General features: G+C 44.5%; 1 protein-coding gene, 1 long non-coding RNA gene and 1 pseudogene across 2 annotated transcripts; 2 read left to right on the top strand and 1 right to left on the bottom strand.

The window, feature by feature from the left end:
- The first annotated feature begins 34,240 nt into the window (after positions 1-34,240).
- LOC123182021 (uncharacterized) lies at positions 34,241-39,735 on the top strand. Its single transcript, XR_006491967.1, has 3 exons — positions 34,241-34,620; positions 36,405-36,406; positions 39,725-39,735. It is a non-coding gene; the product is annotated as an uncharacterized lncRNA (long non-coding RNA).
- Positions 39,736-41,462: 1,727 nt separating this feature from the next.
- On the top strand, positions 41,463-42,232 carry LOC123182019 (uncharacterized; annotated as a pseudogene).
- A 665-nt stretch (positions 42,233-42,897) lies between these two features.
- Positions 42,898-43,633, bottom strand: LOC123182020 (NADH-ubiquinone oxidoreductase chain 1-like). The gene has a single exon (XM_044594453.1). The coding sequence runs from the start codon at positions 43,366-43,368 to the stop codon at positions 42,997-42,999; it is 372 nt and encodes a 123-aa protein (XP_044450388.1). The 5' UTR covers positions 43,369-43,633; the 3' UTR covers positions 42,898-42,996.
- Positions 43,634-72,089: the final 28,456 nt, after the last annotated feature.

Genomic DNA, 72,089 nt, shown 5'->3' on the forward strand with positions numbered 1-72,089 from the left:
GCGATGCTTATGTCAAGAAACTTCAACCTGAAAAGCTCGAACCCAAATCGGAAAAATGCGTCTTCATAGGATACCCTAAGGAAACTATTGGGTATACCTTCTACCTCAGATCCGAAGGCAAGATCTTCGTTGCCAAGAACGGGTCCTTTCTAGAGAAGGAGTTTCTCTCGAAAGAATTGAGTGGGAGGAAAGTGGAACTTGATGAGGTGATAGTCACCCCTTCCGAACCGGAAAGTAGCGCAGCGCGGGAAAATGTTCCTGTGGTGCCTACACCGACTGGGGAGGAAGTTAATGATGATGATCATGAAACTTCAGATCAAGTTACTGAACTTCGTAGGTCCACAAGGACACGTTCCGCACCAGAGTGGTACGGCAACCCTGTCCTGGAAATCATGTTGTTAGACAACGGTGAACCTTCGAACTATGAAGAAGCGATGGCGGGCCCGGATTCCGACAAATGGCTAGAAGCCATGAAATCCGAGATAGAATCCATGTATGAAAACAAAGTATGGACTTTGACTGACTTGCCCGTTGAGCGGCGAGCCATAGAAAACAAATGGATCTTTAAGAAGAAGACGGACGCAGATGGTAATGTGACCATCTACAAAGCTCGACTTGTCGCTAAGGGTTATCGACAAGTTCAAGGGGTTGACTACGATGAGACTTTCCCACCCGTAGCGAAGCTGAAGTCCGTCCGAATCATGTTAGCAATTGCCGCATACTATGATTATGAGATATGGCAGATGGACGTCAAAACAGCATTCCTTAATGGCTTCCTTAAGGAAGAGTTGTATATGACGCAGCCGGAAGGTTTTGTCGATCCTAAGAATGCTAACAAAGTGTGCAAGCTCCAGCGCTCAATCTATGGGCTGGTGCAAGCATCTCGGAGTTGGAACATTCGCTTTGATGAGATGATCAAAGCGTTTGGGTTTACACAGACTTATGGAGAAGCCTGTGTTTACAAGAAAGTGAGTGGGAGCTCTGTAGCATTTCTCATATTATATGTGGATGACATATTATTGATGGGAAATGATATAGAATTCTTGGAAAGTATAAAGGCCTATTTGAATAAGTGTTTTTCAATGAAGGACCTTGGAGAAGCTGCTTATATATTAGGCATCAAGATCTATAGAGATAGATCAAGACGCCTCATTGGTCTTTCACAGAGTACATACCTTGACAAGATATTGAAGAAGTTCAGTATGGATCAGTCCAAGAAGGGGTTCTTGCCTGTATTGCAAGGTGTGCAATTGAGCACGGCTCAATGCCCGACCACGGCAGAAGATATAGAACAGATAAGTGTCATCCCCTATGCCTCGGCCATAGGGTCTATTATGTATGCCATGCTGTGTACCAGACCTGATATAAACCTTGCCGTAAGTTTGGTAGGAAGGTACCAAAGTAATCCCGGCAAGGAACACTGGACAGCGGTCAAGAATATCCTGAAGTACCTGAAGAGGACTAAGGATATGTTTCTCGTTTATGGAGGTGACGAAGAGCTCGTCGTAAAGGGTTACGTCGACGCTAGCTTCGACACAGATCTGGATGAATCGAAGTCACAGACCGGATACGTGTATATTTTGAATAGAGGAGCAGTAAGCTGGTGCAGTTGCAAGCAAAGCGTCGTGGCGGGATCTACATGTGAAGCGGAGTACATGGCAGCCTCAGAGGCAGCACAGGAAGCAGTCTGGATGAAGGAGTTCATTACCGACCTAGGGGTGATTCCCAATGCGTCGGGCCCAATGACTCTCTTCTGTGACAACACTGGAGCTATTGCCCTTGCGAAGGAGCCCAGGTTTCACAGGAAGACCAGGCATATCAAGCGTCGCTTCAACTCCATTCATGAAAGTGTTCAAAATGGAGACATAGATATTTGTAAAGTACACACGGACCTGAATGTAGCAGATCCGTTGACTAAACCTCTCCCTAGGGCAAACATGATCAACACCAGGACGCAATGGGTGTTCGATTCATCACAATGTAACTAGATTATTGACTCTAGTGCAAGTGGGAGACTGTTCGAAATATGCCCTAGAGGCAATAATAAATGGTTATTATTATATTTCTTTGTTCATGGTAATTGTCTATTATTCATGCTATAATTGTATTGTCCGGAAATCGTGATACATGTGTGAATACATAGACCACAACCTGTCCCTAGTAAGCCTCTAGTTGACTAGCTCGTTGATCAACAGATAGTCACGGTTTCCTGACTATGGACATTGGATGTCATTGATAATGGGATCACATCATTAGGAGAATGATGTGATGGACAAGACCCAATCCTAAGCATAGCATAAAAGATCGTGTAGTTTCGTTTGCTAGAGCTTTTCCAATGTCAAGTATCTTTTCCTTAGACCATGAGATCGTGCAACTCCCGGATACCGTAGGAGTGCTTTGGGTGTGCCAAACGTCACAACGTAACTGGGTGACTATAAAGGTGCACTACGGGTATCTCCGAAAGTGTCTGTTGGGTTGGCACGGATCGAGACTGGGATTTGTCACTCCGTATGACGGAGAGGTATCTCTGGGCCCACTCGGTAATGCATCATCATAATGAGCTCAATGTGACTAAGGCGTTAGTCACGGGATCATGCATTGCGGTACGAGTAAAGAGACTTGCCGGTAACGAGATTGAACAAGGTATTGGGATACCGACGATCGAATCTCGGGCAAGTAACATACCGATTGACAAAGGGAATTGTATACGGGATTGACTGAATCCTCGACATCGTGGTTCATCCGATGAGATCATCGTGGAGCATGTGGGAGCCAACATGGGTATCCAGATCCCGCTGTTGGTTATTGACCGGAGAGGCGTCTCGGTCATGTCTGCATGTCTCCCGAACCCGTAGGGTCTACACACTTAAGGTCCGGTGACGCTAGGGTTGTAGAGATATATGTATGCGGAAACCCGAAAGTTGTTCGGAGTCCCGGATGAGATCCCGGACGTCACGAGAGGTTCCGGAATGGTCCGGAGGTGAAGAATTATATATAGGAAGTCCAATTTCGGCCACCGGGAAAGTTTCGGGGGTTATCGGTATTGTACCGGGACCACCGGAAGGGTCCCGGGGGTCCACCGGGTGGGGCCACCTGTCCCGGAGGGCCCCGTGGGCTGAAAGTGGAAGGGAACCAGCCCCTAGTGGGCTGGTGCGCCCTCCTTGGGCCTCCCCCCATGCGCCTAGGGTTGGGAACCCTAGGGGGGAGTTCCCCCTTGCCTTGGGGGGCAAGGCAACCCCTTCCCCCCTTGTGGCCGCCGCCCCCCCTTGAGATCCCATCTCTTGGGGCTGGCGCACCCCCCAGGGGCCTATATAAAGGGGGGGAGGGCACAACACAACAGCCTTGGGCGCCTCCCTCCTCCCCTGCAACACCTCTCTCTCTCTCTCTCGCAGAAGCTCGGCGTAGCCCTGCGGAGACCCGCTACATCCACCACCACGCCGTCGTGCTGCTGGATCTCCATCAACCTCTCCTTTCCCCTTGCTGGATCAAGAAGGAGGAGACGTCGCTGCACCGTACGTGTGTTGAACGTGGAGGTGCCGTTCGTTCGGCACTCGGTCATCGGTGATTTGGATCACGGCGAGTACGACTCCGTAATCCACGTTCATTGGAACGCTTCCGCTCGTGATCTACAAGGGTATGTAGATGCACTCCCTTCCCCTCGTTGCTAGTAGACTCCATAGATGCATCTTGGTGAACGTAGGAAAATTTTAAATTATGCTACGATTCCCAACAATGTTGTCAGTGAAGATTTTGTGTGAATCCTTGGAGACGACGTACCCGGGGCTAGGGTGAGCTGAGGGGGCACAACGTAAGTGAGCGAATGTGTGTAAGCCCAGTCAAAGATTCCTATTCTAGGCGGGGCGGGCCATCAACCTTCGAATGGTGTTGGTCCTACGAACCGTGAACGGATTCGCCTCTGGCCTCTGGGCACGTCGGAACCGCATGAGTTCACCGGGGTGGAGCACGGTCCGCCAAAATCGGCATAGGTTAGGTGCTATTGATGGAACATGGTAAGCCCATCTTTCTCCATATGAAAGTGCTGCAGGCACATAGAGATGTGGGTAGAGGAAGTCTCAAAAAGTGAAGGCCGAGCTGTAGGTCACGTGACCTGCACCGAAAAGGTGGCTGACTGGGCTTTCTCCTGGATCAAAGCGGATCAGCTCGCCAAATTCGTCGATCGAATCGGGCGCCCCGGAACGTCGAATGAAAGTGGTCTTTCTACAACCCTATTTATATGATTTTTAGGGCCCCTTTCCCCTATCCCTCCCTTATGTTTAGGAGCGGGATCTGCCCAAGAACGACCCATGGTGGTACGGAAGGCACGGACTCCGCAAGCGTCCCGCACCCTCTGAGAAAGAAACTCCTCAACCATCACAAGATAAATAAGTATGACGCTCTGTGTCTGACTCTATTGGTCATAGTTCCTTGCTGTTGCGGCCGGTGCTCGTTTGCGCGCGTGTGAACCACCAGATCATAAGGAAAGATGCCTCTCGGGGCATCTGAGAATGATTCGAGCCGTATGAAGGGAAACTCCCACGTACAGTTTGTTTTGGGGGGGGGGAGCCCAACAGGGTCCCCCCACTGACTTGGCCCGGGCCTAAGTGAAAGTGCAAAAGTGAAGTGGTGGGCCTACCCATCCCAACCTGGGGTATGCTGGGATTCACGAAGAGCAGCACCTTACGATGTTCATGACCAATCGGATCTTGACGTACCAGTAGGTACCAGAGGAGATCGCTATGATCGTTACTGTATCCGTATTGAAGAGATGCGACAAAGTGTTCGGATCATTGTGCAATGTCCTAATCAAATGCCTAGTGGCATGATCAAAGCCGATGATCGTAAGATATGCCCTCCATCACGATCTCGAATGAAAGTATCCATGGAATCGTGCGCCGTGTGAAACGTAGATCATCGCCGTTCTTAACCGAGACTCAGGTTAAGCTCCGTCTCGGAACCGCCGTGGGGTTAGGAGTAAAGCATCCCAAGGTTGGCGCATCTTGTTGGGCGTGGAGAAGCATTGGGAACCCCAATATCTTTCTGCAGAGCAGTTTCTTTTCCCGTCCGCTCGCCCCGGCATAGCGCTTCGCTTCTGGTTCTTCAGAGGAATCAACTGACTTCTCCCTTCTTCATTGATCTGGGGGAAAGGGAACCGTCTACCAGTTGGGAAGCTAGACATCAAGGTTGTGGCTTGATGAGGATAACTAAGCTGACACGCCGGAGTTGGCTGCTGTCACAACAGGATGGTGCCTTACCGCACCGCAGGCGCACGCGCGGTAGCGTTCGTGGTGGTGCTTCAGGATTCCAATGTACTGCGTCCAGGATCAGAACGAGCTTGCCGGCGGACCACTGCCGTCCCATTCTTTAGTGTACGCTACACTAAGGAGTCGAGTCGACTTATCCGAACTTTCCTACCAAGTTCGAGCTCTTGCTCGCTCTATTTTGTGAGCTGAGCTATTTATACCGATATATACTATTGAGTGAGATGGAGAAAGACAATGGTGGTATTCCATAGGGAGATCCTGTGTTGGATGATAAAGAGGGTTTGCCTTTCGAGAAAGCGGCTTGGCTATCTCCATCTCCATGTTATAGGACGTATCAAATATATCTATCGATCTATACCATATGGTGAGCCAACTAACCCCCACTCCAATCCAATACTTGCTAGCGCAGGGAATCGATCATCTGTGGATGTTCAGCCAAGGACTCTAGCCCCGGATTCCGATAACTTCTACGATTCTCTCATTATTCAGTGTCCAGATGGAAGGGATGTTAGTTATTCACTTCGGTCAGAAGAGGAATTGTCACTCAAGAGCATGCGTTTTATGTTAGCATTCCTATTTGAGAGTGCCCCTCCCTCCTATTTGGTTGGAAGTTTCCTGCTCAAGTTGAGAAAGCAAGGGCTGACCGGACTGCTGCTCACTCTTGCGCTTCAACGGCAGTATTGTCTCCATCTTTCGCCCACCCAGGGGTTAGGGTTATCTTTTGAAAGAATCTCTTGTATCAGCAGATACGAGAATCGGTCGTGCATATTATCAAATAGAAATGTGAATCGAGATGCATCTGGATTAGAGTTTGGCTTTCTTTTGGCAAAAGCTGGATTGTTTTCAGCAAACTAGCAATCTGTGGAGATGGCTGATCTGTCCCACCTTGATTGATAGCGATATAGCCACTCTCATTTCAACGCGGCACATTGATACCATCATTCCAATCTTCTATCGTCCGTGCTAAATACCATGAAATTAAGTAGCTAAGGTCTAGTGGACCTATTTAAACAAGGATATGCTGATCCTTCTCTGTCGACTTTTCCACTATCAACCCCAAAAACCCAACTCTGCCTTACGTAAAGGAAATTAGTACGATTCACTTCTGGATTTGAAATCACTGCTTATACCAAGTATTGGGCATACAAGAACATTCTGTAGTATTAGTAAGAGGAGGAAGGGTTAAGTATCTTTGAACTCGGTGTGAGATATCGCATTATTCGAGCTGGATGCAGTCGCAGTAAAGAATCATCAACAAGGGCGTTCTATTGTGTTGTAGATTCTTATCCAAGACTTGTATCATTTGATGATGCCATGTGAATAGATACAATCAACGGTATTAAGACAGCATTGCCTACACACGAATTAGCTTCCGAGGTCGAGCAGTCTCAATTTCACTACAAGATTTGCGAATGAATGCTGGGCTGGGCCACCTCAAATGGCGTGAGCCGCATGCGGGGAGACCCGCACATATGGTTTTCAGGGTGATCTGGCCGACCGGCGCCCACCCGACTAGAGGGATTGAGAAATTAATTGAGTACAAAACTTATCTTCAAGCTTTACCTTATTTTGATCGTTTAGAGGGCGATCGCGGAGTCACTGAATGAAGTCCTCCCTCCCTTTCTTTCGGAGGTGCTGACCCGCTGCGAGGCAGATATGACTAAGTGACATATTGAATATGGCGACGACTACAGCATGTCGTAGAAGGAGATAAGAGGTGGAGCCAACGACCCACTAAGACTCACGGATCTACAACTACATTCCCGAGCGGCAGTCAAACGGAGGCGTGAATGCAAGATGCCAGCGGAATGATCACCGGACAGAGGATAGGGCAGCTTTCTTCCCACCGCGTCCTTCCTTGTGTGTTGGAGATACAAAGCGAGTGCACAGGAAAAGAAGGGGAACTGAATCGATCTATTCCATGGCGAAGCATCCGAAGCATAACTGCACACTCACACAATCTTTGCCAAGAGATAGGAGCATTCGGTGGAACCAGTGAACTACACTTGCTTCTTGATAGATGTGTGGGACAGAGGGCTCGTGGTACCTGCTGCCCGCCCTTCCTCCGCTTTCATAACCGTGTGAACGGAGAGTAGGCAGAGCAAAAGGGAAGGAGGTCCTCATACGGAGTCGCACAGTCTTTCATTGTCCAATCTTCTCGATTGAACATATTGACATCAATACTCCTTTCCATGGCCATTCACGGCCCGCAAAGATCAACCACTCGTGCCCGAGATCACTATCCAATCAAAAACCAGACTTCCAAGATCCATCTCACTCAGACCCTTTTGAATGTAGCGGATAACAACGGAGTGGGGCTATCGAATTGATATGTATTCGAATCTTAGGAGCTGGTAATCACTGATATGCTCATATTGATGACGTTATTGTTGCTGTAATCAAAGAAGCAGTGCCCAAAATGCCTCTAGAAAGATCAGACAGAAGTAAGACGAGCTGTAATTGTACGTACATGTAAAGAACTCAAACGTGACAACGGTATGATAATACGATATGATGACGGTTGTCATTGATCAAGAAGGAAATCCAAAAGGAACTCGAGTTTTTGGTGCGATCGCTCGGGAATTGAGACTTATGAATTTCACTAAAAGAGTCTCATGAGCTCCCGAGGTATTAAAAATACTAGTAGTAGAGACTATGATATAGTAGGGTATCAGAATATAGATCAATTAGTAGATTGTGTCTGACGCATATACATGAAAAAAAAGAATAATTAGATAATAATAAGAATAAGAATTCGAATCTTAATAAAAGGAAGGGTTCGAATAGCATCTACTAATATTACCGAAAACTTTGTGAAAATACTTCTACGAGAAGGTTTTATTGAAAACGTTTGAAAACTATAGGGAAAGTAACAAATATTTCTTGGCACGTGCCCCTGCTCCTGGTCTTCGAACTAGTCATTAATGGTCGGCAACATAGGTACCTTTTTCGGTATGTGTTGCGAACACTTTCATTTTTAGCGACTCATCTTCTCTGGAGAAGCTCAAATCGAATGGATAGAGCAGATGGTCCAACTACAGAACTTCTTCTTTTTCATTACTTCCATGGTCGTGCCCCGTGGCACGGCAGCACCCGTACTATTGAAATGGTTCATCAGTAGAGATGTTCCCACTGGTGCCTCTTCTTCCAATGGTACTATAATTCCTATCCCTGTCCCTTTATTCCCTTTTTTGGTCTATCTACATTTAAGGAAATTCATACGCTCCATGGATAGAGCAAAAACTGGAGTGTTGGTCAAAGCAAGCCGCCCTATTCTATTACCAGACAAAATGGAGAGAAGCTCATCCACTAGAAATGCTTTATTTCGTTTCGTTCCCGTTCTTCATTTCCTTATTATCGAATCCATGGGGGACTTGTCATATATCGGGGTTATAACGGGTCCGGTATCAGCAACACCAGCCAATCGTGTTGGTACGGTGGGTTCCCCATACCCACTATTCGGAAAAAAGCTTGCCATAGCAGCTCAAACCTCCGATCGGGAAATGGGAGTTCTAACCGGTCCTAACCCCAATTCCAAACAAATTGATTGGACCAAGGTTCGTGCACGGAGAGAATAGAAACTAATAACAATGGAGCAAGAAAACGGATGCACTAACGCGCAACGGCTTTCGCGCTAGTTGCTCAATCCGTTGCTTGTTTGGTTCGAGGTTGAGCTCACCCGCTGCCCTACGTCAGTAGTCTTCCTAACTTCTATTCCCTTTTTTTTGCTCTAAGGTAATGTCCTTCAAGAACAGCATTGCAGTCGCAACGGGGCTCTGGGTGAATATAGTCCGCCCGTATGAGCCGGGCTGTGAATATTTATAGGTCGGGGTCTTTACTGAAAAACCACAATACTACACTACAACAATTTGAAGAAATCCGCAAGTGACTCTAATTTGAATTCACTAGTCGTGTTGAGTTTTTTTATTTCAATATAAAAAATCTGCCAATCCCGATATTCCCACATTTCATTCTGGTCCAGTGTCCATTCCTGAATGAAAGAAATGAGCTTTGCCCCTTCACTCACTTCTGAATGACTCCTTTAGCACTCTCTTTTTATATCAAAAAATAGAAACAGTTTACCCTTCCAACCACGTCCTCCTACCTCGCCCATTTGCGGAGATCATCTATATTTTGCTCCGTGTCGAGATCCAGCAGGCCCAAACGTTTTCCTTTGGGAGGGCATAAAATCGCTTTCTTTCTGTAGGGAGGACGGATGATTCAATTAAGGGCTGAGAGCCTACATATCACTGAGATGGGCCAAGGAATAAAAAGCACCTACTGTTTGTTAATTGAAATTCTCTTTGCTTAGCGCCCTTGTGTTTCAAATAGAAAAGCACTGGAGATATCTGTGGAACTGTTGTTTTTCTTAGGGCAAGCTAGCAGATAGAAGTAATCTATCTGGTTAGCCAGGCGAAGCATTTAGGGTTCAGTGCCTGGTTTCAAGTGTTCTTCTTCATCGTTTGGCACCTCACTTTTTGTTGAGTAATCCAATGGCCTAATGACACATGCACATCTTTTGGTGCTGTCGCCTTACTTAGTGACTAGCTCAAGTGCATTTCATCGCAAAAAAGACTGGCATTGGCTCCGGGTCAAATCTACAGGGGGCATGCAAATCAAATGCGAAAGAAAGGAAAACATTTCTGTTTCTTCTGCTTCAATGCCGTGATACACTCAGGATGTTTACGATACCTACCCATTAATTGCTCTAACTTCTCGTGGTTCACCCCTAGCTATGCCCACTTCTATGAAATTCCAAATTATGCTTGCAAGCTCATCGGAGCTAGGCAACTCTTTGTTAGTGATTTCATGCCTACCAAGCAGGTACACTCTAATGTATACACCCTTTAAGAAAAGAAATCCTTCTCATATTCTGCTGCTTTTTTGATTCATTTTATCCCAATAATAGCATAGACATCATATATTTATTCTTGCAAGCTCAAGTGCTTGATTGTTGACAAATTCTTCTCTCAGCAGGGCACCTCAGGTACCTGTCTATAGTTTCATGTCTTGAAGGGGGGCGACGCAGCTATTTTCTTTAACAACACGTCATTCAACGAAGTGTTTTCGTTATTTGGTCATCACTAAAAAGTTTATAGTGATAAAGTGAGCCTATTATATTAAGTTTAGAGGATTCTCCTAACGCGATGAGTTTAGTTTATCACTTTTAAAGATCACTGGTGGCAATGGTACTTCCTTTTATGCAACAACTCCTTTATCGTCAGCTGAGGCCCTCCAGTCCAATGTACAAAACATACTTGGCCAACTAAGGCCCTCCAGTCCAATGTCTGATATATTATCGTCAGCTGAGGAGGTGTTTGGCAAGGGTGTGACCGTTGTTTTTGGGACAATGTTCAAGCAGGAGCCCATGAATATGTCTCGTCTCGCCATGGGGGGTGAGTTTATCTCATTGCTCTTTCCTGGTGTAAAGCCGATCACTGAGGTTTATGTCTGTCAAACTGTAGCGACCAGACCTCAAATAGTCTGTGCTGCTGTGCACCAGTGTCATCCCTGGATCAGTAATGCTGACACGCATAGTATAAATGGAGGATTTATAACATAGTAGCAATCACACACTTATTACATTGAATATCTCAAAAGAGAATGAGTATGACAAATATGGCTTAAGGCCATCTAAATACGATAACAGCAGAAGACTTGGAAGATAAGTGAGTCCAACAACTCCAACGGCATCACTGAGTATAAGACCACGACCTAAGGCACCTTACTCGTCGTCTGAAAAGTTTGCAACATGAAACGTTGCAGCCCGAAAACAGGTCAACACATGGAATATGCTGGCAAAATAACACATAGAGAATAATGAACATAGTAATGCTATACTACATGCATATATGGCTGGTGGAAAGCTCTATGGTTACAGTTTTGCGAAAAGCCAATTTTTTTCCTACTGCAAAGGAATAAATTTTATTTAAACATTGAGATGGTTGAAAGCATCTCAATCCCAATTAAGTATCATCATTAACCCAACAACATTAATTAAAGTAACATGGTGATGAGATTCACATGATGATCCAGGTACTAGATACTCCAGTTGTCCATAACCGGGGACACGGCTAACCATGATTAGTTTGTACACTCTGCAGAGGTTTGTGCACTTTTCCCCACAAGACTCGATCGCCTCCGCTTGATTCTCGCACTGCATGATGTTTGAGAAACGGATGACCGAGACACAGTCTTTCAGAAGTGCTTGCACCTTACGAATGGGTAGACCGTTACACCTACTTTCCCCTACATCTGCTAGTCTACCACTGTAAGAGTTCACACAACTTAATCAACTATGCTAGAGCCCATAATAGCTTGCGGCTGCACATGGAAGTTTCTAGCATGAATAATCTCATGATCCCTTTGAGCCTGGGTGGCGGTCCAAAAGAAAAACAGGCAATCCTGGAATACCCAGGTACCTCAATCCACCCAGATGTGAGTTTTAGTTGCCACCTTAAGTAAACCATTAATTAACAATCTCACATCTGTCATGAACTCTCAAACCCAATCCACGTCTACAAGCATAGCATGACAATATAATAGCAAACGTAGAAGTAACTCCCAAGGGTTTGATAATAAAACAGGTAATAGGTACTACCTCAACTACTCCCCAATTCCCACAATTTAATTAGATCCTAACCATGCAATGTTTGAGGATTGATCTAATGCAAAAAAAAAACTGGGTATGGAAAGGTATGATCAAAGTGTTACTTGCCTTGCTGATGATCCGCGAAACCTAGAGATTCGAAGTAACAAGCGGCGCACTCCGGGTACTCTATTGCACACAAACAAGCAAACAATAAGTACTCATCTAATGCACAGGTAAAACTCGAATAAAAGATCCAACCAAAAAGTTCAAATTAAGAACTCCGGTTTGCAAAAAGAATCAACTCGAACGAAGCAACGAAAGTCAAACGGCGAAAGAAACAAGCTTCGTTTACTAATCTGGATCTAGGTCAAATTTTACAGTGGCAAAAACTTGTTTGAGTAGGTTAAACGGAAAGATAATTTCGAGACAAAACTCTAGGCGCTTGAATCGCCTGATTCCGATAAACGAGCGAAAAGTTAAACGAAAACGAAGATCTGATCTGAAATCGAGATCTCGAAAAGTCGCGGAAAAATCCGACGAAAAAGAAAACTGATGAACAGTTAAACGAACGAACGTTCGTTAACAGCGAAAATCCGAAGAACACGTTCATTAAAACGAACGGGTCGGTGAGCGTTCAATAAATAATAAAACCGAAAAAAAACCGATCTGAAAAAAGAACGAAAACTAGGGTTTTTGAAAAAAAAACGAATCGTTTTTTTTTTGAAAAACCGGCAAGGCGGCGGCATTGGCTACCTTGTCAGGACGGGCTCCGGCGGGGTCGGGCAGGGCTCCGGCAGGGTCGGGCGGGGTGCGGCGGGGCTTGGGGCGGCGACGGGAGGCGGCGGGCGGCGCCGCACGGGCTCCGGCGGCGGCGTCTTGCGGCGGCGGCACGGGCGCGAGGGAGAGGGGCGGCGGCAGGGTGGAGAGAGGCGGCGGGGTGGGGGGTATATAAGGAGGGGGGCTTCGCCGGCTTGGGGAAGTGGGCGCCGGGGAGGCGTAGGCGAGCGGGACTCGGCGGCGGCGGCCGTGCTCGCCTCGGTCTCCAGGAGGGAGACGGGGCGCGGGGTGGGCCGGCCTGGCTCGGCTGGGCCTCGGCCCAGTCGGGCGCGGGGATTTTATTTTATTTTTTAAAAATTCCGCTGAATCAAAAAAATCACAGAAAAATAAATAAAAATCCAAAAAAAGATAAAACAAATTTTCCCCGTCTAATTAAAATAATTAGAACAAGGTGAACATTTTTTTGACACAAAAATGCAGTTTTGAAAACGTGCAATTTTTTTATGCAAGAAAATTGCGAATAAAATCCAGTATATGATTTTAATATTTTTCCTCCAATATTTCAATTGTTTTGGAGAAGTCATATTTTCTCCTCTCATTTATTTTAATGAGAAATATTTTTCGGAGAGAAAAATAATTAAAACCAAAATCCTCGTTTTATTATTTGAAAAATCAAATATGAAAAATCGGAAAAATCCCCAACTCTCTCCGAGGGTCCTTGAGTTGCTTAGGATTTATCAGGGATTTGCCAAAATGCAATAAAATATGCTATGCAATGATGTTCTAATGTATAACATTCCAAATTGAAAATCTGGGATGTTACAAACCTACCCCCTTAAGATGAATCTCGCCCTCGAGATTCGGGTTGGCTAGAAAATAGGTGGGAGTGGTCCTTCCGTAGATCTTCCTCTCGCTCCCAGGTGGCTTCATCTTCCGTATGGTGACTCCACTGGACTTTGCAAAACTTGATAACCTTACTGCGGGTAACTCGGCTGGCATACTCAAGAATCTTAACTAGTTTTTCCTCATAGGTCAAATCACTTTCCAGCTGAATCGCTTCCGGTGGCACTATATCTCTCAGTGGTATCTCAGCCATCTCTGCGTGGCACTTCTTCAACTGTGAAACGTGAAATACGTCGTGAACTCCTGACAACCCTCCGGGCAATTCCAGCTTGTAGGCAACTTCTCCCATACGTTCCAAAACTCTGTATGGTCCGATAAAACGGGGCGCTAGCTTTCCCTTAACTCCAAAGTGCTTCACTCCTCGAAGTGGTGATACTCGAAGATAGACTATGTCTCCGACTTCGTGAACTGTCTCCTTTCGTTTAGAATCAGCATAACTCTTCTGCCTGGACTGGGCTACCTTGAGCCTATCGCGAATCAACCTCACTTTCTGTTCAGACTCCTTAATCAAATCTGGTCCAAACAACTGACGGTCTCCTACTTCGTCCCATAACAATGGTGTTCTACACCTCCTTCCGTACAAGGCTTCGAAAGGGGCCATCTTCAAACTGGTTTGATAACTGTTGTTGTAAGAGAACTCTGCATATGGCAAATTGTCGTCCCAACTAGATCCATAATCTAGTGCACAAGCTCTCCACATGTCTTCCAAAATCTAATTGACTCTCTCGGTCTGTCCATCTGTCTGTGGGTGAAAGGTTGTACTGAATTCTAGCCTGGTTCCCAAGGTTTCATGTAAATGCTTCCAAAACTTCGAGGTAAACTGGGTTCCTCTGTCTGATACAATGGTCCTCGGAACTCCATGCAAACATACGATCCTGGTCATGTATATCTTTGCCAACTTAGCACTGGTGTAAGTGGTCTTCACTGGAATGAAATGAGCTACTTTTGTCAAACGGTCGACTACAACCCATATTGAGTAATAGCCTGGACGAGTCCTGGGCAATCCTGTGATAAAATCCATGCCTATTTTATCCCACTTCCATTCGGGTATTGGCAATGGTTGTAGCAATCCTGCTGGCTTCTGATGTTCTGCCTTCACTCTCTGACATACATCACAAACTCCTACATACTCCGCAATATCCTTCTTCATTCCGGTCCACCAGAAAGTGTCCTTCAAATCCAAATACATCTTGGTATTTCCTGGGTGAATCGAATACGGTGAATCATGGGCCTCTTGCAAAATCAACTTCCTGATCTTCGGATCATTGGGCACATAAACGCGGTCCTCAAACCATAAGGTATCGTGCTCATCCTCACGAAATCCCTTGGCTTTTCCTTTGCTCATCTTTTCCTTTATCTCGTCAATCTCCTTGTCTGTCTTCTGAGCTTCTCCGATCTTTTCCATCAAGGTAGACTGAATCTCCAATGTCGCTAAATAGCCTCTTGGGACTATCTCCAAACATAGCTCGCGAAGGTCCTCGGCTAACTCCTGAGGTAACTCTCCTGTCATGAGGGTGTTGACATGGCTCTTGCGGCTCAACGCATCTGCTACTACGTTAGCCTTCCCTGGGTGATAATGCAATCTCATATCATAATCCTTAATGAGCTCCAACCATCTCCTCTGCCTGAGATTTAATTCCTTCTGCGTGAAAATATACTTCAAACTCTTGTGATCCGTGTACACCTCACAATGGTTTCCGATGAGAAAATGTCTCCATGTCTTCAACGCATGCACCACGGCTGCTAACTCTAAATCATGCGTAGCATAATTCTTCTCATGGGGTTTAAGTTGTCGTGAAGCATATGACACAACTCTTCCTTCCTGCATAAGCACTACTCCAAGTCCTCGACGGGAAGCGTCGCAATAAACTTCATAATCCTTGCGTTGATCTGGCAGAATCAACACTGGTGATGTAACCAATCGATTCTTCAACTCTTGGAAACTAGCTTCACATTCCTCAGTCCAATTGAACTTGGTGTCCTTCTTCAATAGCTCAGTCATGGGTTTAGCAATCTTTGAGAAATTCTCAATAAACCTCCGGTAGTATCCTGCAAGTCCAAGGAAACTCCGAATCTCTCCAACTGACATGGGTGATTCCCAACTTGTTACTGTGTCAACTTTGGCGGGGTCTACTGCTATTCCTTCTCCGGATATAACATGTCCGAGGAATCCAACTTCCTTCAGCCAAAATTCATATTTGCTGAACTTGGCATATAACTGATGTTCTCTGAGCTTCTCAAGTACCAAACGCAAATGCTCCTTATGCTCTTCTTCATTCTTGGAATAGACTAAAATATCGTCAATGAACACCACGACGAACTTATCCAAAAACTCCATAAACACTTTGTTCATCATGTTAATGAAATAGGCAGGTGCGTTAGTCAGACCAAATGACATAACGGTATACTCATACAGCCCATATCTGGTGGTAAAAGCCGTCTTAGGTATATCCTGCTCTCGAATCTTTAACTGATGGTATCCTGATCGTAGATCGTTCTTGGAAAATACTTTAGCTCCTTTGAAGCGGTCAAACAGATCATTGATCATCGGTAGTGGGTACTTGTTTTTAATGGTCACTTCATTCAATCCACCGTAATCAACAACCATCCTCAACGATCCATCTTTCTTCTCCACTAGAAGTACTGGCGATCCCCAAGGTGACGAACTTGGGCGAATATAGCCTTTATCCAATAACTCCTTAATCTGCTTCTTAATTTCCTCCAAATCTTTTGCGGGCATCCTGTACGGTCTCTTAGATATTGGCCCTGTGCCTGGCAAAAGTTCAACCAAGAACTCAATGTCTCTATCCGGTGGCATGCCTGGCAACTCTTCTGGAAATACATCCGGGTAATCCTTCACCACTGGTACCTCCTCCTGTACAACTCCTGATAAGGAATTCACTTGAGTCCTCTTTGGCACATGCCGGGATACATACTTGATCCTTCTTCCTTCTGGGGTGGTAAGCAAAATCGACTTACTGGCGCAATCGATGTTTCTTCCATACATCGATAGCCAATCCATTCCCAAAATCACATCCAAATCTTGCGACTCCAAAATTATTAGGTCTGAGGGGAAAACATGCCTACCTATGGCCAATGGCATCTGAAAACATCCTTGGCTTGCCATATACTCTGCTCCTGGCGATGTTACTAACATAGGTGTTCTGAGAACTTTGGTGGGCAACTTAAACTTATCCACAAATCCCCTTGATATGTATGAATGCGATGCACCAGCATCAAAAAGAACGATTGGAGTAAATCACTTAACCAAAAACTTACCTATTACTGCATCAGGCTGTGCTTCAACCTCTTCCACGCTCACGTGGTTCACATGTCCTTTATTGAAAGGGTTCGGCTTCTTCCCAGAGCTTCCACTGCCATTTCCATTCTGGGCTTCAGGACATTCATTGGTATAATGTCCAGTCTTCTGGCACTTAAATCAAGTGACTTGGCTCAGGTCCCTCTTGGCTGGGGTTGAAGGGTTGGTACGGTTCTGTCCATTGCTTCCTCCGTTCCCATTACCATTCTTGGAGCCATTATGGTTGTGCGAACTACCTCCTCCATGGGTATGTTGAAACTGTCCTCCCGGTTTCGGGGCAAAACGCGGCTTCTGCTGAGCTCCAGAATTATACTTCCCTTGTCCATACTTCCTCTTACGGTTTTCAATCTGCTGTTGCTTCCCTTCAATCATGAGTGCTCTATCTACCAACTCCTGGTAGTTGTTGAAGGTTGCTACCATCAACTGCATGCTCAGTTCATCATTCAGTCCTTCCAAAAACTTCTCCTGCTTGGCTGCATCTGTAGCAACGTCATCTGGTGCATAACGTGCTAACTTACTGAAATCTTCCACATACTGGCCTACGGTGCGTCCTCCTTGGCGTAGGTTGCGAAACTCACGCTTCTTCATAGCCATAGCTCCTGCTGAAACATGAGCTGTACGGAAAGCTTGCTGAAACGGGTCCCATGTGACAGTGTTAATAGGGTGTGTGGATGTGTAATTCTCCCACCATGATGATGCGGGTCCATCAAGCTGATGTGCGGCAAAACGCACTCTTTCCGCATCTGTGCATCATGCAGTGGTCAACTCCCTTCCAACTTTGCGGAGCCAATCATCTGCAACAATCGGCTCGGTGCTGCTGGAAAACACGCGGGCTAAGTGATCAACAGGTGGAGGTGGTGGGTTGTTGTTGTTGTTGCCTTGGTTCTGTACTAACACTTGCATCAGGGCATTCTGTTGCTGAATCAACTGAGTGATCTCTGGTGGGAAAACCAATCCGGTGTCGCGTCTCGGAGGCATCTGATGGGTTAGAAAAGATGAGAGTTAAGAATAGAATGAGGTCTAGAGAGAAAACACTACCCATATGCTCATGAGTCAAATACAATCAATATCACTCAATCAATTCAAACAAGGCATACAATCGATCTAACTAGCGTTACAAAGTGCTCGAACTATACTATATACATGGGGGAAAACTACTACTGATATGGTGGTCTACTAGAAATTCTGATCAGTTGAAGACTCCATGATATCTGCTCCAGCTTCATCAACAAAGTCATCTTCACTTGGTTCCGAGTCGGTGTCGTCGATGATGATGTAGTTATCCGGGCAAGCGCATTCGTCATCTTCTGCTTCTGGTACTGGATTTCCCATGAATACTCCAATCTTCTTCTCCAGGTCGTCATTCTTCCCTACTAGTGCGACGATTTCCTCCAAATAATCCTCGCGTGTAGCCTTGAGTTCTTCCTCCAGCTCCTTGATCTTCGTCAATGCCTTCTTCAGATCTTCCTTGTCTGAGCACATCTGGTTCTCCTGGCATCGAATGTGTTGGTTTTGCTCCTGGATGAAAGCTGCAATTGATCCATCCTTCTTGGTTCTGATCATCTCCCATTGCTCGTCTCGGTGTCCACAAATCTGATAAATAGTATCCTTAAGCTCCCTGTGGTAGACTTCTCCAATGCGTCCCATAGCGATGTGGACTGCCATGCTCTTCCCTAAACTCCAGGTTGGTGCTTCAAAAACCAATTTTATCGGCTCAGTGACAGGCGCAAACGTCCTTCCTGGAATTTGAACTTGAATCTTCCAGCTCTCCTCTTCGGGTAATGTGGCGTTGTAGGTTCCGGTGATGCTTGGTATTCCTATGTTCAAGTACTTAGTGACTTCCTTCAAGTGTCGTCCAAAAGGCGTGTCTTCATCTGGTTGCATGAACTTGCTCCTTGCATCCGCCATTCCTAAAAGAGTAGAAAGTGGAGAGAGGTCAGAAATGAGAAGAGAGAAGTGTTCTAGGGCTTAAGCTTAGTGGTCGTGTCCTACAGTCAGCGTGTGCTCTGATACCACCTTTGTAGCGATCAGTAATGCTGACACGCACAGTACAAATGGAGGATTTATAACAGAGTAGCAAGCACACACTTATTACATCGAATATCTCAAAAGAGAATGAGTATGACAAATATGGCTTAAGGCCATCTAAATACGATAACAACGGAAGACTTGGAAGATAAGTGAGTCCAACAACTCCAACGGCATCACTGAGTATAAGACCACGACCTAAGGCACCTTACTCGTCGTCTGAAAAGTCTGCAACATGAAACGTTGTAGCCCGAAAACGGGTCAGCACATGGAATATGCTGGCAAAGTAACACATAGAGAATAATGAACATAGTAATGCTATACTACATGCATATATGGCTGGTGGAAAGCTCTATGGTTACAGTTTTGCGAAAAGCCAATTTTTTTCCTACTGCAAAGGAATAAATTTTATTTAACTATCATGGTGGTTGTTAAACATTGAGATGGTTGACAGCATCTCAATCCCAATTAAGTATCATCATTAACCCAACAACATTAATTAAAGTAACATGGTGATGAGATTCACATGATGATCCAGGTACTTGATACTCAAGTTGTCCATAACCGGGGACACGGCTAACCATGATTAGTTTGTACACTCTGCAGAGGTTTGTGCACTTTTCCCCACAAGACTCGATCGCCTCCGCTTGATTCTCGCACTGCATGATGTTTGAGAAACGGATGACCGAGACACAGTCTTTCAGAAGTGCTTGCACCTTACGAATGGGTAGACCGTTACACCTACTTTCCCCTACATCTGCTAGTCTACCACTGTAAGAGTTCACACAACTTAATCAACTATGCTAGAGCCCATAATAGCTTGCGGCTGCACACGGAAGTTTCTAGCATGAATAATCTCATGATCCCTTTGAGCCTGGGTGGCGGTCCAAAAGAAAAACAGGCAATCCTGGAATACCCAGGTACCTCAATCCACCCAGATGTGAGTTTTAGTTGCCACCTTAAATAAACCATTAATTAACAATCTCACATCTGTCATGAACTCTCAAACCCAATCCACGTCTACAAGCATAGCATGGCAATATAGTAGCAAACGTAGAAGTAACTCCCAAGGGTTTGATAATAAAACAGGTAATAGGTACTACCTCAACTACTTCCCAATTCCCACAATTTAATTAGATCCTAACCATGCAATGTTTGAGGATTGATCTAATGCAAAAAAAAAACTGGGTATGGAAAGGTATGATCGAAGTGTTACTTGCCTTGCTGATGATCCGCGAAACCTAGAGATTCGAAGTAACAAGCGGCGCACTCCGGGTACTCTATCGCACACAAACAAGCAAACAATAAGTACTCATCTAATGCACAGGTAAAACTCGAATAAAAGATCCAACCAGAAAGTTCAAATTAAGAACTCCGGTTTGCAAAAATAATCAACTCGAACGAAGCAACGAAAGTCAAACGGCGAAAGAAACAAGCTTCGTTTACTAATCTGGATCTAGGTCAAATTTTACAGTGGCAAAAACTTGTTTGAGTAGGTTAAACGGAAAGAGAATTTCGAGACGAAACTCTAGGCGCTTGAATCGCCTGATTCCGATAAACGAGCGAGAAGTTAAACGAAAACGAAGATCTGATCTGAAATCGAGATCTGGAAAAGTCGCGAAAAAATCCGACGAAAAAGAAAACTGACGAACAGTTAAACGAACGAACGTTCGTTAACAGCGAAAATCTGACGAACACGTTCGTTAAAACGAACGGGTCGGTGAACGTTCAATAAATAATAAAACCGAAAAAGATAAATAAACTGATCTGAAAAAAGAACGAAAACTAGGGTTTTAAAAAAATAAACCGAATCGTTTTTTTTTAACCGGCAAGGCGGCGGCGGCTTCGGCTACCTCGTCGGGACGGGCTCCGGCGGGGTCGGGCGGGGTGCGGCCGGGTGCGGCGGGGCTTGGGGCGGCGACGGGCGACGACGGGAGGCGGCGGGCGGCGGCGCACGGGCTCTGGCGGCGGCGTCTTGCGGCGGCGGCGCGGGCGCGAGGGAGAGGGGCGGCGGCGGGGTGGAGAGAGGCGGCGGGGTGGGGGGTATATAAGGAGGGGGGGCTTCGCCGGCTTGGGGAAGGGGGCGCCGGGGAGGCGTAGGCGAGCGGGACTCGGCGGCGGCGGCCGTCCTCGCCTCGGTCTCCAGGAGGGAGACGGGGCGCGGGGTGGGCCGGCCTGGCTCGGCTGGGCCTCGGCCCAGTCGGGCGCGGGGATTTTTTTATTTTTATTTTAAAAAAAATTCCGCCGAATCAAAAAAAATCACAGAAAAATAAATAAAAATCCAAGAAAAAGATAAAACAAATTTTCCCCGTCTAATTAAAATAATTAGAACAAGGTGAATATTTTTTTGACACAAAATGCAGTTAAAAACGTGCAATTTTTTTTATGCAAGAAAAATTGCAAATAAAATCCGAATAAAATCCAATATATGATTTTAATATTTTTCCTCCAATATTTCAATTGTTTTGGAGAAGTCATATTTTCTCCTCTCATTTATTTTAATGTGAAATATTTTTTGGAGAGAAAAATAATTAAAACCAAAATCCTCGTTTTATTATTTGAAAAATCAAATATGAAAAATCGGGAAAATCGCCAACTCTCTCCGAGGGTCCTTGAGTTGCTTAGGATTTATCGGGGATTTGCCAAAATGCAATAAAATATGCTATGCAATGATGTTCTAATGTATAACATTCCAAATTGAAAATTTGGGATGTTACACAAACCGAGCTCTTGAACCCAATGTTTGGAACATCAACGTCCCTCTCCAGTCCTAATCAGGATTTGATCTATCATGAAGTTTTAGCGCCACATAAGATCCACGACATGTTATCTGTCGGTGCAGCGGCTTTGAGTTGTCGGAAAAAAAGCCAGGGGCTTAAGTAATTCCTCAGTTTAGTATAGGGTGTCCAGGGAGAGCTGTTGAAGGGAAGGTGGGCGAACCCACACGAGTGAAAACCCTACTTTATTAGTCATCAATGCGATTTCTTGCACTTTTTGATACCTCCGAGGGGGTACACTTTAAAGGCATGCAAAACGTGCCTTAAAGTCATGTTGGACGAGGCTAGGCGGTGAATGCAACGCTGGGAAGTTTTGTCCCGGTTCGAGAGGTTGAGCGAGCCAACCAATTCGATGTTTTGAATGGCCAAAGAATAGGTATTTACTCCTCTTACCAATTGAGGTTTCGCACAAATTTTTGACTAGGGCTTCAGAAGGTTGTAGTTTCACGAGGAGCCTATAAAGCGACTTGTTTTACCTATGGGATGTGAAGATTGGCTCTGTACCTGACACGGATTGATTTAAGAACAGTGATGAAAGAAATCAATTTATGAGAGACCATATTTCTGTTGTTTCGGCACAACTCAAGATCAGTTAAGGAAATAGGGAATAACAATAGTGAAAAGAATAGAAATAACATGACCCTTGCGTGGGACTTCTTTCTTCTATCTCTACAGAGATGACCAAGAAGCAAATGAGAAAGGGACTTCTTTTTTACTACGGTCAAACTATGATCATACTCTCTAATCTTACTTCCATGTGAAAGACCGTCCTAGGCGTGAGTACAAATGTGTCGAGGCGTTCTAAGTGCCGTAGACGAATGCTTCTTGGCGGAATAAATGGTATGACGCGACCTCTTTTTGCTCCATATAAACAAATTTGAAAAAGGAAGAAGGCTTTAGCTCCCTTCCATTGTCTTGGGTCGAAGATCAAGCGTGAACTTCTCCCTCATCTAAGGTTGGGTTGTGGATAACAGACTTCCCCTTGGGCCGGATCTTCCCAAGTATAACACGATCCATGAGCGATATCAATGCAGTGTCAGTCCTTACTATTGAGTCCTGTGCTGGTAAGATGACAACGCTCTAAAAGGTTTGTTTAAGAAAGCAATCATATCCCGTCCCCAAGTGCGGTATGGACCCCAAAGAGTTATATAAGTAGGAAAATGGGAAGAATTGAGGCACCTACAGAAGTAATGGGTCAGCTTATGATTTTAGGCATGGTTACTCGAGGGATCGTCCCTACCTATCTGCGCAAGATCGGATCAATATGGTTTTGAGAGGAAGGCTGGTGGCATACGAAGAGAGGACGATAGAACATCTGCATTCCCTTTCTTTGATTGAGAGAAGGATAAAGTAGAAAAAGACTTGACTGAAATTCCATTCGCTTTTTTTCCTTCCTGAGATATGGAATGTCATTAAATTAAGTAGATGAGATGCCAAATATAGGCAGGAGTTATTTCACCAAGCAAAGCTTTGTGTTCTGAAGGTAAAGAAAGACGGTAAAGTCCATTAAAAAGAGTGCCATGCAGAAGCACCTCCTGTGTCACTCGATCCAAACCCGACACATCTTTCTTTCTATATGAAATACAAGAATTTCCACCTTGTTCTCTTGTTCTTAAATCATGAATTGGATGATGTGCGTTTCATCAAGTATGAACATATTGCATTTTTTGCTATGCAATTTTAGTACCGGATCGACGTCCATTTATTCTTGTGTCCTCATCCGCGTGTATGTCTATGTTAGATAGGCTCTGGAAGGCCTTACTTTACTAACAGGTAGGCGCGTTACTTTTATTCTTTTTTTGCTGTTTACCCGCATGTTTAGATTATTTACTTGCCCTTTCGCTTTTTCTTCGGCTGTCACCAACTTTGTTCAATGCTAGTCCCTAACCCATGAATAAGGGCTCCGCTAGCTACCGGGTTCAGAGAAGTTTGTAAGCTCTTTCTCTTTTTTCGTTTTTCGCCACCTCCTGTGTCTTTCCGTTTAAGGTCTTTAATTTTCGGCATTAGCTTCGTTAGAGAAAGCCATGCGTGAACTACAATGCATGGGATCCTGAACACCACGAAAGAAAGCGTACTACTTTTCAATAAGGTCCGACTTCAGAGAGGAGAGACATGAACTTGTTTTAGGCGTAGAAAAGGCATACTGTATGAAAGATTGATTGAAAAGAGGTAGGGACTGGTCTCGCTGCTAAGGGAGAAGGAGACCTCTGTCGGAGCAAGCTAAAGAGCCCACTTTATATCGTCGATTTCAGGTAAGGCACTCGATCAAGCCTATACATCCGGGAATTTAGCTCCAAACCAAAGACGACTTGCTTTGCTGCATTTCTTGGGCCGGGGCTTTACTTGATTTTGGCGGAAGAAAGGCCATATGATCTACTTTCTGGTGCCGGTCCCTTCACAAAGATAGCCCCTTCTTGCTCTTATTCTTATTCTTATTCCGTGGAATACAAGAGTTCTGAAGCTCCTTTCTTTCAAGTGAAAGTTGCCTATCTTTCTTGGTTCGGAATCCAATCCAGTTGAAAACAAACAATTGCCCGATGGCAAAGTCAGATGAAAGGCTAGGAGTGTAAACCACGTACGAGCATGGCGCAGAAAGCGAAATGTTTTGCAGCGAGTCAAGCGTAATACGATCAAAAGGAAATGGTGTCGATGCTAAAACTCAAACAGTTCCCCAGAGGGGGCCCCGGGTTGAAAGAGCGAGCTACATTCTTTCATAGAAGACAGAAAATAAGAGGACTAATGCTTTCTTACTTCATCTTAATATAGGGATTATAGCATTGGAATTATGGAATTTGAATGGATTGAGTACATCAAGCTGAAGAAATTAACGTAATAAGCGATATTCTCAAAATATTCGGTCATGCCAGAAACCTCAGTGTGCATGGCACTAAAAAAGGGTACAAAGAACCTGAGATGCAAGTAATGGCTGAATAGCCGGGGAAACACTAAATAAAGACAAGTGTCATCCGGACTTACTTGATTGATTGAATCGAGAGATAGAAATGCCATTGAGAGATTAGAAGGGATAGAGAAAACGTCAAATAGAGGTCGTGCTTCTGCTCAGTCCAAAAGAACAATCTGAGTGAGGATAAGGTGGTTTATGTTAGGGTCCGAGAAAGCAACTTGACATGCCAATCCTAACAAGAATTCCACTCTTTCTGGTCATGTCAGAAACCACCTCTTGGAAAGCAGATCGAAAGCCAATCGTTTCAGAAGATGATGACCCTCTTGTGCTCCTACGTTCCTGCTAGTTGGTGGATGAAGAATAGGAGAGAGCTTGCTTGAGTAGAAGATAACCCGCGAGAAGGATGTTTTGTAGCGCTTTCTCATACAAAAGGAAAAGGCGTCACGACCGAAGATAAGGAAACATCCCAGCTTTTCATTGCTCTGTCGCGCCACCCCTCCTCCCAGAGCCGGTTCTTATCCATAGATTTTTCAGCTAAAAGATACGGTATATATATCAATGAAAGCTGGCGCCTTTGGTTCTTGGTACGACTGGTACTTTTTCTCATTTATCGGTCTAGTTGGAAAAGTTTCCCCTCAAAGATCAAGTTTTTCTTATATATTATGCCGCGCCCTTGCCCTTAACCTTCGTTTCTCTTCTATAAAAAGGCTGGACGTCAAATGTAACTGATGCTTATATTCTAAATATGACAAGCAAGAAACCTACTATTGCCGTAAACAAAAACCCAAACATTAGTAACAAACAGAGCTTTCCTATTCTAACTATTTCCCTATAAACCATGATTGATATACCAATCAAAAAAGACTTCTGAAACTAAACTATTCTATTGATTTAGGCCCGTGCTTCTTCTTCTGTTTTTGTATGCAGAAGGATGTCTAGGAGGAACAGATCACTGAGGTTAAGGATGAGAAGGTGAACGGTGAAGATAGAGAATAGATGCCATGAACAAGTGTATCAATTCAAGAGTTAAGGAATACTATTGGGAAGATTGGGCATTGGGTTCATCTTGTTATTGACCATCCCTTTTCAACACATATCTTTTAGTATACGTCTTTTTTAGTTTCTTAAAGATTTCAGATATTGCTTTTTCTGTTATAGGAAGTGTTGTGTTCCCCTTTAGGGTGTTTGTCAGTGGTGTCACCCGATAGGGTGTGTGCCCGGAAGAGAGAAGAAAAACATGTTGCTTGCTATTTCTGGTTGAAGAGCTATTTTTTCCTATCGAACACGAATTCCGAGGGATGTTTTTTGTTGTCGATTTGTAGCAATAGAAAGATAATGGAAGTGATTGAATTAGTTGGGTCATGTTGATACTAGATCCATGTCTTGATTATTCGACTTTTCCATTCCAATGCACAATACTATGCATTCCATTCCAAAGAGCGGTTTCGGTGGGTTGATACGATTTCCACTTTGACGGTCCTAAGTTGGCATTCTTTGCAAATAACTTCTATCTCGCCATAGAAAAAAAGTACCCAATTTCATGCCAAGAGACCATGTAAGGATTGTACGACCCATCCATATGATAAAAAGACTCACAAGCCTAAGAGCAATTCCTTCCTTCCCTATCATTAATTAAGGACTGGCTTGCTTCGAGAGAAAGGAAATCTGAATTCCATAGTCATCTTCCTCACGAGCTGGAACAACTAAAGGTGTAGTTTGGAAACATACTTTTTCCGTTGGATTGTGCTCCAGAGAATGGAATAGTAACACGCGCTCCCGAGAGGCGGCATTAGTTTATGGTTCGAAAGCATGATTCACTCCATCCAGCTATACTTGCATTGATATAGACGATTTGAGCCTTTGAATTTACTTACTACAAAACAAGCTATGTTCTCCTATATATTTCCTTGGGCTCGCTTTACAAAAGAAAAATAAACTACTCCTCTTGATGTGGTCAGAGCGAAGTACTAATAGGCACAGAAACAACAGGAATATCTTTCATTCATTTCATCTGTATGGTATGACACGACCTCTTTTTGCTCCCCATTTCGTTGGAACTGAGGCCTCTGTCTACCGGACCGAAAGGAGGGTCTCATGCTTGTAAACTAGCATATATCTTGCACAGAATGAACCTTCCTTCAGTCACAACAAGAAGCACTATCGGGGTCTGAATGAATAGAAAACACAATCAACACTTCATATCAAAGTCAACCAACGTTTATCATATAGAGCAGAATCTTCATTCTAATTTGATTAGCCAACCCTCCCTCGAGTTGTATGCTTTCTGATCACTCTCCTATGCTGGTTACTTTTCTTTCAAACGTTACATCGTTGCAGGTCCTCGCCCTTCAGGTTGAAGGAGATGTGTACTCGACTTCCTTTAAGTAAGTGGTAGCCCATAATAGTAGAGATGTATAACAACAGTAGCTTAACCAAAGGGATAGACTTGAACTCTTCCACACCCCCTTGCCAGAGGTTTTAAGAGAACAACCTTTTGGGGATACCAATTCCACCCATTCGCAGCAAAGGAACTAGCACTTTCTTAAGTTCTCCACCGTTCTTGCTTATTCCCCTTACTTACCCAATGAAAGATATAGATTGGAAATTGGAAGATGGTCGTCCATAGTTATCTTGTTGAAAATACCCTCCCTTACTCATCAAAACATTGGAAGCAACTTGAGATATCTTTTGGGAAGAGAGAATGACTATAGATGCTCGATATGCATATTGATCAATCGATCTCCGCGTCCTACCAGTTCGCTAAGTAGACTCACTCTACCGAGGGGCAGAAGAAGATCAAGCTGATAAGGGGAAGCGCTGAGAAAAATCTCTCTCTTATCTAAATATAAGAGCACGCTTTATCTCTATGCACACAGAAAAAGGGGATCTTGTGATGATGTAAATGGTACGTATGTGGACCACTTTGGCTCCGCCCAAAAGCCCCTGAGCCGACTATCTCCTGGCACAGCCAAAGCATTTCCTCGCCCGAGGCCTGCTCAAAGCTAACTTGAATCCGAACAGCTTGCTGCTTCTCCGAAACCTTCACCAGCTTGTGTATCCTTGTAAGGTCGCAGACCCGGCGTAAGAACGAGAAACGTGAGTCTAGCATGACATAAACCCAAACCCCAGCACTTTTGATACTTCTCATCTCAGGACAAGTCACAGAAGAGGTAAGGCGCTATAGCCAGTGAAGGAACGGGAAAGAAGAATCAGTGGAATTGACCAATAATTTATACCATTACAACTTTGAATAATCGCTAATAGCTGACACCAATGGAATATTTTTGGACCCTAAGGCTCACGTTGACTCCGTCCTTTATTGAATAGCCAAGTCATCGTGAGTAAGCGTACGATCCATCATACAAACGTCCCTAAACCTCAGTAAGCCTTTCTAGATGATGCATTTCCCTTCTTATCTATCGATGTATTCATCTGAGGCCACAGGCAGGTATATATCTACGAGTGGTTTATATAAAGGAGGGTCCTGATAAGAATGTTGTTCGGAAAAGGCGAAACAAGTTGTGTTGACTGAGGCTCAGAATACGTTCTTGCACCACTCCTTTCAAACACACATACCCTTTCTTCTCACAAATGTGAAATTCCGGAACTCTGTGTGTAATTGTTGCAACAACGATAGGGACTCTGCCGAGGGCTCCCCGGTAGGTTCTAGTCTCTCTTTATACTGCGACTGGAGCAAGGCGTAATGGGCTGTGTGGTATGTTGATCAAGGAGGTGCTGCATTGGCTGTAGCTGCAAGAGGTCTTGAGACAGAAATTATGCCATTATTGCTTTTTTCATTTAAAAGCTTGAGTCAGTTCTATCTAGCTAAGTTATTCAATAAAGTAGATCGAAGTGTGTGATGCTTGTGAGTTTGGCAACTACTATATACGATATTTATAACAATACTTGATACTTGATTTATGACTTCCTCTACCTAGACCCACACCTACTTTGAATTAAACTTAACGGAGCGGCGGATCCAATAAAAAGGGACTACATTCCAATCCTACTTACCAGAATAAATAGTTGTATGGCATTCGAACCCCACCTTCATGGTTGTATTCTAATTAGCTGGAAATGTATGACCTAAGCTTCTCAACAGGCATTCACTCAACAAAGCACTTAATGAGTTTTCTAATGGCTTGAAAGACTACTATGTTTCTTTTAAGCTTAGTTTCAAAAGAAAAGCAAAGGGGAATGCGGGTCCATTTCGTAACGCTTACGGTGATAAAGAAAAGTAACTCCCATCCGCATGAGAGGCATCGCTACCGGGCCGGGCCTCGATTCCTTTCCTTGTCTCCATTCTCATTGATTCGCTTCTTCGCGCAAGCACTTGGTTCGCCCCTTACTATAACCATCCCACTCAATCTTTTACACCGATGTTTCGTACTCTCTCGACCAGGTCATCATAAGAAAATACTGCCAAATCTTTCCGAAATGAGAGAAGGAGGGAAGGCGCGCTACAACTAACTGCTGAAAAACGCAAGATTAGCGCTAAGAAGCAACCCTAGTTTAAGTACTAGCGTCCCACCCCAACGTTCTTGTACTTCAAAATACTCTCCCCAGATTGCTGCTCGCCTCAGCCAGACGTGGCTTATGTAGTGGTTGACATTCCTACGTGCTCCGACTGATCCCCACTGGAGATTATATGAGGGGTCTTGGAAACTGTCGTGACGCTTTGGTGACGAAGGTCACCGGGGTGACTATGGAAGGATTCCGTGGTAGTCTCTAACTCCCTCCAACTCAATCAATATCAAGAACATGTCGTGAGCATGGGGTTTGGTTAGGCTTGGCTGAGTTTGTAAGAAAAGATAGTAGGTTGAGGGGCTTCATTGATTAGTAAACCTACGGTGCTGGTAAGGTCGGGACCGTGGTCGTCCGTCTTCGCTTTGCCGGCCGATAAGATCACTGAGATTGACCAACCAGCTGGGTAGGTTTGGCTATTCCTTTCTATTGAAAAGGAGTCAGCTGTCTGCGCGAGTCACCTTCCTTAGGCTCTGAGTCACCTTCTTCTAAGCTCCCTGGATGACACGGCATTCTCGTTCTATAGGCCGGCCGTACTTGTGATGGTTCCCCAGGATCCAATAAATACACTTAGGTCTACGTTGTCGCGATATTGTTCTATGGAAGCGGGTGGGCTACTTTTTAGAAGTTCGACCCGGTTTTCATTAAAAAAATCAAAAAGGGGGAGGGCTTGACCTTTCTAACGCATATTCTGTCGTACCGGCATGGCCCCACTGATTTGTTTTCGATCGGAGAATCAAGCAGCGCAACCCGGTTCTACTTGACTAAGCCCCGTGCTCGTCCAAGGAGGGAGTTTGCTTTACCCAACTCCCCTTTTTGATAAAAAGGCAAAAACCTCCGACTCGACATTCATGAGTTTCGAATGAAGAATGAAGAGTGCCTTGCCTCTCTTTTTTTTCCCTAAATCTTGGATTTGGAAGTTCGTAAACACCCACCCCTTGTTTAAGTCAGAATGAGTCCCCGAGACATTGGCTTCCGCCAACAGTGAACTATTAAGGATCGCATCCCGCGCATATTCTACATTATAGCCTGCAACTAATTCAGCTTCCGTTTCTGGGAGATCAGACAGAGCTCGATTAGTTTCTGCTAGACGAGGAATAAGGAACATAACCAATACGGGGAACAAAGGAATACCAGACCATATCTGCTTTTGTGCCATGACAATCTCACTCTAATTACAGGGACCTACACATATTAGTACAGTATACCGGGGTCCCCGGCCAGAACCACACGTGCAAGTTTCCCTGCATGTGGCTCGTCCGTGCTTTTATCCGAGGCGCTGCCTGCGACTCTGCATGGGAGAAGAGGGCTGAACTGCAAACTTTCGTGTTCAGAGCATTGTATTGTCTAAGGGAGTAGGGTGAGTAAGCTGCGCCTACCAAGCTAAGCTTTCGTCAAAAAGGCGTCACTGCTTCCTTTTCGGCGCCCGCCCTTTATTTAGATGTTGGGGCAAGGCAAGCCCAAGGAAAGTCTTGGTTGGCGCTCCATCTCGGCCGGCATCCTGCTCTCGAGAGGGTGTGGTCCTTGAGCGAACTAGTCATGTGCTGTGTTGCCCCAACGCAGGGGCATTTGGTGAGGAGCTACGGTCTGGTGGTTGACAAGCCACTGATCGGAGGCGACTGGACTGGAGTGCTTTCATCAAATGATGCATGTGGGCTGAGCCATTCCCATACCAAGTGGTGGCCCGATTCGGCCTGGCCTGGTCGGAAAGAGATTCTTAATCTCGAATATGCGCACCGAGAATAGATATCTATGTTAGCTAGCGGGGGTGGGCTTTCCCCTGGTAGTCCCGCTGTGTCCTCTGACAGTCCGTCTCGTCTCATCTTTCTTTGGCTATACTTGTAGCCAGCCATATTAGCTCCACATTCCACCCTTTTTGATTTCTGACAAAAAAGGCAGTCATCAGTCGCCCCCTTTCCTATTTAGCTTTGCTTGCTGCCTATTATGAGAATAGGTCCCGGTTCAAGCGGCCCGCCTTTCATCATCATCTATACCAGCTGCCACGCACGATCCCATAGGAACGATTTCATCGCCCTAAGAAGCAAAACGCGCCATCACCTACAGCCCTTTCCTCTGTCGCGGACTTTCACGAAATGAAAACGGGCGGCATCATCTCATGCTCGACATTAGTTGCCCTGGTGTATATCCTGGAGTACTCCTATGGCCGATCTGTCACCCATACATGAAGGCCTTGGCCCTGTCCCGTGTGGAGAATGCCCCCCTTACGGCACGGCTTAGTCTGTTATTTTCTTTTGTCAGAGTGGATTCGGACCGCCACTTCTCTGAAAGCATGGTTCTTGCCTCGCTCTCTCCTCCCTCCTTGGAGCTCGTCCATTTGTTGGGTCATCCCTTGCTCTCACGTTCGAGTGTTTGCTCGTCGTTTAGGCCGGTGAGTTACTTTTTTGCTCATTGCAGTCGCCTCTGGGGTTCTTCGCACCTGGGTAGTACCAGGACCCTTGTGCCCCGGACTACACTTCCCGCCCTATGACCCAAAACTCAAAATGAGCCTTGCAACGAGATGCGGACATTCCTCATGTTGCGGTTCCCTCCGGTCCGTCCCCGGGTTGGGTTAGGGGAAGATCCGAGCGATTGCCTTCGCGGATCCAAATGTGCTCACAAGGCGCACAATAAGAATAAGACCAATAGAGACTTCATAAGGGCCATATGGGCTGCAGATCGTAATGCTCCTAGAAAGGCATATTTCGAATATAGAGGACGTTCCCAACAATCCACAAGAATATCATACCCAACTATGAACCGTACGATCACATCCTCTGTCACCCCCACCGCGCTTACGGCTCTATACCCCAACCCAACTTGCTCTGGCCCTGGGTCATCCCGCATCTCTTCCTCGGTAAGCGGACCATGGAAGCTGGGGAGTATCCGCTTGGGATTGATAGAAAACAGCATATCTCCTATTATAAACACGAGGCCTTGCGCAAAAGACGAGTACTTTAGAGCCCACCAGGAAAAGGATATTGGTTCGCATCTCTATATTGATCCGCGGCGCTTCTATGAAGTTTTCCTTGTCTCCGATTTCAAAGCTGAATGGATGACTGAATCTGTCGAAGCATCATTCGATATTTGCAGATTGACGTAATGCTATGAGGAGTTAGAGTCTTCTGCAGGAAAGACATTTCTTGTAGAGTTTTGTAGATCTTTTTGCTCTACTTTTTCTAGTATTCCTTACATAAGATCTCGGAAGAGCCGATGTTTCCTTCCGTTCCCAGTAAATAGGAATTCTATATCCTCTAGCTCTTCGTGATCTGTTGTGTCTGCCTTCAACTTAGCCGTCATAGAATAGAAAGGTTTCTAACCGTTGAACAGGATACTTCTAAACGTTAAGGGGCGCTCAACCTTCCACTCAAATCCTTTTTACCAGAAGGGAGCTCGCCTGCCACGACATATAAGGGAAAAGGCAATGTGTGGAACTAGATCAAGTTTGATCTGCCACTTACACTGGAAGGGCAAGAACTAATGCTTATGAGTATTCTTCCACGGCATATAGAAGGTTAAGTACTCCAACTCGATGGCTGAGAGAAAAGTGAAATCCTAGCTTTCCCTAGAATCAGCTCTTTACTATCCTGCCCCAGGGGGTTTTTCGGAGACATTGAAACCTAGATTTAGAAGCTTTCCCAAACAAACCTTTTGACCAGGATAAGGCATACCAAAGATTTTTGGAAAGACACATTGAAATGGAAGCTCTCGAACCTATTCCGAAGTAAGTTTTGGATGAGGTTTCCGATCCGGTTGGTGTTCCGACATCCCGAATCGAGGTGGCTCTAAACTCAGGTTTGCCTACCTCTCTAGTTACAGAGGGAGGAAGAGATGCCCCCCCTATGGACCACTCCTATGTAACTCCAACAGAAAAGGGAGACAGAATATAAATGGAATATTATGGGCTTGCTCACCCTAAGCAACTGAAGGAAACTCGTATAGAAATACAGGTTTTGCTTCCGCATAAGAAAGGTCGCTACAAAGCTGGCTCACAGCAGTTCTCTCCTCTAGACTGTAAAATCATGATGGAGCTTGATGCAGCAGCCACTAGATTCCTACCTTTAGTGCTTGCCAATGGATGGTCCTTCTTTCCCTTCCGATACAAAAAAATGATTTATTGGCCTTCTCACTAGTGGTCTCAATCCTTGAGTCCAGTATGTATCTCATATCAGGTGCCCTACTCCTTTTTATAGATAGATGCGTCTGGAGACTGATAACGCTTGTGATCTCTTTCTTTTTCTATTGGTTAAGGAATGCTAATAATGAAATAACTGATAGAGCTGCTAATGGATTTCATGTCCCTCTTGATCCCCATTCTCATTGGACGTTTTGACTTAGTAGCTATGTGATTTTTCACTTTGATCCGCGTACTTTATTTCTTCTTTCACTACTTCCTTTTGTCTCTCTTCTTCGGGCCCTGTATTGGGAACCATTCTTTTCCCGGTTCCCATTAGAATAGCATTCCTTCCATTCTGCCAACCAACCATATCTCTTATCCCTAGCTCGGCTCTTTTAGAACCAATTTCCATCTTTCCACTTACAGTTGCGAAGAGCTCCCCTTCACTAGGTATGGTTGTTTTTGGTTCATAATGGTGGTCTAGGAGAACCCGAAACTAGAGCACACACGGGATATGCATTTTTTCTATGGTTTGTGATTGTTGCAACCACCTGTCTCTCTTTTTTTACTTTATCAGATATTTCATAAAACGAACTCTCTATGGATCCCCACCATAGAAGGGCAACAAGAGCTAATGGACTCAGTTAGGGCAACAGATGATAACGACTCGTCAGGTTCGAACTGACATTATTTATATACTAAGACCTATATTCCATGAAGGAGTCGCGAAACTTCTGTTAGGTTCTTATTTGAGATTCCGTCTATACGGAGCATATGTTGGTTTAGAATTGCCCAGGAATTCATTGATAGTGACTTTTGAAGTTCTAGGATTTCTAGTCTACTCCTCTTTTTCTCGATCGAGCCGCTTTCCCTCATTCTACTCGTCCAGCCCTCTTCACGAACTTGTACAATCAATGCCACAAAGATAGCAAACTCGATTATCAAATATATAAGGAAAGGGGCGACGGTTTGGCACCAGATATCCGGGGGTGTGGAAAGAGCAGCTGTGAAAAGCGGAAAACCCATCAAAAAACGACGATTGCTCGTGAAGGTTTCCACAGAAAGACCCCTTGGTTCTGGCAAATAGATCACAATTACAGGTACCTGGGAGCATACCGATGGAGTGAACAAAATACGAACAGTTAACATAATATAGTCATAGATCTTAGGTTGTAACTTGATCATGAGCGAATTTGTTGATGTTGCACCCACGAAGTATGGAAAGTGCCAAACATTGGGAACTACCCGGGGAGGAGTTAGGAGCAGGAACAAGGAGAAGCGAGAACCACTTAAATGGAGGATTCTATTGTATTTCTGCCTTTGTTCCCCATAGCAACTGGGGATCGAAAAGCACCAAATTTGATGACTTATTAAGGGAAAGACGAAGTAAGAGCATGCTATTGAAGACATTGCAACATATGTCGGGGGGGCCTCCGTTGATTGTGTACAAACAAAATACGAGTCCAAAGTTAGGGTAATAAAGGGTTTAGCTAATGGAGAAATTGACTCTTCCGGGAACCAGTAACACGTAAACCATGTCAAACCAAGACCGATCAATATCCGAACGGAACAGATTCGAACTTCTCCTAGAAAATTTTCCGGTGCGAAATTAAAAAAATGAGTAATTCAAAGGAAAAATGAATTTGAGGAATGCGCCGGACTAAAGAGACTGATTCCTTTCTCCGGGACCATTTCTTCGTTTGCGTCAGAGAATCCCGCACCCTGTTTGCAATCAATGCAAATTAACATTGCTCAAGACCCCGAGAAGGCCCTGATAGAAGTGGGACCGTCTCTTCTGAGCTTTGAAGTCCCTTTTCCATTTCCGTAATTCCTTTCGACAAAATCCCCTGCTAATCCCCCAGCACGCAGTTGTCCAACCTGGGTTTTTAGATAGTGGTTGATTGCCCTGGATTCGTAACTACTACCCTCGCCCCCCAACATCTTTTTATTATGATTCGCTCATTTTGAAGGTTCGTTCTGCTTTTGGTCTTCAAGAAATTCAGAATATTTCTGAATTCCCGTTTTTGCGCTGGGTCAAGCGTGTCCCCCTCCAGAAAATCCGTAATGGGATCGTCCTGAGCAGGCGGGGCGTCCTGAGCAGGTGGGGGTCCAGAATCAATTCCAAAGTCTAGTGCCAACTTCATGATCAAAATCAACTATCACCTTCTCGGGACTCGACCTGGAACTTCTTGCACTTTAATATGCCTCATTCAATGAGAAAGCATCTAATCGAAGAGCAGCAGTAAAGAAGCATGCTAGACTTCCTACTTTTGGGGTTTTTAAGGTGACCGATGCCTTTCAAAAGTGTGCTTTGGGCCCATCCTTAGTACTTGACGCAGAATGGAGCTAGTTATCCATTTTCAAAAGCGGATTCGGTGGTTCAAGAAGTAGAATTATGCATAGATTGCCGAAAGAAAGACGAATAAAGACGAATGGAAAGGCCTGTGGGCATGACCAAAACAAGGGCTAGTAGCACTTTTCTCAGGAATTGCCCCTGCAGACGGAGGAGAAAGGGTTTTCATCTCGCGAAGAATCAGCAGTTGTGTTGTATATTGACTAAGCTAAATACCATTTTCACTACTTTTGGCCACAGGCGAGATAGAGTTTTTTCTTGAAATTGAGTTCGGACCGATTACTCATAGAAAATGACTACAAAGCAAGGCGAAAGCATGGAGAATTCAATACTGACGAGAAGTTATTAGTTAGTGGGTGCAAACGAGCTTCTCCAACCAAGCTAGCGTGTGATTGCGATGAAATACTTTTGGGCGGGGCATTACCGATACTAAGATGAAATTCGAAATGAGAAAGGGCTTCGAGCCTCATGCTTTCCTGTTTTATTTGGTTGGGAAATGGCTCTTTCCTGATCTCTTTTTGAAATAATTATATCTCTGTTTTCTAAGTATGCCAATGTTTCCTTAGTAACAAGGCCAAAACCGGGGTTTTACAAGTTTTGACCCATTTGGATCATCCCGATCGTGCCGCCATGGAGTCTTATCTTTGTCTGGCTCCGATCTCTGGAAGCGATTAAACTTCTTCTGCGGGTTATTCTTCTACTGCTTATTGTCAGACCCTTCTTTCCTCTTATACGGGCTGGGAAAGTATTTCTATTATACGTATATTCTTAAACACATGACACCTTAGGCGCACACTTTATTCGGACAGTGGGGCACGATGCTCTAAAAGAACTTATTGAAAAAAACATAGCGGTAACGGTTGTTTTAGAAAGCACCTCTTCCTTTCCTGAAACTCAAACAACCTACTAGGCTACTAAAAGGTTAATCCAGACGAAGAAGATAGCGAGAAAACGACTCCTCAAGCCGAAGTAAGGGCGGGACCATCTTCTTTTCTGACTGTTTGGAACTGCTCACAAGGCCTAAACCTTCCTGTAATCCCTGGAGCTTCGTCAGAGCTTTTCCTTCCCCATAGGCCAGAGCTCAATTTACCTTCACCACAACTCTAAAATAAGGAGAATCAGCTCGAGATAAAAGGGCTCGCACTCAATTGATCCGGGTCAACACTTCCTGTATCTGGTTTCGGCTTTATTTTGACTCCTTGTAGGGGCTCATGACAGTCATGTAGGGGATCCAAAGGCTCTCGAGCAGTAGCGGCAGCGGGGCGGGAGAGTTGGTTATTCAATTGATCCTCTGATGTTGGCCCTTCTGCATCATCCAGCAAGGCTCGGAAGTCTGAGCTATTAAGGTGCGGTTGACGGATAAGAGGCCTTCGATATGTTAAGGGAGAGAGGGGAGAGTCATTCCAGAGTTGGGTGGGAATCGTTGATAGAAATTTGGATTTTCCCTGAGGTACGATAGCGTCTGAAATAAACAATGGTGATACGGAAAGTGAATGTGGTAAAGGATACCAAGAGTAGGTTCCCTGAATGATTTTTAGGCGTATTTTCTTTGAACAAATAAATCTATAAAGAAAATAGGATGGATCTTCCACCTATGCTATGAGTGAATCTTATCATCACTGGCGAGTGGTATCGTATCACCGTCTTCGTCCTGAAAACTTCTGCAAAGCTAAGCCAGTGTAAGCTTTGACACTACTTATATTCGCTACAAGTATTACACTCGCTTCGTTACACTCTTCTCTTATGCTTCGCGCTTCGCATAGGCTAAATAAGCCGCTCATCCCTGGCGAATCCTACCCACATAGGAATGCGGAACCATCGGGGAAAGGCAAAACATATTCAATCCCAGGAAAGAAGTCACTGGTTCGATAGGACCAAGGAGAGGACCGTCATCACCTTGCCAACGAATTCAAGGCCTTAGGAAAATCATCCTACAATGGACCGTAGGGACTGAGAACGAAGAAGACATAAAAATAAGGTTAGGGGGGATAAAAAGAAAACCTCCTCCCATTCAAAGTCGTCTTCAAGTACCTTTTTGATTCTTTACCGAGTATGGATGGATCAACTATAGGTTCGAGTTTAGCCAAGATACGTACACGGCTAAGTGTATGAAAATCCAAGAGAGAATCAGAAAATCTAAAAGCTAGGAAGGAGAAGACCGGGTGATTGAATATGACTTGCTAACAGATCCTACTCTTCCTTAAGCGCTAGTTCTATTCACGATGGTTCAGTTTCGAGAGCAGCTAAAGTAGTTACCTAATAAGATAGATGAATATTCCACGATCTACGATTATAAAAATCTTCTTATAGAAGTCTAGTTCTTTCTTCTTTTAGAAAAGGAAGTCTTGCTCTCCTTTCTTGCCGCTACTTGCGTTGCGAGCCAATCTTCAAACTGTTACGGAGAAGTCGTTTACTGATTAGCTGCTTGAACGTGGAAATATTTCGGCATATCTGCTCTTAGGTTAGTACGAGAACTCGACTCTACTCGTGCTATAGTCGAGGATGTACTTATACTACTCTAAAGAGGGATCAATTAATGGGGTGCATTTTTCTTAGGGCAATTCTAGGCAAGACCTTGAATCACAGGGTTTGTTCCTGGCAACCCAGCATTCTTTATCTTGGCGTAGATTGGTGTGATGGGACGGATGCCGTGAAAAAGCTTTTTTCTTTGACCGGAATCAACAGGTGTGAACCCATCTAGGATGAGTCAAACATAGGGGGAAGGGCCTCCTGGCAATATCCGGCATACTAGTAATCGATTATTTGGCCTTTTGCGATCGAACAACCTATGAACAGTTGTAGCCTACATAACCTACCTACCCAGACCAAGGGAAGAAGGTATCAGATCACTGTAGTTCTAGACCCCTTTTTTCAAATAAAGGAAGTGACAACGTTTGCCCGAAGAGGTTGAATCAATAGTAAGAAGATACCACCCAGGCACAGAATCCGAAATAACAATCAGGAATAGGACTAGGAGAATGAGGTCTAATTTACGGAGTCAAGCTGTAATTGGGCTTAGTGCTCCGATTGCGCCTTAGGACTAGGACTGATAGGTAAATGCCCCTTACTCAACCAATGAAGGCGGGTAGGGCTTTTCTTTCTTTTGTTTAGGATTGGCAAGAGGATGGCTGCCTCGGCTTCAAAGCTGTTAGAGAATGCGCTCTTATCACTACAGGGACGCGAGAGAAATTCCTCGAAGGTAGTATTAAAGGGATGGGGCATTACCGGTGTTAGCGACGAAGGGATTGTTTGCAAGAGAAGGTTGCCCTATTAAGATACGAACAGGGGGCATGCCATGCATAATAGTAAAAAAAAGGGCAGAGAAGAGGATTGAGGGACAGAAGGAGCTGGAGGCCAACAAGGAATAGAAGAAGCTGTTCCACTCGTAGCTCTTCTTTTTTTTAAAGCTTAACTCACATTTCGGGAGCGGATGCTGCTCGAGCTAAAGATATGCCCCCAACTCTTGAACAGCTCTCACTTGCCTTGGCCGATACTTAGATGACCGACTGTTAGGCATGGTTACCAATGATTTCACAGTATATATCTTGTTTGGTGAGCCAACCGGCTTCACCCGAGGATGAAGGTAGTAGAACAAAGAGGAGCCGCATCTTTTCCTGGCCGGAGAGGAATCAAGGTCCATCTCATTAAGGCCGAACATTTAGTCTCGTTCCCGATAACAATAGGGAACATCTGGTCTTGTTTGGTTTTTCTTTCAAGGATTTTTTCTTTCTTGCAATTCTGCGAACTTTGAATGCATCATTTCCTCCATTTCTCGGAACTTATCGCGGAATCTAGGCCCACTAGGACTCGGCGGGATTTCTGGTAAATCAAGCTCTCTCAGGGGTGGAAGCCAGCCCCCACTACTCGATGTTATCACTCTGCAGGATTCGACAATGGATTTGTCTTCCTCAGTCTCTTCGAACTTTTCCAATCCTGCTATTTTCCCCAAGTCTTCTTGAGTAATATGATCCCTGAGGGTCAATCCTTTCCCTTCCCCCCTTTGCCCTTTCAAATGAAAAAGAACTACCAATGCAAAAAAATGAAATGAAATGAACAATTGCTACTTCTTTATTAAATTACACCGAAAAGAAAGTCTGTAAAAAACAAGAGCCAACCTAAAACTTAACTACCCCTTGCCCTCCCACTGAACCCTTCTTTCTATCCAAAAAAGGAAGAGCACACCAAAAAATAATCCAGAAAAAACTCCGCAACTTACGCTCTCATTACAGCGGCACCTGTTAAAGTGGAGGCAAGAAGGAAAAGACCAAAAAGAAGGTTTTTTAATACCTCTGACGAACCGAACCAAGAAGTCTGATCATCCTTGCCCGTCCCCCTCTTCTGTCAACCGTTGAAAGAGCATAGCCCAGGAATGAACCATATCGATCCAAGGTTGCAAGGAAAGAAGAAAGGTAAACCAGACCATAGGAATCTTCTGATGAAGTCAATCAGAGAGGACGGTTAGGTTCTTTGTTGCCTCATCTGCTTAGCTTATAGAATTACACGGTTTATCACGATAGACATTCCAATCAATGGTTGGACGATCAATACCATCGAACTATTCCATTCCACTGCTGAATGACGGAAACGGAAGCTTTTTCTTACTGATGGACTGATCCTGGGAGTTCAGACTGACGGTTAGATGGTTGTTCGCTTGTGTGCTTATTTTCCTTCCCCACTCAAAAACAAGTGTTACAGAATGTTCTTCAATTCAAATAGGTATGATCCCGTCCATCCTTCCAGAGCTAGGCACCTGCTTCAGAATGAGAATCTTCGACAGAGATCGTTCCTTCAGTTTAGCAATCAATTAGATCCATACTGACTTAGCTTGAAGCATGGCTTGCCGTTTCGAGGCTCGATGCTACTCTTGGGAACATTATTGATACATCGACTTTCAAGCATCTCGTAGTTGAGCGGTACTGCCATCAACAGTACCAAGATGGAAAGGGACTGCTGAACATGGATAGAACGAGAGTCGAACTCGCATGTCTCTCTTTTCCTGTTAGTTAGGAAAGAAAGCCGATATAAACAGCTCCATATTAGCGAATTGCCTCTGACTACTCTTCCCAGGCTGGTCAAACTATAGGATTCCCATTCACTTAGTAAACTTATTGGACAGACGGGTCAACCACTTGACCGAGGGGAGTAAGGTTCGTCACCACAGTCCCGATAGAAGGTCGAGTTTAAAAACAAACCGAAGACAAAGCAACGAATGAAAGGAAGGACGGCTCGCTTCACTTTACAACCAGGGCGGGTCTCGCTGCCGGATCAATGCGCAGGACGCACGATCTACAAACAACAATAGAGAGAGCCAACCAAGAACGAAAGAACCTGGAAACAAACCCGCGAGCGAATACCAAACAGAGTAAGAAGGAGGAAGGGCCGAAGGCGGCTTACTAAGCGAGAAGGCTCCAAGCAATAACGCATTAGAAGGGAGCTTGCTGCTTTGCAACCTAAGCGGTATAGCTAAGCTTACTCATCAAGGGCCGATAGATAGAGCTGCTCTTGTTGCTAATGGAGAAAGATTGGAGTGAAGTTTAGTATGCTTTCTAAGATCAGAGGAGGAAAAGAATGAAGGTGTGGGCGGGAAGGAGGAGGCAAGGCCCCCTCAATGTGTATTCGACTACTCATTACGGAACCACCGATTGATCCGATTAGACTTCCCGCGGGGTAGCGCGGGGAACTTGCTGAATCAACTCCTTGGAATCGGAGGCCTGACTGAGGGTCAATCCAATGGTAACCTCAACCTAGGAATGCCTGTTTCACTTCCTTGACAGAGCCAACTGAGATGCTCTGTCTCGATGTTGACCTAACATGGATTGATTCTAAATTATGAATCCAAAATCCTGATCTCGCAAAGGATCCGCAATAGCTGTGTGTACTCGAGGACTCTTAGGGAAAGAAAAGCACTTTTCTCTCTCAGCAGTTAGACCGGCTATGGGTGGGTTGGTTATATACTGCGCCTTCCTTCTTCGAACCTTTTGGTATGTATTGCCCCCTAACTATAGATCAGATCCACCGGACCAGAAACTCAATTCCGCACTGCTGCTGAGTCGTCGGACTTATCCACCTCAGGGATTCGTGGAATTTCCATTTTTGAATTGCGTTGGGGGAAATCTACCAAAGCTAGGCAGATAGATAGACTCCTTTCCCGCTGCTAAGGGAGAGCAAGAAACTAAATCAATTGATTTTTTTTCACCAGCGCCCTTTTTTTGCGGGTACTAAGAGTCCTCTCACTACCAACCAGCAGACATCATCATCTGGCTGGGTCTTGCCGGTATCAACAACGAGAAAGAACCAAATGGAAACAACAACTAACTATGGCTCTTGGCCCAGACAACATCCTAGGCATAGGGGAGATCAAAACAAGAAGTCACGCCTAGACGACGATGCCCGTCCTGGGCTGCAGTAAGTAGATCGAGAGGTCGTTCTGCCCCTTGTCCCCGAAGATGGGTAATATTGCTCCAACTTTTTTCTAGAGGGCCTAGCTGGCGAGCGATCCCAGTCCGCGGCAGAGAACAAGACAGCAAGCGAGCGTACCTTTGTTCGCTTCTTTTCCACCAAGCACAAAAGTTTAAGGAGAACTGTAGGTCGGTGGCTACCTAAGGAAACTCCGATTCGATCCACCCCCCAGCTGGGAGGCATCTACCTCATCCCAATCACAAGGAGAGGTTCACCATGATGGGGGGTCAGGTACTCTAATTCTTTGCGTTCCGGAAAGAATGAAATGCATAGGGGACCATCCTTTTTTTGCGGCATGCTCTCTGATTTACGGATTCGCAGGGGGCCGAGGGCCAGCCTTAGTTGACTGACAATGACAAAGGCTTGCGAAACAAAGTAGCGCCTTTGAAATGGAATCTTAATTAACTATCAGTGGTGCGAAGCAGCTTAGCCCCGGGGAGCTAAAGGTTATACCTTTGTAAGCGAACTGTGGTTCTTCTATGTAGGGTATTCCTCCTTTACTCTCTTAATTAACGTCGAGCTAAGTGACTTTGTGTAGCGTAGTAGAATGAAGGCTACGTACGCACCGACACTCTCTTATCCCTAAGCCTCTTCGCTAACTCGCTCGCCTACAAAAATGAGTAGGCGAGGCTAGGCAAACTCAGCCGCTGACTTTGACTGTACTGTAGTAGACTTTCTAGCCTTTTATTTTAGAACCCTTTCTCATGTTCTTTCATCCATCAAGTAGGCGAACCGTCAGGTCCTTAGTAGCGTTGACAAAGAAGAAGAGCCGGTGAAAAAAAAAAGAAAGCTAGAATTTCCAATAGTGAGACCAGCTTGACAAGCTACCTTTCCTCTTGATATGAGGTGCGAAGAGAAACATCTCTTTTTTATGACTTCCACTTCTCGATCCCGGCCCGGAAAAGTGACCGACCCCTTGATGAATGAAAGAAAGGGTTTATGAGCCCTAGCCCTGTAAGCCCACACCTGTGTAGAGTAGATCGTTCAACACCTGCGGCACAAACCCATTTTTGACCAATTGGTCCGTATATCATAGGCGACCGAACGGCCGCCCCCCGTCTTACTAGACCAACCTGCTATAATTATTCCATAAACACCTAGCGAAGATATGGCAAACAAATAAAGTAGCCCTATGTTCGGATCTGACAATACCATACCATAATCAAAAGGTACAACGGCCCAAGCGACCAGACTTAACATAAATGTAGCCACTGGAGCCATTCTAAAAAGGGAGAAATTAGCACTACTTGGTGAAATAGGTTCTTTTAGAATCAATTTCAAACCATCTGCTAGAGGTTGTAACAATCCGAACGATCCCACTACATCAGGACCCTTTCGACGTTGCACAAAAGCCATTACTTTACGTTCAGCTAGCACTAAAAAGGCTACTCCTAGTAGAAGTGGTAGAATTAAACAAAGTATTTCCGCTGGAACAGCTATGTACGTTTTCGATTTTCTATTCACTCATGATCGGGCCTGACCTGGTCGACCCGATCAAACTATTTCACTTATGATCTGGCCTGGTTGACCCAATCATGATATTGAAGGATGGGACCTTTTATCGAAAAACTCCGGATCCCGAGAAGTTTTGAAGATGGTGCTCATGTTACGTTACTTCGAATGGAATCCTCACTTGACTAAGCATAAGCGAAAAGGTGGCTGAGAGTAAGCAATCCCCTTTCCTAGTGGTTGAGTCATGATCAGAAATATTGCGAAAGAAAGTGAAATGTCCTATCGTTGTCCCAATTTGGGTAATCCACGATGTCTCCATTTTATGTATCCATCTTGACTCGTTTTCGGTGTATCGATAGTTCGTTGTATTACACTTTGAACTAACCTAGAGGCCGTGCTTAGGCGAAAATCGATATCAGTGAAGTAATCCCGGAACTCTAGAAATTGTGAAGAATTTATTCCATTTTGTTAAATATCGCGAATACAGTGGAAAAAACTCTAGAACATTCCTTTGAATGGAATTGTTCATTGGGTTCGACTTGTTGTTCGACAAAATAGAAAGTTGTCTCTCGTATGTTATTGTAAGGTGATTCATTCATAATATTTCTTATGTGCGGTTTCAAGATGCTAAAAAAGTAGATTTGGTAATCGGCTTTTGAGCTCCATTATGTGGACTTCATGAATTTGTGAATTATGGACTTGGCGGTAGTGGTCAATACTAACTGCACCGTCTAAATGCTCCCTGACCAAGTTGCGTACTCGTCAGGGTTGAGTTGAGGGGGCAGCCCGTGCACTAATTGGGCTTCGAGGTGGCTATAGGCAAAAAAAGCTCGCTTTCTACTGAGGCCTGTTCTGTCCTAAACTGTTCTAGAATGTTATTTGTTTCATAGGAAGATTCCAAAAGCACATCGATGCCGAAAGAATCTTCGGAACCGGTGGAGAGGCTATTCTGATTGATGGCTAGACAAATAACATGACTGAGGTATGTAAATAAAACCTGTGAAATAGCTATATAATATGATCTAAATATAGAAGAATACCAAAGATAATGGATTGCAAAATAAGCTTTTTAGCTTTCTTTTTCTTTTGTGCGCGCTTTTCGCCTGCCTTCCCGACCGCGGATAGGCTACGGGGCTTTGCACTTCGGCCCCATTGTGTGAATACCACATCAAGGTGACAGGATTCGAACCTATGGCCCTTTGTACCCAAAACAGATGCACTGACCAGACTGCGCTACACCTCATTTGGAGCTGTTTTCTAACTGACTCATTGACATGAGAGATTGGATGCGATGCGCCATTCACTCGTACTACAGTGGACAAAGGTCACCGGCAAACGACCGTTCCACAATGGAACCTGGCACTACTGTTTGCCCTAAGGGCCGACCCACCTTTTCAGAGAAACAGACACGTGACATCACTATATTACGCATTTTCGAGATAAGAAAGTGGAGAATGCACTCTTCCCTTTTTTACATTTTAAACTCATGTTCATGGTCTGTTTTATTCCCAATTTTGCCCGTGTGGAAAGAAAGAAGAGAAATTGGGCCATGTTTCCCGAGAGAGACTGCCTTCTCTCAGGCCAGCAGTCTTATACTTATAGTCGACTGCTCTATGACGATCTGACCTCTTTCCTGGGCTCTGCTTGCTCGTCTACGCTCCGACCAATTCAGTCAAAATCGAAAAAATGGTGTTTCCTTGAAAAAGTCTAAGAAATAGTAGTAGTAGTAGTAGTAGTCACAAAGTGCACTTTTTCCATATATTTCGATTTATAGGGATCCCTATCTTTATCTCTATCCACAGAGATACCTATCTATATATAGAGAGATTTTTCTCAAAATTGATCTAGACTATCCTCTATCCGGATAGATATGTCCCTATGAGCGACTAGGACGATCTTTTTTTATATGTTTTGGCCGCGTCCGTTTCCGCTCCGAAGAGGAAGGTTTGGATCTTTCAATCTTATGTCGTGAGGGATGTGACCTATGTTAGGTCCATAAGATACCACAGCTTTTAGTGTTCTATGATTCACCTCCGAATAATGAGTAGGTAGTTCAATCCTTTTGATTCTTATCTTCCTAGTGAACAGGGATCCGGAGCAATAGGTCGAATTACTATATAAAGAAGACTTTTCTACAAAAGGACTTATTGTTCGAGTAGGAAGATTTCGGTTTTTCTCCTTCCCTCTTTTCAATAAGAAGAAGTATTTGAAATGAAACAAATTCCTCTTCATTCTGTTGTGCTCAGCGAAGGAACTGCCTAAGCATACTTTTGCGGATCCAAACTTCTTTGTTCTTTCAAAGTCTTCTTCTTGCATATAAGAACGCAACTTTTGCAATTCCTTGGATTTGAGTAGTAAGCGGCATCCCCTCTGAGTTGTGAGTAAGCGGAACCATTCTTTTTTTGTTCTTCTCCAGATTCTGGCCGGTAGGAATTTGCCTCTTCTTTTTCCAAAAATTATAGGAATTTGCCTATGATTTTTCCAACTGATATGTCGATATAGAAAGATCTCCTTATTTCAAAACCGCGGGTTCTCGTGTCATTTTCTTTAAAATATATTAGATCACCGTGGGAAACTTTCAAATGAGTAATGGTTACCAGTCCATTATTCAAACAAACCCTTCGATGACTTATCGGCTGCCTTGCTTGAGGAAGAGTGTCACTAAAATGGAGACGAACCGGAATCACGTCCGATCTTGTTTCTTGATTGAGTAAAAAAGGGATATATGAAGTTCGTTCTCTTCCTCTATGCATCTCCCTTATGGGTAAATCCCCATAATAAAGAGACAACTTTCATGTAGTTTGTGATTTGATGTTACCGTTTAGATTTTCTCTCCGAGAAAGATTTATTTTAATGGATCTCCTCTTGTTCCTCAATCTTCGGAGAATACGACGTTGGATTAGAGAAAGTTCTCTGTTCCGAACATTTCCTGGAAGCTCTGGGCAGCTATCTTATTCCAAAGAATCTCGCTCCCTAAAAGGTTGCCGATACCATACCTCTATTGAACCCTACTGGATCCAATTGTTTAAGTGTTTAGTCGAGAGGAACCACGTTGACACCATGCTTGTGCTAAGCCACAGCTCCATCAAACTAATCTGGATTTCTTCTTGTTTACAAATAGTGGGGCATCTGCCTAACCCTATCAAACCTCTCTGCAACTACTTCTCTCTGTTCTCAGCAGCCCGAAGGATTTTTCTAGACTCAAAGTCCTATTAGAACTCCCGCGCATGCTCCTTTGGAGCCAAATGGATCCGAATTTTGGTAAGATAATACAAGAATCGTATTTGGTTGGGTTCTAACTCTGCTGTTCAGTCTGGCGCAGGTGTGATACCGGTGAAGAAGCGAGTAGTTGACAGTCAGGGAAGTAGATTCCTTTAAGGAGAGAAATTCATTGGTTTAGCCGTTAGGCGGAGCTTCTTCACATGCCGGTAGCGGAACAGCCCAGGCAGCTTAACGTGCTCTTGGCACAAAGGTAATAGAATGGGAGTCTAACGACCCCCGGTACTCGGGATCTCCTGCTTGAAGAAGCAAGGAATTTCAATTACTCAGCCGTTGAATAAAATAAACTAGATACCCATGTTTCCAATATTTACTTCTCTTTACTTGCAGGACCTGGCCTAAGCATAAAGTAGATTTGCTGCACAAGCTCAAGTGGAGGAGGAAGCAGGGGTGGCGAACAAAATGTTGGTATGGAAGATCTCTTGCTCCCCCTGAAGGATTCTTAGATTACCAAGTAAGGGAGGGAGGTAGGTACCATGGTTTCCTTATTTTATTGAATACCAGTAACGCGAGTAAACATTTAAGTGAGAAGTTAGGTAAGCGTTGCCAACGGCCAAAATCCTTTACTCTTTACTTCTTGACTATAGTAATAGTCAATAATGTCACTAGATTTCGGCATAAATACTAGCCAGGTACCATTTCCCAAACTTGATTTCCTTTTCATGCACCTGTTTATGCACCTGGGTCATAGTTCACGAACTAAGACGGCTTAGCCGCCTTTCTTTGGGCCGTATGAAGGAAGTACTTCAACGAATGGGTAGGTTGCCAACCCAACATTATAGGCGGGAAGTTCTCCTTTCTCCAAGTATGCTCATTAGACCGATAGGTGAGTAGCTAGTATAGTAGTAGCCAATACTCAAAACCGATAGTAGAAGGGTCGGTGGATGGCCCTTGCGAAAGTGGCCACGCCGCATCCCTTCAGTAGCCAATCCTTTTTCTCAACGATGCAGTTCGCTTGGAACATGGCACAAGGTGTGACGTTCCGAGCGGTGGAGGACAACCTGTTTGTTGTTCCAGTTTTCTGCCTTGGCGACTGGCAGAAGCTCATGGAAGAAGGGCCGTGGCTGTTCCGCAACCATGGCGTGTAAAGAAGCCTTACGATGGGATGGCTAACCCGCGATCTATGGTTCTGAACCAGATTCACGTCTGGTCGCAGATTCATAAGATCCCGGAACTGTTCCGCCTGGAAAACCTGGTGCGGGATCTGGCTAATAAGAAGCAACAATAGAGAATCTTGCCTAGCTCGAGGCTGCGCCTGAGTGCCCTCTATAAGTACTTTCTAGTAAAAAGAACTACCTTTCAAAGCACATACCGTTATGGCTAGCTAAAACGAAAGAATGAGAGTACAAGGTATGGGTCTACGCTTCCAGCTTGCTCTAGAAAAACGGAAATTGGATCTCTCTCTGGTGGGAGCCTAGAAGCGGGGAAAACAGCACTTGCAGGGGTCAAGGTCTCCATGATGAACAACCACGACTTTGATCTTAACGAGCTGCCGCCTGAGCATGACCAGCTCATTTAGGAGCAGCCACTGTTGAAAATAGCGAGCCTCTAGCGGATGACGCCGATACATCATTTGATTTGTTTCGGGATGCAGAAGAACAGCCTGATGAGTACAATTATGATTATGATGACTATGTTGATGAATCCATGTGGGGAGATGAGGGCTGGACAGAACAAGAACATGAGAAAGCGGAAGATTACGTGAGCATCTATGCTCACATCTTGTCCACCCCAGTAAGTGAACCTTTTGTATCCTTTTGCTTATATTTTGCTGTTCGTTCTGTAAATGACCTTGTGTTGTTTTTCACATTCTTTCTACAGGTAATTGCAGATATTGACAAAGATGGCGTACATGAAATGGTGATTGCACTTTGACTCAAAAGCACTATTTGATAAGACGCAGTAGAACTGTGCACCCATTTTTGTTTGAGTTTGAGGCGACCTATAGTAAACTATAATAGGAAGGAGAGACAGCAGCTGATACCAGATCATACTACAGTACAGCTAGTGCGTGCTAAAATCCTCCTTGTGTACTAGGCTTATGAATAAACTAAACTGTTGAGACGTCTCTAGTGTAGGTGACAGGGAAGCCATGCTCGTTAGAAGAGAAAACAGATGGTTTGAGCAAGCATGGGTTCAAGCTCTAGTGGATGGGTTTGATAGCTGAACGCAAGGATAATTCATCTACGTAGCTAGTTGGTTATGGTGGCGGAGAAGCCCCTCTTTAGCTAGATTGGGCTCCTTTACTACTTTATTTAACCCGGGGTTATGCCTAAAACTGGTATCTTATGCGTGTTCGACTAGTTCCATTTCTGATTCTCCTTCTTCGCTGGGGTCTACATACGAAAGAATGGAACACTCGACAGCTTCGATACTCAAATAACCAGCTCATTATGCTTAGGTTGGGTTAGGAAAACGAAGCTTTCCAAGGGACTAGTTCTTTCGCGCATCTGTTTCTCCATCCGTTCTCTTCACATAAGAAGCCAGCCGCCTACTCCTACTATTGGGTCGGTTGGTCGGTCAAGTGAACCACGCCCAGCATGTGGGTATGCCGATAAGATTCCTTTGTTCGACGTACGTCCATATGAAGCGAGCGCTTCAAAACAAGGCTATTATGCTGAACCTAGGGCTCCCTCTGGACGGGTAGAGCGAGAGGGATAGCAAGCACTTGAAAAGGGAAGGAAGGGTCTTAGAACTACTGAAACAGTAGTAGAACTCTTCCAAAATCAAAATAGGAGAGTGAAAAACAAAAAGAAGACCATTGGGCTGGGGAAGACTCCCTCAATCACTCTGTTCGGCGATGCTTCTCACTCTACCTTTCAATTCCTTTGCCTTTCTTCTTCTGATCGATCCAATGGTTTGGACTAGGACGCGTAAACCCCGAAGGGAGATTGACCCTACCTAAGTATTTTCTTAGATAGAAGTGGTTGGTCAAGTGTGAGTCACGCCGGGGCGGGTAGACCCACTTTTAATAGCAACGCCCAGATCAATGGAAAATGGAAGTTTCTAGAATTGCTGCTCTGTTCAAGAAGTCTTTCTCCAGGGTTCAGTTCAGAAGGCGGGATGGAAGAGAGAGAATGGGCTCATCGTGCGACAAGGTCGATCGATCACTCAAACTGTTCGGTATCTCTACAATTGAGTGAGCTATGTTGCGAAGGAAAATGATGAAATTGCTTACTTTTCACAGGCGTGAATTCTATCTTCGATTAGATAGTTTCCATGTTTTTGATAAAAAGATGGGTTGGTATCTGAATGAAAGTTGGTAAGCAATCAATCTAGTGCTATCCTCGGCAGACCAGGAAATGTAATAAACTTTGGAGCCTCATCATTGGAAAGATTGACAACTTAACGGTCTCAAAAACTATTCAAAGAGTGACTTTTAAGCCCCACTGGTTCGCTTTATTTTCAACGGACATTTCCTCCCTCGTCAGCAGCTTCATTACCTGCTAAGTCTGGAAGGGTAGTAAAATCACTCACAACAATCAATCTTTTCTTATGATACTGATACGATGCAAACGGTGACACCCCCGGATAATGTGTCTGTTCATTTGTTTCTGTCTTCCCTTAGATGATAGGAATCGAATCTCTATTGAAATCTGGAATCACAAGGTATCCTTTCTTTAAAAACACATGAACGGGCGCCCTGAATGAATAAGAAATCGCTGCTATAACAGAGAGTTGCCCCAGATCATACAATGTGGTTCTCTACTTTTGGCTGGCTGGCAGATCAGCGTATTTATATGAAAGAGTAGACAAAGGTTCTGACAGGGGTAACTACTACCACGAAGCGAACTCAGAGAGATGAAGAGAGAGAAGTTAGCCGCAACCGATCATCGGAGGAAGCAGGCTTACAAGAAACTGATGGGACGATCGGAAGAAGAGAGTGATAACAGGTTTCTAGTTGACAACCTTCCGCATTTCTTATTGGGATAGATTTCATACATTCCTATTTCCTTTACTCTCCCATGAGGAAAAGCTGGTGTGATTAAGGTTATCTAAAGAAAATCTCATAGTGTTATGCCTTGTAGCTTATTCCACTCTCTATAGTAGTTCCCTTCGATTCAACGCAGTGAAGACAGTTTCAATCGGGTCGATGGACCCTTGGTTGTTTTTGTGATAAGTCGCTATTATCAAATAAATAGTCATTTCTTGCTCGATTCGAGAGGTGATTTCATTCCACAGTGACAATTCATGTTGAACGCGTCCTCCAGCATTTACGATTCTTCCTACAGAGGGCACTACTGGCAAAGAATAACCTTTCCACCCGGCGAGAAAAAGAGACAGAGGTTTGCACTTGGTCCTCTTGGTTAGGATGTAGAGGGGATCTATCAACAATCCCGTCGTCTTCTTCCAGCTTTTTCCTCTGAATTTGATATACTTCAAAAACGAATCACTCTTTTTCAGTATGAATGGCTCACTCTCCCATTCTTTCATGCTAGGGCAGCACCTAGACCCATATCTTTTGATGGCGAGCGTCGATCAAGATCCTTCAGTGAAAGCTAGAACCAACTCTGCGAGGAAAGCGGAAGCAAACAGTTATGATGTGGTTGATAGTGTTTTTAGGGATAACCTAAGTCGGCGTTACCCGACATAGTCAACGGGGTACCTTCATTCTTTAACAATTCCGGACATAGGAACAATGAGTTGTCTCCACGGCTTCTCTTCCAAACCAATATCGCAATGGATCTATCTTCAGCTTATTCTCTCAATCAATGAATGCAGGTCATCATGGAGAATCAGGGGAAGTGTAGACTATAAGTAGCCAATTTGCAATTCATTTCCTTGGCAATGACGAGTGATGGTATCTCGAAGCCATTCATCTTATCTCTGCAGCAGGAGATTCTTCACCGGACAAAAGATAAGGAAAAGACAAAGAAATCCCATGGGTAGTTTTTGGAAAAACCTATTCTGTAGGAGAGAGAGGCCTACCTATGAAAACTAGTATGTATCTTTTTCTTGGTTTAAACAGTGCAGGAAATTGTCGGTCCTAAAAACAATGTGTCCCCATGATCATTTTACATCATGATATCTTTTTCTTCTGGTTATGCGTTTTCCTCTTCACTTTTATTTTTATTTATTTGATGGAATCGTCCGGGCAGAAACGGGGAAGAATCTCTTATGTTGTAGAGGCCTCGTCGAGTGCTTCCGCTACGCCAGGAGATGATGATCCACGAAAAAACAAAGTGGGACGTCAAGACGCCGATGGAAAAGATGGGTTTCGGTCGGAGCCATCTGCAAGCCGCACCCCGCCCAACCCAGAAGTACCCTCCATTTCGTTGTTGAAAAAGCAAATAAAGAATGTTCTGAGATCCTGTCGAAATCGTAAGCTGCCCGAAACCAAATTGGAAGAAATTTACAGGGATCTTTACCTGGAAAATGCGAGCGAGGAAAAACGGGTAAAAAAAACAAGGTCCTCGAGGGCATTTCAAGGCGACGCCTTTATTTTTTAAATAACATGAAGAATAAACCCCATATCGACTTAATTGTGAAAGTCCACGATTGGGATCGCGCACGAAATAGAAATTTACTTGTGTAGGTTTCTCATAGCAAATAGAGAAACCGAGGCCCCTACTTACCTACCGGGTAGGTGGGGGGGAGAAGAGTGGGAACGAGGGCTTCTTTCACTTGTTTGTTTTCCTACAACGGTATCTCCGAACTCAAGGGCTCCCATGATTCGGAATGATGGCGAATTCATACGAGGACTACGAACCGAATAATTGCATTCCTTCCAGGAGGTCGAGCGCACGCTTTCCTCGGTTTCGAATCAAGGGACAAAGATAGATCCTCGGTAACGGCAAAGGGGATAGCCTTGCTTTTGAACATTCATGTGCATATATTTTCATTACATGTGCAATCGAAATCAGTAGGAGAGAAACTTTCATCCCTATATTTCCACTGAAATGGAATTAGCGATACCTTTGCTTTTAGTTTGAATTCATGAATCCTGTTTCTAGTGGCGAGTAACTACTACGAAAGGTACGGAAAACGGGAAAGGAAAAGCACAGGAAAGAAGAATATATTCAATAATGTCATCCTTTTTTCGGTACCGGATTCAACTTGTCGAGGCGTCTGCTCGTAACGTCACTCACTGGATCAAATCAAAGGGCTCGGTTTCAGCTCCTCGGCAAAGGCAAAGTCAATTCCATAGGAATCCGCATCCTAAAAGGCAAGACCCAAACCACCGGTCGATCAACAGTTCTTCTTTCACTTCCATCTCTTGATACATGTTTTCTTGCTTTTCTTACCACTGCTGTAGTGAACCGCATCTCTAAGCACCGGGAGTCGTGAACCGCGCACAAGGTCCTTCTTAAACTAGAAATAAGTGAAATAATTGTTCTGGGTCACCTTGGCTTTTGTGTTCAGTAGTTAGTAGGGGAAGTTGCCTGGCTTGGTATCTCTCTTCCCTGTAGCAAATCTCGGATAGCCTAACTTGTTTTTTTCCCTGGAAAAGGCAGCTACTATCCCTGCTGGATTTCCAGAAAACGGAATGTACCTAGGGAACCCTATTGATCAGGTCAGAGACTGAACCTAGTGATCTTTCTCCTGCTGGCAAGCATCGATACCTGTCTCCTAATGAATTGATCTTCTCTTGGGCTCTGATTCACACAATCGGAAAGCCCTTGCGATGTGGGTCACCCTTTTCCTCTATACATCTGTTCAGCAAAGGGGGCTTGCTATTCTCTGCAATTGAAGGTTGGGCCTACATATCTCTTATTTGTGTGGATCAACCATCCAACCTTTCTTCTTTCTTCCATAAAAGCGTAGGTAGAATGCGTATAGTAATGGTAGAGCTGATGTATGGCTAAGCAGGGCTGATGGAGCTCTTGGAAAGAAGTCAGTATCCAGCTTATCCCTAGTCTAGCACTCAGTTGTGAAGTCAGAAACCCATTAACAAGCAAGGCTGTAGTGAACCTCTTCCTTAAGGGATTGTGGAATGCACACATCCCGGAATACAGTTGGGTGATCCATTAAGCTAAGCAAGAGCTATGAACAACCTAGTGACGCGGTGGCAAGCATCGATACGAGGAAGGTGATAGATCAGATACGATTTCCTTCATAGGATACTCTTTTTCCTTCGGATTGTGGAATGATAGGAAGGGCCTAATAGTAGTGATTTAGTGCGATGTGAGGTGCCCCGCGCGTGAGACTTTCTGAGGTTAAGAAAATAATAACAGGGCGGCTTTCTTAGACTCGGCTCTATAGCACTCTTTGAGTAAGTTCGTTAACGAGGTAGCAGTTCTACACGAATGAAAACAGACCTATCTTCTCTTTCTTGGGCGGGGCACCAAATTCATGTATCTTTACCAATTAACCAATTTCTTGACGCTGGGGTGGATCCTAAAGAGATACCACTTCCTCATGAATTTATCTTGAATCGGGACCTTTTGGCTCAACTTTATCCTAGTTTTGCCGAAGGAGCAACCCCTTTTTTCACTTTAAATTGGTCCAAATACGCAGAATTTCTGACTTTTCGCGGAGGACTAGATCCAGTAACCGGTGGTCTCTAGCTGACCGATATTGCGCACCATCATTTAGCTATTGCTATTCCTTTCCTAATCGCAGGTCATATGTATAGGACCAATTGGGGTATTGGCCATGGACTTAAAGATATTTTGGAGGCTCACAAGGGCCCATTTACAGGACAAGGCCATAAGGGTCTTTATGAAATCTTAACAACGTCATGGCATGCTCAATTATCTCTTAACCTAGCTATGCTAGGCTCTACAACCATTGTTGTAGCTCATCATATGTATTATATGCCTCCCTATCCATACCTAGCTACTGACTATGGTACACAACTTTCCTTGTTCACACACCACATGTCGATTGGCAGATTTCTAATAGTCGGTGTTGTTGCACATGCAGCAATTTTTATGGTAAGAGACTATGATCCAACTACTCGATACAACGATCTATTAGATCGCGTCCTTAGACACCGCGATGCAATCATATCCCACCTTAACTGGGTATGTATATTTTAGGTTTTCACAGTTTTGGCTTGTACATTCATAATGATACCATGAGTGCTTTAGGCCGTCCACAAGATATGTTTTCGGATACTGCCATACAATTACAACCTATCTTTGCTCAATGGGTACAAAATATCCATGCTACTGCGCCTGGCGTAACAGCTCCTGGTGCAACAACAAGTACTAGCTTAACGTGGGGAGGCGGCGAGTTAGTAGCAGTAGGTGGCAAAGTGGCTTTGTTACCTATTCCATTAGGAACCGCAGATTTTTTAGTCCATCACATTCATGCATTTACCATACATGTGACTGTATTAATACTTTTGAAAGGTGTTTTATTTGCTCGGAGTTCCCGTTTGATACCCGATAAAGCAAATCTAGGTTTTCGCTTTCCTTGCGATGGGCCTGGCCGAGGGGGAACATGTCAAGTATCCGCCTGGGATCATGTTTTCTTAGGTTTATTCTGGATGTACAATGCAATTTCGGTAGTCATTTTCCATTTCAGTTGGAAAATGCAGTCGGATGTTTGGGGTACTATAAGTGATCAAGGGGTGGTAACTCATATTACAGGGGGAAACTTTGCACAGAGTTCCATTACGATTAATGGGTGGCTTCGAGATTTCTTGTGGGCACAGGCATCGCAAGTCATTCAGTCTTATGGTTCTTCATTATCTGCATATGGTCTTTTTTTCTTAGGTGCTCATTTTGTCTGGGCCTTCAGTTTAATGTTTTTATTCAGCGGCCGTGGTTATTGGCAAGAACTCATTGAATCTATCGTTTGGGCTCATAACAAATTCAAAGTTGCTCCTGCTACTCAGCCTAGAGCCTTGAGCATTATACAAGGACGTGCTGTAGGAGTAACCCATTACCTTCTGGGTGGAATTGCCACGACATGGGCATTCTTCTTAGCGAGAATTATTGCAGTAGGATAGTGGCTAGGAGGATTTGAAAGGCATTATGGAATTAAGATTTCCCAGGTTTAGCCAAGGCTTAGCTCAGGACCCCACTACTCGTCGTATTTGGTTTGGTATTGCTACCGCACATGATTTCGAAAGTCATGATGATATTACTGAGGAACGTCTTTATCAGAACATTTTTGCTTCTCACTTTGGGCAGTTAGCAATAATCTTTCTATGGACGTCCGGAAATCTGTTTCATGTAGCTTGGCAAGGCTGGATACAAGATCCTTTACACGTAAGACCTATTGCTCATGCCATTTGGGATCCTCATTTTGGTCAACCCACTGTGGAAGCCTTTACTCGATGAGTTGGCTGCCTGCCATAATCTTGTTGTCTTCTTCTTTCCCTAACCTTATCTTAGCCTTAGGCGCCTCTCGGAAACTTCATAATCTGAATCACTTTCCTCTCCGGGTAGTAACCATAACTTTAACTAGGAACTCGGCATTATAGGACCGAGTCTTCTTTACTAGTAGATGTCTAAGTTTTTCCGCTTTCCCCGATCTCCGCCACTTCATCCGTTGTGGCCTGTAATGTCATAGCTTTCAGGGTTGGGTTCTGATATAACTCTATCCATAAAGACCTCCTCCCTTTGCTCGTATATACCACTTAGAAGAGTGACTTCTCCCGGTTAAGAGTTTAGAGTATAGAGAGGATGCCTTTCTATAAATAATAGTAATAGTAAAAGACAGAAAGCAAAGACTAGATTAGATGTCCGGCATTTCTTTTTTATCGAGTTTTTCGAAGATTGATTGGTAAGGTGACCAACCATCACGCAGGATTCCGGGTCGGAGTAGCACCTCTTGCCTGATATATACAGGTCGTTACTGGCGATTCGTTTGTGCCCTATGGTGTTCAATTGCCCGTTTGTTCCCTCCCCCTCGGGACGGGTCAACCTACTTTGCCCGCTCAGGCGCTCCAAAATGCTCTGACTAGACCGCCGACACCCATGATTTGTCCATCATTCAAAATGGCATTTCATAAGGGCTCATAAGGTAGGAGGAATCAAAGATCCTCCGTGCACTTTCGCCTAGAGTTAGTTTTTTTTTCACTACTGTCTGAGTGGTGGCTAAACCCTGAAACTTTTCCTTAAAATGAAATAAAGATCTAACTTTATTCGAGTAGTGGTTTCCGCAAATGTAGATAATCTTGTTGATTAACACCCACTTTCCATACCCTGCAATTCAGAGGCCATCACCTCTGGTCTTTTAGTAACATATCAGTAAACAAGGCTCTCCTCGTGTAGCTTTTTGTTCTCGAGGAAGAAAATCTCATTGATTACTTATAATGCCGGATGAAGCAAGTTACAGCATTGGTTCTTTCGTGATTCACGTATATTGGAAATCTCTTTCATTAGGAAATGGGATGGCATTCAATTCTCACTTAGGGATTCTCTTCTTCCTGAACATTCATGAAAAGAAGGACTTCGGCTTTAATGCTAAAGTTTAGTACTGGGCCGAGCGTACTTACCTACTTAGACAAGAGGGATACTTATAGATCTCTATGAGTGTAAGGCAAAGTGGGCAAGACTACTTCCACAACTACATTTTCGGTTAAGCAGGACCTGTGAGACCTCGAAGCAACCGTCTACTACTAGTTATAGATGCTATTTCTAATTGAATAGAATGGATGCTTCACAGCGGTTCTGCGACAGGCAGGGCAGCCGGGTGAACATAGATAGCTGTTCCTATAGAACACAAGTCTTTCTCTAAAGCACGACCTTCCGATTGGACTACGTCTGGTCTCTATCCTTTTTATTCCAAAAATGGGTCCTCGATCAAAATGATCTGGTGTCTATGTCCATGCCTGAGGTTGGTAAACCCTATATCTATTGCGGGGTGGTTTGGGTGAAGGTATCAGCTCTGATACCATGTGTGATAAATTCTTCTTATTTTCCTGTGATAGTCAATAAACACAACCCTTACGTATCCGTATTTTGTAATCAGCTTTCCCTTCCCGTCGCTTCCTTATACTAGAATCCTGATGACGCGTGCAACCCCGGCTAGTTCGCTACCCTACTATTAACAATTATGAAGTTTCGATTGTTTATCCAATGCAGCTTAATATGGTTATGCCAGCAAGGAGCATGAACTGAAGCTGGTTATTTACTTAGAAGAGGAAACGGCTAGTCAGCAGAGCAGCGCAGCGGAGTCATCATATTATCATATTCTTGAGTCTCTCCCCACGGGATGACCGCTTCCACCAGACTCTATTTCTATTGGTTCACCTTAGATTTCTTGGTTGTCTACATTCGTCTAATCCTTATCTATAAGAACATAATCGCTAAGCTATGGATGCTTCGGCCGCACTATCTACTCAGCTATCTGTTTCTACTGCGTTGCGTTTTGAAGGTCCGATACAAAAGAAAGTGGCCTTCCTTATTAGTAGTGATGGAGACGTCAGGTCCGAGAAGGAATAACCTAAAGCCAGTGATAGAATCTGTACAATCGGCAGGAGCGATTGATCAGATATCGCAGGAAGAGTGAACTAGTAGGCTTCTTGATCCTCCAATCAGTGGTAGTCACAAAGCCCGCACATTCCAATTCGATCGTAACATGACTAGTTTCCTAAGGCATGACTTATCTTCCCAGAATAGCAAGCATATCGTAGCTATTTCACATAGTGTCCCGAGATATCAGTAGCTCTAGTCAATGCTGGCCTTACTCTTCCCTTTCCTTATGCTAAGTGGCAACCTCTTGTTTAAGAGTGCGGAATCCTATTTGTGTATCAGAAGACTATGGTGACCCGTAGATCTTCTATTTCGCCAGAATTCGTTGATTGTCATTTACAATGTTCGTTGTAAGATCACTAAAGGTCCTAAATTGGGAGAGTTTGCTTGCTATCGAACAAATAGTGGAATCTAAAAAAACAACGAAATCCATTCACACAAGCTGGACCATTGCCTTCGGCAATGCCCTAATTCCTTTCCTATCTTTCTTCTTTTTCTCAAGGACCTGTAAGAAGAAGCAAATCCCTTTGTTGAATGGCCGAGGAAGAGGCGGCACTGAACAGAACAAGATCCCCCTCTACCTATCCTTGGGGCTGTGCGCATTCTTAAACTTGAGCTGGGTAGGACTCGGGAGAAGGGTGCCTCGGGAGATAAGTAGTTCCTCACCTAAAGCCCTCGTAGAGTCTAAGTAGTGGACCAGAAATATGACATCCTTCCCGCTGTACTAGATTTTATCTGGTTAAAGCCAGGTGTGCACATTATATTCATTATAGAAGATATAGAAGATACTGCCATGCCAGCTGTTTCTTATTGGTAAGCTTGCTTTTCGTCGAATGTCTCTAAAGAGTGATGGTGAGTCGAGTAGCATGAATTGTCTATCCAAGGGGTCGCTAATGCGTTATTTGTATAGGATCTCAGTTATTATTGTCAGCTAGATCTACATAATATGCTTCACGCGGAGCCCTTACTTGGTTCGATTGGCATTTTTCTTATCATCCATCCACATAGGGAGAAAGGCCAAGGGCCCAGTGGAGTGATAAAATGAACTATCCAAATTAAGCTAATCCCGTGTCCAAGTTCAAACCCCACATAGCCACTCTTCTTGATCCCCCACCATCACTTGAACCGAAGAATCAACCCGTTTCTTTGCCAATGGGTTTCTGCACAGAGAGCTAGATTAGGGATCGGATGTGCACCTTTCACTAGATTAAGGTACAAAATCCCTTACTAGGTTTGGTAAGTATATATGTTATGAAGGTGAGAAGTCATCAAACTTCTCAGTAGTGCAATGGATTAAGGTAAATGTGCTAGCTTTCCTCCTGCTGGTTGATGAAAACGGACCTATCCCATATCTCAAAATGGCCCCGTACACTCTAATGGGAAGTAGAGAAAAGGGGAAGTGCAGAAAAGAAGGATCCCCAAATCAGAGGGTATATAAACTTTGTTTGATTAAGGGAATTAGAGAATAGAGAGCAATGGGATAGGAAAAGCTCACGGGGCGTAGCAGTTGGTGGGGAGGTTGGTGTACCGCTAGCCCATATTCTGGCACCGATACGATGTCCTTTCGAGGAAGTGGTTCAATCAGAAATAAGGTGCGCGGATCAAAGCATTGAACGACAAAACCCCTTTTTAATGTGGATTTGATAAAGAGCAAGTCAATCCACCATTTACGGATTGGAAAACAGGGGCTATATACTAAACCTGGGATGGGACTCCACCACCCGTCAACCCTTTGCTTTGAACTGCTTTTCCAAGGAACCAAACTGGGCTAACTTGAATATGTTTACTTGACTTCCATTTGAAACTACTCCTCCCCTCGGTGCATATTATCATATAGAAAGATACGTTGCTATTCCGTTGCGTCTTAGACATTTCACTGATGCGGGGAGGGGAATCGAGTCTATTCAGGAGTGCATTTCCCTAGCGGATGAGGTGATTGATGTAGGATCTTGTCAAATTGATTGATTTAGCTGGCGACGAAAAAGAGCACGAAATGCAACTTGAAAACGCGTATGTTAACTAGGATAGTTGATGAGATGCTTAACATGTCGAATCATTTCATCTTGTTTATGAATAAGTACCCAATCCCGATCAAACTAGAAATCAATGTTTTCGCTTTCCACTCTCAAATTATCATATAGAAAGTGTTTCTGTGATGAGACCATTCTCGATCGATAAATGCGATAGGAGCCTATGTGATTCACGGGCAGCCGACCAATAGGGGATTGTCGGAGCGAATTGGATGATCGGGCCGAGGGCTGCCCCCTCTTCCCCTCGCTCTCCTTTCCTTAATATTCACCGTCGAGTCATCAAAGCCGTCAACTAATTCAGAGGGGCTCGGCTGGCCCGGTCGCCCACGCTACTGGCGCTTCCAAAGGCGAAGCTCTCGTCTTTGGCGACCAGCAAACGGTGGGCTAAAACCTGTAGTTTTGAAGCAAGGGATGAGCGTGAAAGCCGTTGCGCTTCCGTACACGCGCATACGTTTTCTTGCTGGGGCGGACACGGATTTCTCTCTAAAGGTGAAGAAAAAGAAGTGGGCGAACACTCGGCCCAGCGGGCGAACATGCCGGCTCCGGCTCCGCGCACCTGCTGACACCTTTCTGTAACATCCCAAATTTTCAATTTGGAATGTTATACAATAGATCATCATTGCATAACATATTTTATTGCATTTTGGCAAATCCTCGATAAATCCTAAGCAACTCAAGGACCCTCGGAGAGAGTTGGGGATTTTCCCGATTTTTCATATTTGATTTTCATCAAATAATAAAACGAGGATTTTGGTTCTAATTATTTTTCTCTCCGAAAAATATTTCATATTAAAATAAATGAGAGGAGAAAATATGACTTCTCCAAAATAATTGAAATATTGGAGGAAAAATATTAAAATCATATATTGGATTTTATTCGGATTTTATTTGCAATTTTACTCGCATTAAAAAAATTGCACGTTTTCAAAACTGCATTTATGGGTCAAAACAATGTTCACCTTGTTCTAATTATTTTTATTAGATGGGGAAAATTTGTTTTATCATTTCTGGATTTTTATTTATTTTTCTGCGATTTTTTTTAGATTCGGCGGAATATTAAAAAAAAACAAACCCCCGCGCCCGACCGGGCCGAGGCCCAGCCGGCCCACCCGCATCGTCTCCCTCGCGCGCACGCCCCGCCGCCGCCGGAGTCCGGCTCGGACACGCCCCCGCCGCCGCCTTGCCCCTCCTCCACGCCACCCCCTCCCCCTCTTAAATACCCCCCACCCCGCCTCCTTCTCCTCACCCCGCCGCCGCCCCAGCCCGCACCCGCCGCCGCCCGCTGCAGCGCCGCGCCACCGCCGCTCGCCCGTCGCCCCGCAGCCGCGCCGCCGCCGCCCGCCGCCCCGCAGCCGAGCCCGAGCCCCGCCCGAGCCTCGCCGTCGCCCCGCCGCCCCGCCGCAGTCCCGCCGGAGCCCGTCCCGACGAGGTACCGAGCCGCCGCCGCCTTGCCGGTTTTCTAAAAAGAAAAAAGAAAACCCGTTCGGTTTATTTTTTCTAAACCCTAGTTTTCGTTTTTTTTTTGATCGGTTTATTTTTTTGGTTTTATTATTTAGTGAACGTTCACCGACCCGTTCGTTTTAACGAACGTGTTTGTCGGATTTTCGCTATTAACAAACGCTCGTTCGTTTAACTGTTCGTCAGTTTTCTTTTTCATCGTTTTTCCGCGATTTTTCCAGATCTCGATTTCACATCAGATCTTCGTTTTCGTTTAACTTTTTGCTCGTTTATCGGAATCAGGCGATTCAAGCGCCTAGAGTTTCGTCTCGAAATTCTCTGTCCGTTTAACCTACTCAAACAAGTTTTTGCTACTGTAAAATTTGACCTAGATCCAGATTAGTAAACGAAGCTTGTTTCTTTCGCCGTTTGACTTTCGTTGCTTCGTTTGGTTTGATTCCTTTTGCAAACCGGAGTTCTTAAGTTGAACTTTCTGGTTGGATCTTTTATTCGAGTTTTACCATTGCATTAGATGAGTACTTATTGTTTGCTTGTTTGTTTGCGATAGAGTACCCGGAGTGCGCCGCTTGTTACTTCGAATCTCTAGGTTTCGCGGATCATCAGCAAGGCAAGTAACACTTTGATCATAATTTTCCATACCCAGTTTTTATTGCATTAGATCAATCCTCAAACACTGCATGGTTAGGATCTAATTAAACTGTGGGTATTGGGAAGTAGTTGAGGTAGTACCTATTACCTGTTTTATTTATCAAACCCTTGGGAGTTAGTTCTACGTTGCTTATATTGCCATGCTATGCTCGTAAATGTGGATTGGGTTTGAGAGATATTCATGACAGATGTGAGATTGTTAATTAATGGTTTACTTAAGGTGGCAACTAAAACTCACATCTGGGTGGATTGAGGCACCTGGAGAACCCAGTGCTGCCTGTATTTTTTTGGATATCCCGGAGTACCCATGTGATCATCCTATGGACCGCCACCCAGGCTCAAAGGGATCATGAGATTATTCATGCTAGAAACTTCCGTGTGCAGCCACATGCTATTATGGGCTCTAGCATAGTTGATTAAGTTGTGTGAGCTCTTGAAGAGGTAGACTAGCAGATGTAGGGGATGTAGGTGGTACGGTCTACCCAGAGTAGAGAGTTAACGCTTCTGAAAGACTGTGTCTCGGTCATCCGTTTCTCAAACATCATGCAGTGCGAGAATCAAGCGGAGGCGATCGAGTCTTGTGGGAAAAGTGCACAAACCTCTGCAGAGTGTACAAACTAATCATGGTTAGCCATGTCCCCGGTTATGGACAACTTGAGTATCTAGTACCTGGATTATCATGTGAATCTCATCATCATGTTACTTTAATTAATTTTGTTGGGTTAATGATTTGGGATTGAGTTGGAGGTACCTTCTCAATGTTTAACAACCACCAGGATAGTTAAATAAAATCTATTCCTTTGCAGTAGGGAAAAATTGGCTTTTCGCAAAACTGTAACCATAGAGCTTTCCACCAGCCATAAATGCATGTAGTATAGCATTATGATGTTCATTATTCTCCATGTGTTACATTGCCAGCATATTCCATGTGCTGACCCATTTTCGGGCTGCAACGTTTTATGTTGCAGACTTTTCAGACGACGAGTAAGGTGCCTTAGGTCGTGGTCTTATACTCAGTGATGCCGTTGGAGTTGATGGACTCACTTATCTTCGAAGCCTTCCGCTGTTATCGTTTTTAGATGGCCTTAAGCCATATTTATCATACTTATTCTCTTTTGAGATATTCGATGTAATAAGTGTGTGATTGCTACTCTGTTATAAATCCTCCATTTGTACTGTGCGTGTCAGCATTACTGATCCAGGGATGACACTGGTGCACAGCAGCACAGACTGTTTGAGGTCTGGTCGCTACAAAGGTGGTATCAGAGCACACGCTGACTGTAGGACACGACCACTAAGCTTAAACCCTAGAACACTTCTCTCTTCTCATTTCTGACCCCTCTCCACTTTCTACTCTTTTAGGAATGGCGGATGCAAGGAGCAAGTTCATGCAACCAGATGAAGATACGCCTTTTGGACGACACTTGAAGGAAGTCACTAAGTACTTGAACATAGGAATACCAAGTATCACCGGAACCTACAACGCCACATTACCTGACGAGGAGAGCTGGAAGATTCAAGTTCAAGTTCCAGGAAGGACGTTTACGCCAGTCACTGAGCTTATAAAATTGGCTTTTGAAGCACCAACCTGGAGTTTAGGGAAGAGCATGGCAGCCCACATCGCTATGGGACGCATTGGAGAAGTCTACCACAGGGAGCTTAAGGATACCATTTATCAGATTTGTGGACGCCGGGACGAGCAATGGGAGATGATCAGCACCAAGAAGGATGGATCAATTGCAGCTTTCATCCAGGAGCAAAACCAACACATCCATCGCCAGGAGAACCAGATGTGCTCAGACAAGATAGATCTGAAGAAGGCGTTGACAAAGATCAAGGAGCTGGAGGAAGAACTCAAGGCTACACGCGAGGATTATTTGGAGGAAATCGTCGCGCTAGTAGGAAAGAACGACGACCTGGAGAAGAAGATTGGAGTATTTATGGGAAATCCAGTATCAAAAGCAGAAGATGATGAATGCGCTTGCCCGGATAACTACATCATCATCGACGACACCGACTCGGACCCCAGTGAAGATGACTTTGTTGATGAAGCTGGAGCAGATATCATGGAGTCTTCAACTGATCAGAATTTCCAGTAGACCACCATATCAGTAGTAGTATTTCCCCCATTTATATTATAGCTCAAGCACTTCAGTAACGCTAGTTAGATCGATTGTATGCCTTGTTTGAATTGATTGAGTGATATTGATTGTATTTGTCTCATGAGCATATGGGTAGTGTTTTCTCTCTAGACCTCATTCTATTCTAGACTCTCATCTTTTCTAACCTATCAGATGCCTCCGAGACGCGACACCGGATTTGTTTTCCCACCGGAGATCACCCAGTTGATTCAGCAACAGAATGCCTTGATGCAAGTGTTAGTACAGAACCAAGGCAACAACAACAACAACAACAACCCACCACCTGTTGATCACTTAGCCCGTTTCGTGAGGCTAAATCCGCCGGTGTTTTCCAGCAGCACCGAGCCGATTGTTGCAGATGATTGGCTCCGCAAAGTTGGAAGGGAGTTGGCCACTGCAGGATGCACAGATGCGGAAAGAGTGCGATTTGCCGCACATCAGCTTGATGGACCCGCAGCATCATGGTGGGAGAATTACACAGCCACACACCCTATTGTCACTATCACATGGGACCAGTTTCAGCAAGCTTTCCGTACAGCCCATGTTTCAGCAGGAGCTATGGCCATGAAGAAGTGAGAGTTTCGTAACCTACGACAAGGAGGACGCACCGTAGGCCAGTATGTGGAGGATTTCAGTAAGTTAGCACGTTATGCACCAGATGACGTTGCTACGGATGCAGCCAAGCAGGAGAAGTTTCTCGAAGGATTGAATGATGAGCTGAAGATGCAGCTAATGGTAGCAACCTTCAACAACTACCAGGAGTTGGTAGATAGAGCACTCATGATTGAAGGGAAGCAACAGCAGATTGAGAACCGTAAGAGGAAGTATGGACAAGGGAAGTATAATTCTGGAGCCCAGCAGAAGCCACGTTTTGCCCCGAAATCGGGAGGACAGTTTCAGCATACCCATGGAGGAGGTAGTTCGCACAACCATAATGGCTCCAAGAATGGTAATGGGAATGGAGGAAGCAACGGACAGAACCGCACAAATCCTTCTACCCCAGCCAAGAGGGATCTAAGCCACATTACTTGTTTCAAGTGCCAGAAGACTGGACATTATGCAACTGATTGTCCTGAAGCCTAGAATGGAAATGGCAATGGAAGCTCTGGGAAGAAGCCAAACCCTTTCAATAAAGGACATGTGAACCACGTGAGCGTGGAAGAGGTTGAAGCATAGCCTGATGCAGTAATAGGTAAGTTTATGGTTAAGTCATTTACTGCACTCGTTCTTTTTGATACTGGTGCATCGCATTCATACATATCAAGGGGATTTGTGGATAAGTATAAACTGCCAACCCAAGCCCTTAGGTCACCCATGTTAGTAACCTCGCCAGGAGCAGAGTACATGGCTAGTTTATGGTGTGAACGGTTACGATTAAGGATTGGTAACTACCTGTTTCCCTCAGACCTAATAATATTGGAATCGCAAGGATTGGATGTGATATTAGGCATGGATTGGTTATCAAAGTATGAAGGGAACATTGAGTGCGCCAGTAAGTCAATTTTGCTTACCACCCCAGAAGGAAGAAGGATTACGTATGTATCCCGGCATGTACCGAAGAGGACTCAAGTGAATTCCTTATCAGGAGTTGTACAGGAGGAAGTACCAGTGGTGAAGGATTACCCGGATGTATTTCCAGAAGAGTTGCCAGGCATGCCACCGGATAGAGGCATTGAGTTCTTGATTGAACTTTTGCCAGGCACAGGGCCAATATCTAAGAGACCGTACAGGATGCCCGCAAAAGATTTGGAGGAGATTAAGAAGCAGATTAAGGAGTTATTGGATAAAGGCTATATTCGCCCAAGTTCGTCACCTTGGGGATCACCAGTACTTCTAGTGGAGAAGAAAGATGGATCGTTGAGGATGGTTGTTGATTACCGTGGATTGAATGAAGTGACCATCAAAAAACAAGTACCCACTGCCGATGATCAATGATTTGTTTGACCGCCTACAAGGAGCTAAAGTATTTTCCAAGATCGATCTACGATCAGGATACCATCAGTTAAAGATTCGAGAGCAGGATATACCTAAGACGGCTTTTACCACCAGATATGGGCTATATGAGTATACCGTTATGTCATTTGGTCTGACTAACGCACCTGCCTATTTCATGAACCTGATGAACAAAGTGTTTATGGAGTTTTTGGATAAGTTCGTCGTGGTGTTCATTGACGATATTTTAGTCTATTCCAAGAATGAAGAAGAACATAAGGAGCATTTGCGTTTGGTACTTGAGAAGCTCAGAGAACATCAGTTATACGCCAAGTTCAGCAAATGTGAATTTTGGCTGAAGGAAGTTGGATTCCTCGGACATGTTATATCCGGAGAAGGAATAGCAGTAGACCCCGCCAAAGTTGACACGGTAACAAGTTGGGAATCACCCACGTCAGTTGGAGAGATCCGGAGTTTCCTTGGACTTGCAGGATACTACCGGAGGTTTATTGAGAATTTCTCAAAGATTGCAAAACCCATGACTGAGCTATTGAAGAAGGACACCAAATTCATTTGGACTGAGGAATGTGAAGCTAGTTTCCAAGAGTTGAAGAAACGATTGGTTACATCACCAGTGTTGATTCTGCCAGATCAACGCAAGGATTATGAAGTTTATTGCGACGCTTCTCGTAGAGGACTTGGAGCAGTGCTTATGCAGGAAGGAAAAGTTGTGTCATATGCTTCACGACAACTTAAACCCCATGAGAAGATTTATGCCACGCATGATTTGGAGTTAGCAGCCGTAGTGCATGCGTTGAAGACATGGAGACATTTTCTCATCGGAAACCATTGTGAGGTGTACACGGATCACAAGAGTTTGAAGTACATTTTCACGCAGAAGGAGTTAAATCTCAGGCAAAGGAGATGGTTGGAGCTTATTAAGGACTATGATATGAGATTGCATTATCACCCAGGGAAGGCTAACGTAGTAGCAGATGCGTTGAGCCGCAAGAGCCATGTCAACACCCTCATGACAGGAGAGTTACCCCAGGAGCTAGCCGAGGATCTTCGCGAGCTATGTTTGGAGATAGTTCCAAGAGGCTATTTAGCGACATTGGAGATTCAGTCTACCTTGATGGAAAAGATCAGAGAAGCTCAGAAGACAGACAAGGAGATTGATGAGATAAAGGAAAAGATGAGCAAAGGAAAAGCCAAGGGATTTCGTGAGGATGAGCACGATACCTTATGGTTTGAGGACCGCGTTTACATGCCCAATGATCCGGAGATCAGGAAGTTGATTTTGCAAGAGGCCCATGATTCACCGTATTCGATTCACCCAGGAAATACCAAGATGTATTTGGATTTGAAGGATACTTTCTGGTGGACCGGAATGAAGAAGGACATTGCGGAGTATGTAGCAGTTTGTGATGTATGTCAGAGAGTGAAGGCAGAACATCAGAAGCCAGCAGGATTGCTACAACCATTGCCGATACCCGAATGGAAGTGGGATAAACTAGGCATGGATTTTATCACGGGATTGCCCAGGACTCGTTCAGGCTATGACTCAATATGGGTTGTAGTCGACCGTTTGACGAAAGTAGCTCATTTCATTCCAGTGAAGACCACTTACACCAGTGCTAAGTTGGCAAAGATATACATGACCAGGATCGTATGTTTGCATGGAGTTCCGAGTACCATTGTATCAGACAGAGGAACCCAGTTTACCTCGAAGTTTTGGAAGCAGTTACATGAAACTTTGGGAACCAGGCTAGAATTTAGTACAGCCTTTCACCCACAGACGGATGGACAGACCGAGAGAGTCAATCAGATTTTGGAGGACATGTTGAGAGCTTGTGCACTAGATTATGGATCTAGTTGGGACGACAATTTGCCATATGCAGAGTTTTCTTACAACAACAGTTATCAAACCAGTTTGAAGATGGCCCCTTTCGAAGCTTTGTACGGAAGGAGGTGTAGAACACCGTTGTTATGGGACGAAGTTGGAGACCGTCAGTTGTTTGGACCAGATTTGATTAAGGAGTCTGAACAGAAAGTGAGGTTGATTCGCGATAGGCTCAAGGTAGCCCAGTCCAGGCAGAAGAGTTATGCGGATTCTAAACGTAAGGAGACAGTTCACGAAGTCGGAGACAGAGTTTATCTTCGAGTATCACCACTTCGAGGAGTGAAGCGCTTTGGAGTTAAGGGAAAGTTAGCGCCCTCGTTTTATCGGACCATACAGAGTTTTGGAACGTATGGGAGAAGTTGCCTACAAGCTGGAATTGCCTGAAGGATTGTCAGGAGTTCATGATGTATTTCCACGTTTCCCAGTTGAAGAAGTGCCACGCAGAGATGGCTGAGGTACCACTGAGAGATACAGTGCCAATGGAAGCGATTCAGCTGGGAAGTGATTTGACCTATGAGGAGAAACCAGTTAAGATTCTTGAGTATGCCAGCCGAGTTACCCGCAGTAAGGTTATCAAGTTTTGCAAAGTCCAATGGAGTCACCATACGGAAGATGAAGCCACCTGGGAGCGAGAGGAAGATCTACGGAAGGACCACTCTCACCTATTTTTCTAGCCAACCCGAATCTCGAGGGCGAGATTCATCTTAAGGGGGGTAGGTTTGTAACATCCCAAATTTTCAATTTGAAATGTTATACAATAGATCATCATTGCATAGCCTATTTTATTGCATTTTGGCAAATCCTCGATAAATCCTAAGCAACTCAAGGACCCTCGGAGAGAGTTGGGGATTTTCCCGATTTTTCATATTTGATTTTCATCAAATAATAAAACGAGGATTTTGGTTCTAATTATTTTTCTCTCCGAAAAATATTTCATATTAAAATAAATGAGAGGAGAAAATATGACTTCTCCAAAATAATTGAAATATTGGAGGAAAAATATTAAAATCATATATTGGATTTTATTTGCAATTTTACTCGCATTAAAAAAATTGCACGTTTTCAAAACTGCATTTTTGGGTCAAAACAATGTTCACCTTGTTCTAATTATTTTTATTAGACGGGGAAAATTTGTCTTATTATTTTTGGATTTTTATTTATTTTTCTGCGATTTTTTTTAGATTCGGCGGAATATTAAAAAAAAACAAACCCCCACGCCCGACCGGGCCGAGGCCCAGCCGAGCCAGCCGGCCCACCCGCGTCGTCTCCCTCGCGCGCACGCCCCGCCGCCGCCGGAGTCCGGCTCGGACACGCCCCCGCCGCCGCCTTGCCCCTCCTCCACGCCACCCCCTCCCCCTCTTAAATACCCCCACCCCGCCTCCTTCTCCTCACCCCGTCGCCGCCCCAGCCCACACCCGCCGCCGCCGCCGCTCGCCCGTCGCCCCGCAGCCGCGCCGCCGCCGCCGCCCGCCGCCCCGCAGCCGAGCCCGAGCCTCGCCGCCGCCCCGCCGCAGTCCCGCCGGAGCCCGTCCCGACGAGGTACCGAGCCGCCGCAGCCTTCCCGGTTTTCTAAAAAAAAACCCGTTCGGTTTATTTTTTTCTAAACCCTAGTTTTCGTTTTTTAGATCGGTTTATTTTTTTTCGGTTTTATTATTTAGTGAACGTTCACCGACCCGTTCGTTTTAACGAACGTGTTCGTCGGATTTTCGCTGTTAACAAACGCTCGTTCGTTTAACTGTTCGTCAGTTTTCTTTTTCATCGTTTTTCCGCGATTTTTCCAGATCTCGATTTCACATCAGATCTTCGTTTTCGTTTAACTTTTCGCTCGTTTATCGGAATCAGGCGATTCAAGCGCCTAGAGTTTCGTCTCGAAATTCTCTTTCCGTTTAACCTACTCAAACAAGTTTTTGCTACTGTAAAATTTGACCTAGATCCAGATTAGTAAACGAAGCTTGTTTCTTTCGCCGTTTGACTTTCGTTGCTTCGTTTGGTTTGATTCCTTTTGCAAACCGGAGTTCTTAAGTTGAACTTTCTGGTTGGATCTTTTATTCGAGTTTTACCTGTGCATTAGATGAGTACTTATTGCTTGCTTGTTTGTTTGCGATAGAGTACCCGGAGTGCGCCGCTTGTTACTTCGAATCTCTAGGTTTCGCGGATCATCAGCAAGGCAAGTAACACTTTGATCATACTTTTCCATACCCAGTTTTTATTGCATTAGATCAATCCTCAAACACTGCATGGTTAGGATCTAATTAAACTGTGGGTATTGGGAAGTAGTTGAGGTAGTACCTATTACCTGTTTTATTTATCAAACCCTTGGGAGTTACATCTACGTTGCTTATATTGCCATGCTATGCTCGTAGACGTGGATTAGGTTTGAGAGATATTCATGACAGATGTGAGATTGTTAATTAATGGTTTACTTAAGGTGGCAACTAAAACTCACATCTAGGTGGATTGAGGCACCTGGAGAACCCAGTGCTGCCTGTATTTTTTTGGATATCCCGGAGTACCCATGTGATCATCCTATGGACCGCCACCCAGGCTCAAAGGGATCATGAGATTATTCATGCTAGAAACTTCCGTGTGCAGCCACATGCTATTATGGGCTCTAGCATAGTTGATTAAGTTGTGTGAGCTCTTGAAGAGGTAGACTAGCAGATGTAGGGGATGTAGGTGGTACGGTCTACCCAGAGTAGAGAGTTAACGCTTCTGAAAGACTGTGTCTCGGTCATCCGTTTCTCAAACATGCATCATGCAGTGCGAGAATCAAGCGGAGGCGATCGAGTCTTGTGGGAAAAGTGCACAAACCTCTGCAGAGTGTACAAACTAATCATGGTTAGCCATGTCCCCGGTTATGGACAACTTGAGTATCTAGTACCTGGATTATCATGTGAATCTCATCATCATGTTACTTTAATTAATTTTGTTGGGTTAATGATTTGGGATTGAGTTGGAGGTACCTTCTCAATGTTTAACAACCACCATGATAGTTAAATAAAATTTATTCCTTTGCAGTAGGGAAAAATTGGCTTTTCGCAAAACTGTAACCATAGAGCTTTCCACCAGCCATAAATGCATGTAGTATAGCATTATGATGTTCATTATTCTCCATGTGTTACATTGCCAGCATATTCCATGTGCTGACCCGTTTTCGGGCTGCAACGTTTTATGTTGCAGACTTTTCAGACGACGAGTAAGGTGCCTTAGGTCGTGGTCTTATACTCAGTGATGCCGTTGGAGTTGATGGACTCACTTATCTTCGAAGCCTTCCGCTGTTATCGTTTTTAGATGGCCTTAAGCCATATTTATCATACTTATTCTCTTTTGAGATATTCGATGTAATAAGTGTGTGATTGCTACTCTGTTATAAATCCTCCATTTGTACTGTGCGTGTCAGCATTACTGATCCAGGGATGACACTGGTGCACAGCAGCACAGACTGTTTGAGGTCTGGTCGCTACACTTTCGAAGCACTTTCACGTGTCAACCGAAGTCGTCTTGCCGAACTCCTTCCTTTCTCATTTCAGTCCTCGCCTTTTTCATCTTCCGTAGGGGCCTTTAGTCTTTTTATTAGAGTGGAGGTCGCGAGAGAGCAGAGCGTACCGCCCTGCCATAGTCGCGAGGATCTTAATATTCGGTCGCGACTGTTGTCATAGTCAACGACGGTTGAAACTTCCAAGAAAAAACTTCGAATTGGGAGGGCGATCCTCCCGGTGAACTGACCATACCCCAAACCGACACCGGTGAACAAGTAGAGTATACTAGGGCGCGTCGAGAGAACCATGTCGAAGGAACTCGGCAAAATGACCCCATAACTTCGGGAGAAGGGGTGCTCTCCTATCTTTTGATTAGGAAAGCG

This window comes from Triticum aestivum, chromosome 1D (genome assembly GCF_018294505.1).
Source record: "Triticum aestivum cultivar Chinese Spring chromosome 1D, IWGSC CS RefSeq v2.1, whole genome shotgun sequence".
NCBI lineage: Eukaryota > Viridiplantae > Streptophyta > Magnoliopsida > Poales > Poaceae > Triticum > Triticum aestivum.

Excerpts from the sequence above, each read along its gene's own strand:
- LOC123182020 (XM_044594453.1), bottom strand. The coding sequence starts at position 43,368 with ATGGCTTTTGTGCAACGTCGAAAGGGTCCTGATGTAGTGGGATCGTTC.